General features: G+C 38.9%; 1 protein-coding gene across 6 annotated transcripts; it reads right to left on the bottom strand.

Annotated features, from left to right (window-relative positions):
* Positions 1 to 9,145: 9,145 nt before the first annotated feature.
* Positions 9,146 to 48,982, bottom strand: BTLA (B and T lymphocyte associated). Of its 6 annotated transcripts, XM_047099061.1 has the most exons (9): positions 48,586 to 48,982; positions 47,362 to 47,434; positions 44,951 to 45,233; positions 41,108 to 41,290; positions 24,031 to 24,354; positions 16,753 to 16,788; positions 15,410 to 15,568; positions 13,893 to 13,939; positions 9,146 to 10,234 (listed from the first exon to the last, which is right to left on the bottom strand). In XM_047099061.1, the coding sequence occupies exons 4-9, from the start codon at positions 41,193 to 41,195 to the stop codon at positions 9,959 to 9,961; spliced, it is 930 nt and encodes a 309-aa protein (XP_046955017.1). In that variant the 5' UTR covers positions 41,196 to 41,290; positions 44,951 to 45,233; positions 47,362 to 47,434; positions 48,586 to 48,982; the 3' UTR covers positions 9,146 to 9,958. The 6 variants fall into 6 exon arrangements, with proteins under 6 accessions (XP_046955017.1, XP_046955021.1, XP_046955018.1 ...); XM_047099065.1 differs by lacking the exons at positions 44,951 to 45,233; positions 47,362 to 47,434; positions 48,586 to 48,982 and adding an exon at positions 25,478 to 25,601 and having other exon boundaries at positions 41,108 to 41,190; XM_047099062.1 differs by lacking the exons at positions 44,951 to 45,233; positions 47,362 to 47,434; positions 48,586 to 48,982 and having other exon boundaries at positions 13,893 to 13,936; positions 41,108 to 41,589.
* Positions 48,983 to 52,823: the final 3,841 nt, after the last annotated feature.

The raw sequence follows: 52,823 nt of genomic DNA, 5'->3' as shown, positions 1-52,823 counted from the left end.
TTTATTATGATTGATGTTTGTGTGATATCTTCTTCTACCCTTTTACTTTTAGCTTATGTATTTTTACTTAAAGTATATCTGATATAACAGCATACAGTACAGTCTTGTTTTTCAATTTGAAAGTTTCTATTAATTGGAATCCATAGTTCATTTATATTTAATAAAATTATTTATACAGTTAGGTTTAAGTGTGTAACCTTAGTATTTGTTTTTATTTGCCCCATATGTTTTCTGTCCATTTCCCTTCTTTCCTGATTTCTATTGAGTATTTATACTATATTTGTATCTCCTTAATTGGTTCTTTAGCTAGAATTTTTTTAAAAAAATTTAGTGATTGCTCTATGGATTTCAATTTGCATCCTTAACTTATCACACTCTATCATGATGTATTATTATACTTCCATTTACCACTTTCCCATTCTTTGGGCTGCTACTACCCCGTATTTTACTCCTACATATTCTATACAATTTACATTACATTATTATTTTTCTTTAAACAATTATCTTTTAAAGAAATTAAAAATAGGATTTCAAATGTGCTTTACATTTACTACTTATTTCTTATGTCATTTCAACAGTCAAATTTAGAGACAGTTTTTAAGAGAAAAAAAAATCATGAATGTATGCTTAGACTTTCAACTGGAAACTTGGATTTCAGGATTCTGAACATCTTTAAGTTTGCTATTTTGTTATATTTTGTTGTACAGGAAAGCTTTATTTCTAAATATATTAACATAGTTATGTATTTGCTTTATCCTATATTATCTACATGTTTATTTTTAAAATAATAACATCAGGGTAACTGTGAAAAATGCCAAATGCAGATTAAAATATATGTTTTTTTGTTCCTATAATATAATGTCTACAGGATGTATAGTTAAAACACTGATTAAAGTCATTTAACATAATTATTCTGTATACATGGTTATTGACCTGAGATACAGTTAAGCTTGATTCAGTTTGGTTTATTTATTTATTTTTAAAAGTAATTTTCCGGGATTTTTTTTAAGTTCATTTATTTTTGAAAAAGGGAGCATGTGCGCACATGAGTGGAGGAGGGGCAGAGAGAGAGAGAGGGAGAGGGAGAATCCCAAGCAGGCTCTGTGCTGACAGCAGGGATCAATCCCATGACCCCATGAGATCATGACCTGGGCAGAAATCAAGAGTTGGATGCTTAACCAACTGAGCCATCCAGGTGCCCCAGTTGAGTTTGTTTTCAGTTTGGGGGGATTACTTTTTTCTTTATGTATTGTTATTATTTAACTATGCAACTAATTTTCATGATTCCAAAGTTAAAACTCTATACCAAGATACGTGTACTGAAAGTCTCATTTCCATCCGTGACTATTCCACACTGCTCTTTTCTTCCACCAAAGGGTGGCCATACAAATTAAATTAATAAATGATAAAATTAATTTTTGTTTTAATTTTTTAAGTAAAATTACATATGCATATATATTTATATGTCTGTGTATAGGTATATGTATATGTGTGTGTGAGGATATGTGTAGATATGTTACATCCACTACCCATACCATTTTTCTGATGTTTCTGGGATGTGGTAAGGCACTGGGGATACTTGTAATGCAGAATAGGGCAGTGCATTTTACAGACAAAAGAATCTTAACATTGTTCTGGCCACTTGGAGAATCAGATACCACGAGGTCAGCATAATTTGAAAAGAGTTGCCAGTTAAAAGAGGTTAAAACTAGGACATTTTGTGATATGTGGGTTTTAGCAAATGGGACACTTGATTTTCCCCAAGACCACTAGGGTGCTTTTATAACTCAGGAGCAGTGAGACTTACCTTCACCGAAATTTTGGTCCAATGATTTTACTCCTGAGACTCTGGGCCTTATTTTTCTCTTGGCTTCATCACTGTTTGTCTAATTGGTTTTTCCAACACATTGATACTTCTCACGGGGAGGAGAGATGGAGCAGTGATGAGAAATGTCAAGTCTGCCCAAGCCCCATATCTCCCATCACTGATGCTAGCATCCTTAAGATTCACTAATCCCTCAGTTTCACACCGGTCTGCATACTTGTCTTTATCTTCAGTTTTAAGTGCATCACACTGTGACATCAGGCTTGAGTAAGACCAATGTTAGAGACTCCTGCATTCAAGTGCAATTGGCTCAGATCCAGTTGCATTCATGCTGCTGAGCCCTGTGCTAGTCTCCTACCCCATGCTTAATCTCATTACAGTATCTTCATTATACCCTGGCCATTTTTGTATCCTCCTATACGTACTTACCCTGATGGCCATTTTATGATCTGTCCTTGACATCAGCATATGTATTATTCTCTCCAGTGTAATTTCAGGTCCTTGCCTGGTACAATTCCTTTCTTCTCTCAATGGCCCAGAACTGGGAACTGGGAACCAAAAGCATCACTGGGTTACATAGTGTTATACATGGATTGCAGGGATTAGTCCAACATTTTTGGGTCAGCTTCAGCAGATAGATCTAAGGCATTATAGAATGAGTCCAGAACAGCTCAAATCCTTCTCCATTGCTCCTTAAGCTGATGTTGCAGTAAGAACATGGGTTCTGGAATCAGATAACTAGGTTATAATTCAGATTCTACCACTTATTAGCTCTGTAAAATTGGACATGTTAGTTGACCATTATGTGCCTCAGTTTCCTGATCAGTAGAATGAACACGACAGCTACCTACTTCATAAGGTGATTGTATGAATTGAGCAAGTCATACACTTAAAAGGCTTAGAACAATGCTTTACACATAGACAAGCACTCAATGAATAGTATATATCTGTTATGATGAACAATAAGAGGTGGGGCGCCTGCGTGGCTCAGTCAGTTAAGCGTCCAACTTCAGCTCAGGTCATGATCTCAAGGTTCCTGACTTTCAGCCCTGCATTGGGCTCTGTGCTCACTGCTCAGAACCTGGAGCCTCCTTTGGATTCTGTATCTCCCTCTCTCCCTGCCGCCCCCCTCAAAAATAAACATTAAACTTTTTTTAAAAAAATCATAAGAGGTAAAATATTGTCTAGTGATTATTATGCTTGGTTATGGACCATAGAAAGCCCCAGGGCATAAGACTCAATTTAATATAGCAGTCAACCTATGGGCTATAGCTCCACTATGGATCCAATTCTATTTGGATTACTTCCTTGGAAGAGATTCATTATATTATTTAATTTGCACTTCTTTTTTTTTTTTTTTTTTCCAACGTTTATTTATTTTTGGGACAGAGAGAGACAGAGCATGAACGGGGGAGGGGCAGAGAGAGAGGGAGACACAGAATCGGAAACAGGCTCCAGGCTCTGAGCCATCAGCCCAGAGCCCGACGCGGGGCTCGAACTCACGCACCGCGAGATCGTGACCTGGCTGAAGTCGGACGCTTAACCGACTGCGCCACCCAGGCGCCCCTTAATTTGCACTTCTTAACTTGAGAGACATACTAAATATTAATATCACTCAAATAAAAGTTGAGATTGAGATCTTATATTATTCAATCTCTACATAGAGTATCACTCAAAGAAAACACAAATTCCCAGAAGTCTGAAAAACAATTCAATCTGTCGTTATCCGGTGTGGAGTTATTATCGTTTTTAGCCATTGTAAGGTAGCTGGAGAGAGTTGAAAGTTTCTAACCTGATGAAATTCTAGCCAGTCCTGACCCTCCTTTTATTTTAAAAAACCCCAAATAAAAATTATTTATCAATTGTTAAGCTTTAAGACTTGGATAAGTTTATAATGATATTGTCTAAACTCAAAATAAAATGTATGGCTATATCAGGATTTTAGTTACATACCAAGAAGTGTAAAGAAGCATAAGAGAAAATAGTTGCAATAGAGCTCTCTGTTTGGCATAAACTGTTTGGTATAATATACAGGAAACACTTTGTAACTACCTACATGCTATTTAGATGACAATTACAACCAAAATTTGGCTCGTATCTTGTCACTTCCTCTAGTAATTTAACACCCACTAAGTACTTACCAAAATTAAAAAAAAAATCATTCTTTTGCTTTCCTCACATTCTTACTCAACTTCTGAAATCCATGTTTCACCGATCTACCTTCTTGCAGACTTCCCGCACGGAAAGACGGAAAGACGATTGATTTCACTGACTGGAGAGATGGGCAGAGCCCCTGGCTCTGTTAACCACATTAACCTTGGGAAGAAGCCCTTGCATTAAAGGCAAAGGAGGCTGTTATCACATCCCTGACTCTCATTCATTTGCATTTAGAGAGGTTTGAGGCAGACTGACATCTCCCACTTGGCTGGTTGGGTATCTCTCTTTAGATCTAACTTTTCCTATAAATAAGTCCCAAAGTCAAGCAGGATTTAGGGGTAGAATTGGTAGGAAACTTATGTTGTCTTTGGACCCAAGCCATGCTCACCAATTTACCATTCCTATTAATATTAGTCTTTTCCCCCAGTCTGACTTCTTTATGTTTCAGGCAGTCAAGGACCTGTAGACACAGAGGGCTGAGAACAATTCAACTATTAGAATATATTTTTTGTTTGGTTTCTATCTCTTCATCTATGCTATAAACAGTGATGAGCAGTAATGGAATCTTTCTCAACCAAGTCACCTCAGAACCTAACAAACTAGGTGCCTAGTCTGTGATCATAGATTGTTTGCAGATAAAGCGATTCCCATGGAACGTTTACCCTGACTAACTTCAGAATAGAGTTTGATTTTAAAGATCAATCCCCAGAACTTGCTTTTGAACTTGTAATTTGATTTCTAACATAGGATTTTCAGTTCCTGTCTTCTCAAGTTTAGCACAAACATTCTATAAAGTAGTAATGTTTTCTTTCTCACTTGCCATTTTTACTTTCTGGGCTGGGTGGTGAGGCCCTTCCTGTTCCTGCCTAAAATAGAACTTTCCAAATGAGTCTATCATGAATGTGACTTGGCTTCCTGCCACACCTGACTCCTGGTGGGGACATGTGGGTTCATAAAGGCTAAGCTTCACAAATCATCTGAGTGATCTTGTGAAAAATGCAGATTCTTATTTAGTAGGTGAAGACTGAAATTCTACATTTTTAACAGTTCCCAGAGGATGTCCATGCTACCGACTTGAAGACTATCCTTTGAGTAGCAAGGAATTAGACGACTCACTTCACAAACAATATCATCCATTCCTTAAACACTATTTAATTCTACTGTGTGCCAAACACTGGGATAAGAAACTAAAAAGAAATGTAACCTAATCTCACCCATAAGAAGCCCAGAGTCTAATATGACAAATAAATGTTCTGGGGTGCCTGGGTGGCTCAGTTGTTGAGTGTTTGACCCTTTATTTCAGCTCAGGTCATGATCTGGTCATGACTCAGGTCAGGGGATCCACCCCCAAGTTGGGCTGTGTGTTGAGTATAGAGCCTGTTTAAGATTCTCTCTCTTACCCCCTGTCCCTCTCCCTTACTTGCTATGTCTCTTTAAGTTAAAAAATATTTTTAAAAAGCAAATAAATGATATGACCATTAATAGAATGAGAAGACAATCCACAACCTGGGAGAAAACAGTTGCAAAAGCTGTATTTCTTAAAACATTGTTCTCCAAACTATGCAAATAAACTCTTAAAAACTCAACAATAAGCAGACAAGCAACCCAATTTAAAACATGTGTAAAAGATTTGAATAGATACCTTGCCAAGAAGATACACGGATAGCAAATAAGACTATAAAAAGATGATCAACATCATATGTTGTTAATAGGAAATTGCAAATTAGGACAAAGAGATATTATGACACACCTATTAAAATGGATAAAATCCAGAACAGTGATAACACCAGATGCCAGTGACGATGTAGAGCAACAGGAACTCTCCTTCATTGCTAGTGGGAATGCAGAATGGTACAGCCACTTTGGAAGGCATTTTGACAGTTTCTTACAAAACTAAACACACTCTTACCATCCTGAAATCACACGGTATTTGCTCAAATGAGTTAAAAACTGATGTCTATCTATGCAAAAACCTGCATAGGAATGACTGTAGCAGCTTTATTCATAACTGTCAACTTTTGGAAACAACCAAAATGTAAGTGATTGGATAAATAAACTGTGCTACCTCCAGACAATAGAATATTATTCAGTGCTAAAAAAAACAAATGAGCTATCAATGGGGCGCCTGGGTGGCTCAGTCGGTTAAGCAACTGATTTCAGCTCAGGTCATGATCTCATCATTCCTCAGACTAAGCCCAGCATCTGGCTCTACTGTCAGTGTAGAGCCCACTTGGGATTCTCTCTCTCCCTCTCCCTCTGCCCCTCTCCCACTTGTGCGATCTCTCTCTCTCCCTCTCTCTCTCTCTTACTCTTTTTCTCTCTCTCTCTCTCTCAAAATAAATAAACATTAAAAAATAAAAAATAGAAATAAATGTGGTATCAATACACAAATAGACATGGAAGAATCTTAAGTGCATATTATTATGTGAAAGAAGTCAATGATAACATATGGTTCCAACTGTATGACATTCTGGAAAGAGCAAAACTGTGGAGATAGTAAAAGGATCAGTGGTTGTCAGGAGATTGGGGGAGGGAAGGATAAATAGATAGGGCACAGAAGATTTTTAGGGAAGTGAGACTATTATGTACATTACTATAATAAAGGATACATGTCACCATACATTTGTAAAAACCAATAGAGTTAAAACACCAAGAATGAATCCTAATGTAAACAATGGACTTTGGTTGATAATGATGTGTCAATGTTTGTTCACTGATTGTAACAGGTGTACCATGTACCACTCTGGTGAAAGATGTTAATGATGAAGGAGGCTGTGCATGCACAGGGGTAGGGAATACATGGGAATTCCCTGTACTTTCCACTCAACTTTACTGAACCTAAAATAAATTGAGAGAGAGAAGAGGAGGGAAAGAAGAGAAGAGGAGGGGAGGGGAGAGGAGGGGCAGGGAGGGGAGAGGAGGGGAGATAATCTGGCCAGAGAATCAATTCTGGGGCCTAGAAAGTCTTCATTGGTAGGCAAAACTGATCAAATAAACCACATATACCAAACTAGCCTCTACACTGGGAAACCTGCATTAAATTATCTGGGATGCCTTTCGTTGTGAAAATTGTAGAACCGTATTCTGGATCTCCTGAACTAGAACTTCTTAGTGCTAGCAGTTGGTAGTTTACAGTTTATCAAGCTTTTCGGGCTGTTTTTTGTACCATAAAGTTTGAGAATCACTTTCTACTTCATGTCCACACATGTTTTTAGTACAAAAGCCAATACCAAATTGATTCTAAATAAATTTTAATAACTTTACTTTCTTATAGGTAATGATCAACAAGCTTAAAATTCATGAAAAATCTGTTTTCACTCTTATGTGGATCCTGAGAAACTTAACAGAAACCCATGGGGGAGGGGAAGGAAAAAAAAAAAAGAGGTTAGAGAGGGAGAGAGCCAAAGCTTATAAGAGACTCTTAAAAACAGAACAAACTGAGGGTTGATGGGGGGTGGGAGGGAGGGGAGGGTGGGTGATGGGTATTGAGGAGGGCACCTTTTGGGATGAGCACTGGGTGTTGTATGGAAACCAATTTGACAATAAATTTCATATACTGAAAAAAAATAAAAAGAAAAGAAAATTTGCATAAGAAATTAAAAAAAAGAAATAAAACACTTGTATCTATTAATAATAAATACTCCTGAATTGTCAAAAAAATTCATAAAAAATCATTAAATTATATACATATTCTTTTTCTCATATTTCCTTAATTAAATACACCATGTAAATAATACTGAGTAGATTTGTTGGGGGAAATACATGTATAACTCTGATAGCTTTTATTAAGAAGGAATAAAAACATCAATGATTTGGAATTTTGGCAGCATGGTACAAATGTAAGAATAAATCATTTATAGAAGTGAAATCTTTACCAACATTATTTTTACTATAAGACATGCTAAGAATATCCTCAATAATACACAGACATATTTTGTTTAAATTTTAAAAAAATTATGAAGGAACTGTTCAGCATTGTGTGTTCATCTGATAAGGACAGCTAAATGTATCCTCCCCATACTTCCTGTTTCTATATTTAAGAATACCACAAACAGTTATTCTAATATATCTTTTGTACGTAATTGCCCATAAATGCAGCTGGGCTGAAAGAGCCTACCTGGAACTGATTGCTCAAAATTTCGGGTATAGCCATATCATACTGGCTAGATAACAGTGACTCACAATCTCAATCTAATGGGCAAAATCTTAATGCCAGTGTTACATGAGGAAAGCTCCACCACAAAGTCCCAGTTTTATCTTCATGGCATAAAAAATTGTATGGGATGTCATACTCCTGTCCCCACAACTTCATACATTACTTTCATACATTTTCTTTAATGATCCATTTGCTGTAGTATTTTAAACTTTTTAGGAAACTGAAATGGAATGTCAGTTTTGTCAGTTTGTCTTTTTTACCACTTCTGTAAGTCATCTATCCTCCCTTATACACACACACACACACATCCCACATTCATTTGTGCAGCAGCTCACATATTTGTGCAAATGGATCCCAACCTTTGCTGTCCACTTTGTAAGAGGTCTACTGCATTCTTCAGTAGCAGCACCTGAGAAGCCTAATAGACTCATGCTGTTGAATGAAGTTGTAGGCTATTTTTGACATAATTAGACTCAAGTACTCTGGAAATTCAGAAAGTTTGAACCCATCTCTTTTTGCTCTACTCAAGTGGCTGCAACTACAAAATTTTTAATGAATTGTTATGAAGCTATACCACTTCACTCTGGATGACTTGCCCTGACTTCCCTAGAAAGGAGTAAGAAGAACAGCAAGATACAGATGTGGTTAGTGAAAGTATGGTGACCTGGGCTGGCCAACTAAATATTCAAGACTTTTCTCCATTCCATTTTTTTTTTTTAACATTTATTTATTTTTGAGAGACAGAGAGAGGCAGAGCATGAGCAGGGGACAGGGAGAGAGACACACACACAGAATCCGAAGGAGGCTCCAGGCTCTGAGCTGTTTGTTAGCACAGAGCCTGACGTGGGGCCCGAACTCATGAACCGCAAGATCATGACCTGAGCTGCAGTTGGGCGCTCAACTGACTGAGCCACCCAGGCACCCCTCTCCATTCCATTAATAGTTCTTTTAATTTGCTATCAGATCAACTATGAAGCAGTTTAAGTCATTAATCTGCATTTGCTCGATGATGCTTATTTTTATGTTTATTTAAACAACCACGAGTATATTAATTCAGCAGCATTATATCACATTCATATACATTAGTCCATGTGACCTAACCACTGAGTCACAACTTTGTTTATAAATGCACCACACATTAATTGCTCCATTACTACCTATATTTGCTCAACAATGTAAAACCATTTGCGTGTCAGGTATGGAGAGCATCTGCTCCACGGTAGTCGGTGTAGCCAACATCTTTACTGAACCATTTATGCTTTCCATTCTTTTCTTATATCAAGTCTAAAGTTACTTCTTTACATTAAAAAAAAAAACAGTATTAGAGGGACAGAGGAATATTTCTCATCATGGAAGAATGACCAGAAATAAACATATTATCATGACTGTGTTGATGGTTAGTCAAATTGGGACATCCTTTCTTTGTCAAGAGAGTGTAGTGAACTGATCCAGATAACACAAACCTCTCTTACTTACATGTGTCTCTTATCCTCCAAAAAATATATTAGCTTTGTACATTGGGTAAAATGTAGCTACGTTTAAATATTCTGCCACTCTGCTACTCATAATATCACTTAGTCTTGGAGGGAAAGGTTTTTGTGTTGTTGTTCAAAGGGGTCATATAAAAAGTTCCCTCAGAATTTGGGGGGAGAAATTTTAGTCATTTGTCCTATGAACCCTTAAGACCCGAGCACCAACATGAACCTCCTTAAAGTGAAGCTTCTCAGGTCAAGGAATGTTATTTAACCTTTTGTTGGGCTTGGTAATGGTGTTGACATGCATATCTTTCAGTGATCACCAGTTGGAGATCAAGATCGAATTTAACTCCTCACACATATGGCCGCATATTCTGTAGGTGTTTCTTTCACATTCCTTGATTGTCTTGGGTTTATTCCAATGACAGAATGGTTCAAAGAAGCGTAAACAATGCCCTGCTTGTTTTCCTCCAGACACGGGTTAGAATAAACTTCAGACTCTTCCTGGACCCTGAACCAGGGGTCATTATCATAAGTACTAGTTTCTGATAGCAGTGTTTGGGGATTTTGCCCGGTTCCCACTTCAGTTTCCTCACTCCGAAAGGGCTGGGGAATATCAACCTATAAGAGAAAAAAGATTGTTTTAACTACCATGTGGTAGTGCATACAATTAGCAAACTATTAGTATATGCTAAATGGAGTCAACACATCACCAGAAATAATTTATTCTTCCTCACATTTGCTGCTGACATCCACATTTTTAGCATATTCTTATTTGTTAAAAGATGAAAGTCTTAGGAACACTATGTTCCTCCCAAGTACTTATTTTGTGCTTTGTTATTGTTCACTTTTGAGGTCACAGAACACTTTTCTTTAAGTTTTATTTATTTATTTAGAGAGAGACAGAGCATGAGCTGGGGACGGGTAGAGAGAGGGAGAGAGAATCCCAAGCAGGCTTAGCACTGTCAGCACAGAGCCCAAAATGGTGCTCCATCCCACGAACCATGAGATCATGACCTGAGCCAAAATCAAGAGCTACATGTTTAACCAAATGAGCCACCCAAGTGCCCCAACAGAATACTTTTCAATCTCTCAGCCCAAATTAATAAGAAAAGCATAAATATACCACAAGAAACTTCAGACAGCTTATAAGATAATGGATAGCATTAACACAGCTTAGAAGTAAATGATTAAAAATAAAATAGAACAGATGCCCTCTAAGGGGTCAGAAAGAATAAATATGATGAGTTATCCAAGATACATTATTATGATTTAAAACCTGGAATTAGAAATTGCTTTCAATTTTGGAAAAGGAGGGCCTAACTGCAGGAAAAATTTTACAATATTTGGATTATCACAAGAAAATTATTATACTTCCAAATAATTCAAATATCTTAAAGCTTCTGAGAAAGAGGTGAACTTAAAAAAAAAAAAAAGAGAGGGACACCTGGGTGGCTCAATCGGTTAAGCATCCAACTTGGGCTCATGATCTCACTGTTTGTGAGTTCGAGCCCCGCATCAGGCTTTCTGCTGTCAGCATAGAGCCTGCTTCGGATCCTCTGTTCCCCGTCTCTCTGCCCCTCCCCTACTCGTGCTTTCTCTCTCTCAAAAATAAATAAATATTTTTAAAAATTAAGAAAAAAAAGGGGAAAAGAGGTGAACTTACAAAAACTAAAATAAAATGTGTCCTGATGATTCTCACTCTTTTCAGTTATTTGTTACCCACTCCTAACTATTCAAGGACATTACCAGGTAAAAATGAAGATATTATTTTAACTCTAAGAGTTGTTAATTCAATTTTTAATCACAATTTTGCCAGTCAATTTACATACATGAAGTTTGGTCTAACTCCGTGAAGGTATCAGATCCACAGTCTTTGACAGTCTACATGCCTGTCTGGTCCTTTATCGTCCTTATTTTGTATGTGAAGTAACCCATATCCTACCCCTTCCTGGCAGAATTCTACCACACGTGCACATCTGGCCCTATCCCAAGAAACTAAGCATTAGATGCTGAGTACACCGCTACCCTTCAATGAGGTGGCTGCCCAGGAAACAGCTCTAAGGCAGGATGATTGAATGAGGCAGGAATAGCTTTACCCCCCTCAGTCTCTTAGCTCAGTTGAAAAGTGTCCCAACCCCCATTCGAAGGAACCTGGGTAATTTCTCCAAAGAAGCTTTGAAGAAGAAAACTGTCATGTGACCTAATAAATAGCCATAAGTCCTCAATATAGCAACAAGATCCCTGTTGTACTTTTACAATTGTATAAAAGTCTGTCAACTCAGTTACCTGGCTCCCTTCCCAAAAGATGGCTGGTTTCTGTGGAAAACTTGGTTAGAATGAATGATGTAAAAGAAAACATGGTGTCCTGCAGCTGAGCCTATCCTGTAGGACCTCAGGAAAGTGGGTGGAGGCCATAAGGCTCTATCTGTGGATAGAGATGACAAACGCCAAAGCCACTATCCTACTCTATATTTGTAATGCCATTTTACAGTTTACAAAGCACTTTAAAAAAATACACAGTTCCGGGTTTTCAGTATTTTAACTATTTTTATATACTCCAGGGACCATTGTGGAATAAGATGAGAATTTCGGCTTTTATATGTACCTGCCATAATTTTACCAGTTCCTTTCCCTCCGTTGGATTTCTATTCCACTGATTTCAATACAAGTCCCTTCCTAAGCAATCTTTAATCTCAAAGATCTAATATGGCATCACTATATTTTCTGAAATGTTGGCCAACTCAAATGGGCCAAAGCTGTGAGTTCCTGCAAAAGACACAGGCATCTTAAAACAAAATTCCTAAATAATTGCACACATAGAGAAGCCCGTTCAATTCAACTTCAGATCATAAATAATTTGTTCAGCCTACACAGGAAGACATATGACTACATTTTAGCCAAGCTGGGCTTTATCTAAACAAGAAACTATTTAGATTATTGTTTTAGATAGTTTCATAGATCTCAGTCCTGATTGTAACAGAATGTAGTTCATTGTTGTTCACTATAGGAAGAAAGAAAACAACATTTAAGAAAATTTTCCTACTTGAAAAAACAAAACTTCAGCACACAACACAATGATGCTTACTGCTGCTTACTAAAAACTTAATACGAGTTTACAAAGTTGAATGTATTTGGTTTGATTTAAAATTGGGCAACCTGGTGAGGAATGCTGAGTGTCATTTAATATTATACATAAAATTATTGGCTGTATCTGCCTTTGGTATTTCTGGAACTTTTGAGAAGGTTACTACAACTTTATCTCTACCCTTCCACAGTGAAACATGCACGCACACACACACACACACACGCACACACACACACACTACACACACACACACAGACACGTTCCTTTGCAGTACCTCATTTACGATTATTTGTTTTTAACTGAAGACCCTCACTAAAATTTTTTCAGAAATGTATTGCCTCATCTTCCATTTTTTTTGAGTTCCAATATTTACACAACATTGAGCCCCAAATAAAAAGCCTATGTTTAGATTCCAAGAACTTGTAGGGAAACGACACTGCTTCCAAAATGCCCTTGGCTTTGTCTGAGAGGTCTCTTCCTTGATGAGCCCACACCCATTATGAGAGTTTTTGCATAATAACTAGACTTAGGGTCATGTTTCTTTAGCTGCTGGGAGTCTGTGAAGAAATCACATGTCATTTACGAGATTATTTATGGTTCATTCTTTCATTAACTCTCAATTCTCTACCAAAAGACTTTAAGGTGTTTTTGTGAGAATATTTAAATAGCCTGAAGTCACATAACAGGCCAATAGCAAGCCAAGGCTGTACAAGCTACTCTCTGACTTTTCTGCTTCAGGTCTACCCTGCCACTAATGCCCTTCCAAAAGGCCACTTATTGTGAGACTTGTGAATTCTGAAGAATCTTTGCTGCAGGTGGAGATTAATGTAAAATAAACACATCCTGGGTGGCTCAGTCGGTTAAGTGTCCGACTTCGGCTCAAGTCATGATCTCACAGTTTGTTGAGTTCGAGCCCCGTGTCGGGCTCTGTGCTGACAGCTCAGAGCCTGCAGCCTGCTTCGGATTCTGTGTCTCCCTCTCTCTCTGCCCCTCCTCTGCTCTCTCTCTCTCTCCAATAAATAAACATTAAAAAAATAAACACATTTTTAGAAGTAAGTCTATATATAGCATTTAGAACAGTTCCTGGGACAGGGTAAATGTTACATAGACTTATTAAATTTAAAATATTATATCAAGATTCAGATGGTATAACATAGATTGCATTTGTTTTAACAGATGCATGGAACATACCAGGTTTATTTCCCTTCCTGCTGTGTCAGAAGGCTCCTTTTTTTCTGCTGGAATTCAAAAAGACAAATAAGAAACCAAGAAGAGTAAAGAACGACACCAAATTCTTTCCCAATTCCCTGTAAGTTAAGGTTGTGGTAAGAATATGTGTTTTGGAATCAGATTGCTAGGTTGAAATTCTGGGGCAGAGGTGGGATGCCTCCCAGGCCAGTGGCAGCGTTGCTATTTGTTTTGACGTGTTTATTTGCTGGAACCAACAAGGCACATACACTTCGGTTTGTGTACATTCACTGGCTCTTCCCTTCTGACTCCGGAGAGTCCTATGGCATATCCAAGAGGAAGGGGCAGGATGTACTGTATCACTTTAAACAGGCTGGAAATCCTGTTCTGGGGACATTCTATACCTGATGCCAGACACACTGCTGTCCCCTCACCCACAAAGGCCAGGATCTCCTATGGCCCAGTTCACTTCAGATATAGTAGATCAAAGCATTTATTCCTGCCTCTTTTTCTAAAGTTTTCTAAAGCAGCCTCAAGAAAGATGGTGAAAGCTAGGGAGGGACTATCGAAAGAGACTTGGAGTTGCACATGTGAAGTGGGGGTTACAGAGGATTCCTTCAGTATTCTGAGAATGTTCTGGGCTCCGGAAGTCCTTACCACAAAACACCGAAAGTACTTTTGCCCAGACAAAGCTTTCTCTTGTGGCAGAGAAAAGGGTTGCTCTGTGTAGCTCTGTTTCTGTAGCTACCCTGAGGCTGCCCATGTGGGAGCTGGGATGGGAGGAGATGGCAGAGCGGGAAAAGTAAAGAGAGAGAGAACAGGGATGTTTTGGAACAGAGCTGCATCAGAATTCTCTACACATCTCTTTCTTACTATGTTTAAGTGTTTGCTCCCGACACCAAAGGAATTCTTACACAAGCAGAAGGGAATTGTTACCAAGATTTCACACCTCTCTTGTCCTAGCCAAACCCACATTTTTTCAAATGCATTACTTTTGGGTGAGAGTTCAGTTCAGGCCTGTGTTTGCGGTGGCAAAAGAAAGTACAGACATAGGAATTTCCTTCTGGGAAATACAGTCTTCATTTAGGCAAGGGCGTGTATGAGTGGTATGATGTGGTGTGGCTCTGAAAAAGAGGATGAGACAAACTAACTCAAAGCAGACTTGTTGGCCTGAGAGATTATGTCAACCTCCCTTTCACTACCCTTAAAGTTTAGAAGAGCTGCTTGTCACATAAACTTAAGACAGACACAAGTGGAATGGGTCAGTCCCAGCCACATGCCCTCTTTAGCACAGGCCTGGGGCACTGTGCTGTGGAGAACATGCCTCTCTATGACTGGAGGGGATCTGAATTAATCCATTTGTCTTTTTGGTGGAAGGATGTTGTCCCTGAGGAAATCATTATCCATGGCTCCTTGCAGAATATGGGAAAGAAAACAAGAACCAACTAAAAATCAATCAGCCCTAGTAACTGACCCCCAGATGTGTAGCATACAAGCAGCAGATGGAAGGTAGAACCCACCTTGGTGCCTTCTAAGGCAGAAGAACAGGCACAAACAGGTAATGAGCAGAGGCAATGCCCCCAAAGGAAGCAAACTATAAAGCATCCATCGTTTGTCCGCCGTCACTTCCTGAGAGGGTGGTCCTGAGGCACCAGTTGTATCTGAAATGTGAGTCAATGCTAAAGACAGTTAGGAAATTTCAGATATAATAGGATCGGTAATACCTCCTGCATCATCAGAACTTGAATGAAGGAGATTTCCAGCTGATGCCTCTATTTCCCTTCCGGGATGCATTCCCACAGAACCCCTGGCCTCAGTATTCTCACCCACCTCTTGCTTTATTGATGAGCATATGTGGGTGGCTCTGGGTTAAAATTCATCTTTTGTAAGAATTTGTAATTCTGCTAGGATTGATCCCCTCTAAAAGAATACCCATAACAGCTCTCAGAAAGCACTTCACCAAGCTTTGTCTTACTTGACTTACTTACTTGACATTGACATTGTCTTACTTAACTCTCATATTCACCACTAAAGAAAAGTAAAGAAACTGTTATTTTTATCTAGTTCCATGCCTTGATAAAAGGGTTATTGTTCCAAGACTCTTACCCGAGGTCAGATAGCTAGTGAGTTGTAGTTGGGACCCAAGCCAACATGTTTTTGATACTAAATTCCAGTTTCTTTAACACAAAGGTCTTTTTGTTGTCTCGTAACTCTTTGGTATCTCCATATACTATATAATTTTGTTATCTACAGACAGCCTTGTTATCTCCAAATATGCTCTGCTGGGCATACAGCTTATACTCATTGCTATGATCAATGTTAACATGCGTTAATGTTCTGTTTGTCCATGATAGGTTGCAACTAATCGACTGATCGTGAAACAATTTAATAGACCACAAAAAAAATTAAAAATAAGAATCACAACAGGATAGAAAAAAATCAGAATGCATCACACAGCATTAATTTTGTATATATGTTAAGTATTTTATGCAGCAAATTTTTATTTCTAAATATATTAACATAGTTATCTACCTTCTTCCTCATATGCTTGGTTCAAGGTAAAGGTGGTCAGGAGCTACTGAAGCTGGGCAAATAGTGCTTAGATAACAACAGAGTGGTAACAAAGTCTTCATTATCCATGCTGCAGCTGCTGCTTAGGTTAGGACAGCAGCCAAGTCATTACCAACAACAGACACAGCTGTCTGGGGGGAGGGTATGAATAGAAATAGGGACAAGGGTTCCCACATAGAAAACCTAATACAAAAAAAAAATTCACTCCATTAGGAAAATCCAACTTTTATCCTTTCTTCAACCATGAAACAATCTTATTTCCTTATTTTTATTTGACTAGTTTGATACTTACTTATTAGAGGGTATTCTGAATTATTTTGAGTCTGTTCTGAAATAGAAAAGCAAGATAAAGAATTGAAACTGGTTGCAAAAACAATACTTATGTGTGTCTAGAGTCAGAGTTAGTCTGAGAGGACTCCTGCATTTGCACACTAACCGAACCCAGTAACCCAGCTCAAAGGAGTTTGCATGACGTGCAAATCACCACCTCAAAGATCACGGACACAAAGTTAAGTCCCTAGATTTATTTCTTGAAAAATTACCCTAAATACAACACAAACGTCATCTGTCTGCGTTGATTCCCTTTTCCCTATTACTTAAGTATAAGGACAGAATACAGCCTGTATGACACCTTCCGGCACTTGGAAAAACAGGATGCTCATTCAGCAGGTGCTCCAAGTGAGTATGGAGGGCCACAAGGAAAGGATGCTTTGGAGGCCATGCTGACTACTCACTCTGAAACAGAGATTGTGCCTTTCACTTCCTGCCTACTCATACCACTCTCACTTTTCTGCTAAGAGAATGACCACTTGACTTTGTGAAGTTCCTAATCACGGACTGACCAAGGGAGGTTGGGGAGGATGTACAGGCCCATGTGCATTCCAGGGATTGTTCCCCAGCTCTGTCACCTTTTCTTCTGGGGCTTTGCTTTGCAAAGCACTTTTCCTCATTCTGGGAGAATACTGCTTTCCCAGCAGCGTCCAAGCCCTGACTCTGCGACAGCCCTGTTCTTACATGGACCAATTCTTAACTTGGACAAAGAAAGAGAGTCAGATGTAAAACAGGAAAATTCCCAATAGCGCCAAAGAAAGATATTTGAAGGGGAGAAATATTTTTTGTGTCACACCTCCACATCATTTTTATGCAAAGCATTGTTTTTTGTTTTTTTTTTTTAATTTTTTTTCAACGTTTATTTATTTTTGGGACAGAGAGAGACAGAGCATGAACGGGGGAGGGGCAGAGAGAGAGGGAGACACAGAATCGGAAACAGGCTCCAGGCTCTGAGCCATCAGCCCAGAGCCCGACGCGGGGCTCGAACTCACGCACCGCGAGATCGTGACCTGGCTGAAGTCGGACGCTTAACCGACTGCGCCACCCAGGCGCCCCAAAGCATTGTTTTTAAATATAATTTTATAGTATATTTTTCTCCTTCGGTACTCAGCTCACTGAGTACTCCCACATACAGAAGGAAAAGGAATTTTTCTTGAACTCTTTCCCTATTATGTTTGCTTTCATCACTTCATAAAAGGCAAAATCACACCCATTTCAAAGCCAATTCTGAAATAATTCATTTGACTTTTGTGAAGGAAGCAAGGATGACCCAGAAAAATATGACACAGTTCCTGCTTTCCAGACATTATAATTCTTCATGGGATAAAGAACATTTCCATACATTACTACAGTGCAAGGAAATGTCTGATAAATGAGAGGCACAGACCTTAAATGGCATAAAATTTGCTAGAAAAGAGAAATCACTTCCCCTAGGGTGAACATGGAAAGCTTCCTTAAGAATGTGGGAAATGGGCTGGGCTTGACAGGAAGGCCAGAATTGTGGTAAGTGGAGGCAGATGAGTGGTTGCCCTATGAGTGGAGAGAGCAGCATAGGGTGAAGACATGCGATGGCAGGTAAGGCTATGGGGCTGGAGTAGAGGCTCATGGTGGAGTCCAGAAGCAATCAAGGAAGGTAGGTGTGGGTGGACTGTGGAAGGCCTTGAATGTTGGTTAAATGGGAGCCCAATATGGGAAGCACCGCAGATGCTCTGCGGGGACTCAGGAAAGGAGCGGCATTATGGAAGACATTTATTAGGCAAGTGAAGTGTATTAGGAAGATGTTTGGCTGAAATGGACTAAAACAGGAAACACTAAAGACAAAGAGTCCATAAGGCTGAATGGAAGATTTGGAAGGAAGATAATGAAAGTTTGAGATGCTCATGAAGCTACAGGAAGGAAGCAATTCCAGAGTGAAGGTTGCTGCCAGACAAGAGTAGATGGCCAAAGCAAAGTCCTGGGGACCTCCCCTTAGGGCAGGAGCACTGATTCAAAAGTGATAAGAAAGTCAGGAGAGTACAGATTAGAATAGGAATCTCCAAAGGGAAATTTAAAAAGCCCTTCCTGTCTTCTAGGTAGCTTTTCCTTCTCACATCTCCATCTTTCTTGCTCATCCCCAGTGTGATCCTAATAAGCACATCGCCCCCCACCACCCCCACACTCCCCCCCCGCCACCCCCACACTCCCCCCCCCCCCCGCCCCACAGGCACAGGGTTCAAGAGAGAAGCTGCCTCTGTTCCCTTTGGCCCCTTCCTCCCCAAGGGAGACAGATTGTTGATCCTAATTTCAGCTCCGACTTTTTCCTAGAACAGGAACCTTCATGCACTTTACAAACTGTGCAACCATCTGTAGTGGCTGTGGCATGACCCCAAAATGGGACAGAGGAGACACAGTAATACCCCTGGGACACTGTCATGCCATAAGTCATTTTTGGGTTGCCTCTGACCTTGGCTGAATTCCTCCCTCTTGCACAGAAGGGGGTTAATTCCCACAAAAGAAGACAGAATTACACAAGACAGTCCCTCTTCCAAGGAGAGTGGACTCAATGCCACTGCATTTAATTTTATTATACATTATATTAATATACATTATATAAATAATCTAATAGCACTGAATTACTATTTCATAGCATCATTAATATCCTGGAAGTAATGTTTTGCAAGTTTTGCTTATTTTTATCATTTTATTTTGCCAGTTAAAAAAGTACTGCTTCTTAAAAAAATTCAATATTTTACCTCATTATGTGAATGTGCAATTTTCTCCAGAAAGGATTCATTCCATAATCTATAGTATAAGCTTCTCCAGGTTGTTAAAGGCAATTGTTTCACTTTGCATAGATGATGTTATTTAATTCATTTAAGAATTATAAAGAAATATTTATTGAACACCTACTATGTGCTACACACTGTGCCATCTATTTGTAGAGAAGCAAAAATGTTTAAGACACAGCTTCCATTCCAGAGGTTTATAAGCCAATGCACGGATAGTCACAGGCAATTAGCATTGAGTTTGATAACAAATTTGCAAAAGCAGGGTCTCCAACTCTGCCTTAAATCCCTTCTACACTTCTGTGCTTGATGATAGAGGTTGTAACCAGCGCTAGATTGTTGTGCATTCCTTTACCAGGCTGCTTTCAGAGGTCTTAAAATAACTTAAAAGATTTTTAAGGAATTTAAGTGGATTCCTTCATTGGGTTACTTTAAGGGAGTTAAAAGATGCTCCAAAGTGTGCATATATAGTAATAAATTAATTTTTACAAACACAAAGTGTATGCATTCAAATGAATGGTGTCCATAGAGGAAGTGACTGCATACGTCTGCATCTAGATATCAGACATTACTATTGCACCAGAACTCTTTGAAATTTCTCTTTGCAGTAATCTTCATGGTCAATTTAACATAAATATTATTATTTTAATATTTTAAAGCATACAACTTAGTGTAATGTTGTACAACTCTCTAGTGTTGTGCACTATCTACTTTCAGAACATTTTCATCATCCCCAAAGGAAATTCCATATACATTAAGTAGTTACTCCCATTAACCCTTTCTGCCAGCCTCTGGCAGCCATTAGTCACTTTCTATCTCCACAGATTTTTCTGTTCTTCGTATTTCATGCAAACAGAATCAAGATTATAATATGTAATCTTTTATATCTGGCTTCTTTTACTTAGCACAATGTTTTTGAAGTTCAACAGTTTTGTAACGTAACAGTACTTCATTCCTCTTTTGCCTGAATAATATTCCACTGTATGAATATAACACATTTCCTTTATCAGTTTGACAAACATTTGGATTGTTTCGACTTTTTGACTTTTGTGAATAGTATGGCTATAAGCATTCATGTACAAGTTTTAATGTGGACATATACTTTCATTTCACTTGGATATTGCTGGGTCTTGTGGAAACTATGTTTAACCTTTTGAAGAAAGGTTGCCAGACCTTTTCCAAAGGAACTGCAACATTTTACATTCCCACCAGCACAGTACAAGGAGTTCAATTTGTCCACATCTTTGCTATCACTTGTTATTTTCCATTAAAAAAAAATCTAGTAATCTTAGTGTGTGTGAGTGGTGTCTCATTGTGATTTTGATTTGCGTTCCTCTAATAACTAATGACATCGAGCATTTCTTCATGTGCTTATTGGCCATTTATATATTTTCTTTGAAGGAATGTCTATTCAGTCTTTTGCCCATTTTAATTGAGTTGCTTATCTGTTGTTGAGTTGTAAGACTTCTTTATATATTCTGGGTACTAGTCCCTTATCAGATATATGATTTGCAAATATTTTTCTCACATTCTATATGTTGTCTTTTTATTCTCTTTATAGTGTCCTTTGATGTACAAAAGTTTTTTTTTTTAATTTTTTTTTCAACGTTTATTTATTTTTGGGACAGAGAGAGACAGAGCATGAACGGGGGAGGCGCAGAGAGAGAGGGAGACACAGAATCGGAAGCAGGCTCCAGGCTCTGAGCCATCAGCCCAGAGCCCGACGCGGGGCTCGAACTCACGGACTGCGAGATCGTGACCTGGCTGAAGTCGGACGCTTAACCGACTGCGCCACCCAGGCGCCCCTGATGTACAAAAGTTTTTAATTTTTATGAAGTATAATTTATTTATTCATGTATTTATGTATATATGCTTTTGATGCTGTAGCAAAATAATATTGACAAATCCAAGATCATGAAGATCTACTCCTGTGTTTTCCTCTAAGGAAAAATAGTATTAAAATTTTATACAAACATAGATTCTATTGTTTTAGTTCTTATATTAAATATCTGATCCATTTTTACTTATTTTTACATGTTGTATGAGGTAGAGGTCCAAATTCATTTTTCTGTGTATGTATATCCAATTGCCTCAGCACTATTTACTGAAGAAACTATCATTTTTCCATTGAATGGGTTTGGAAGTCTTGTTAAAAGTCAATTGGCCAAAAGAAGACATCCAAATGGCTAAGAGACCCATGAAAAGATGCTCACTATCATTCATAATCAGGGAAATACAAATCAAAACTACAATGAGATACCACCTCAGATTGGTCAGAGTGGCTAAAATTAAAAACTCAGGGAACAACAGATGTTGGTGAAGATGTGGAGAAAGGGCAACCCTCTTGCACTGTTGGGGAATGCAAACTGGTGCAGCCACTCTGGAAAACAGTGTGGAGGTTCCTCAAAAAATTAAAGATTGATTACCCTATGACCCAGAAATGGCACTACTAGGAGTTTATCCAAAGGATACAGGAGTGCTGATTCATAGGGGCACATATACCCCAATGTTTATAGCAGCACTTTCAACAATAGCCAAATTATGGAAAGAGCCTAAGTGTCCATTGACTGATGAATGGATAAAGAGGATGTGTTTTATATACACAAAGGAATACTACTTGGCAATTAAAAAGAATGAAATCTTGCCATTTGCAACAACTTGGATGGAACTGGAGGGTATTATGCTAAGTAAAATAAGTCAGTCAGAGAAAGACAGATATCATGGTTTCATTCATATGTGGAAGTTGAGAAACTTAACAGAAGACCATATGGGAAGGGAAAGAAACAAAAATATATAGTTACAAACAGAGAGGAAGGCAAACCATAAGAGACTTTTAAATGCAGAGAACTGAGGGTAGAAAGGGGTGGGGGGCAGGGAAAATGGGTGATGGGCATTGAGGAGGGCTCTTGGGATGAGCACTGGGTGTTTTATATAAGTGATGAATCACAGGAATCTACTCCCGAAGCCAAGAGTACACTGTATACACTCTGTGTTAGCTAACTTGATGATAAATTATCAAAAACAAAAAAAGTCAATTGACCAAAGATGTGTGGATTTATTACAGACTCTCAATTCTATTCTATTGATCTTTATATCTATACTATGTCAGCACCACACTGTTTTGATTATTGTAGTTTTGTAGTACATTTTAAAATAAAGGAGTGTGAGTCCTCTAACTTTGCTCTTCTTTTTCAAGATTTTTTTCAGCTATTTTGTATTTGTTGCAACTTTATGTGAATTTTAGGATCAGCTTTTTCATCTATGCAAAAAAAGAAAAAAAAAACGTTTGTTGGGATTTTGATGGGAATTGTATTGAGTCCATAGATCACTTTGGGAAATATTGCCACATTAACAATTTTAAGTCTTTTAGCCATATTTTGTTCAGTGTACAAGTGTTGAGTCTCCGAGGTTAGATTAATTTGTAAGTATTTTATTCTTTTTGATGCTATTATAAATAGAATTGTTTTTGTTTTTAATTTCCTTCTCAGATTGTTCATTGGTAACGTATAGAAATACCACTGACTTTTTTAGTTGATCATACAACCTTGTTGAATTCATCTATTCACTCTAGTAGCTTTTTGTGGATTTTTAATGATTTTCTATATATATAATCATATCATCTGTGAATAGAGATAGTTTCACTTCTTCTTGTTCAATTTGGATGCCTTTTATTTCTTTTTTCTTGTCTAAGTGCTCTGGCTGGAACTTCCAGTTCAGTATTGAATAGAAGTGACAATAGTAGACATTCTTGTCTTCTTCCTGTTCTTAGAGGAAAAGCTTTCAATCTTTTACCATTGAGTATGATGTGAGATTTTCGTAAATCAAACTTTTAAAAAAAATTTTTCCTCTACTTCTCTCTTTGCTTTCCATTTTTTATTCTAGGTTTTTAACTTCAACCTGTTCTCCTGATATTTGAGCCTATTTGAGGACCTCTGGGAGGGACTGGGGAGGCAGCTAAAACTATGAACGTCCTCAAATCACATCAGGGAGTCAGGTTTATTTGTGTGCTGTTTGCTCTCTGTGCAAACTGTGAATTATTAACAAGCTTATAATTGTCTGAGCACCACAAATGTAACTTCAAGGATTTGTTATCAACAAAAGTCAAGGACTGGTAAGTGGACGAAAAAATAGAAGGAAAAGAGGACAAAGAATAGACAGCTATCTACTACTATTGGTATTCACTTTGTAATTTTTTCCATATTTCAGTGATCTACTTTTGGATTTATCAAATAAATGCTATACCCCCTAAAGGCAAGAACAAGAACTTTTATTGTATTTTTTTCTCTATTCTTTTTTATCTCACTCACCTCAAAATTACATACACACGTGCTCACACAGATAACCATCTGAGGAGTGTGGCAACCTTCTCATTTACATGAGTTCAGTGTCTAACATAATCACTTGAGAATCTGGGTCCTCCTTTTCCTTGAAACATGTTGAAAAAATATCAGATAGCCCTGGAGTGCAGAACTCACCTGTCACATTAATGGTTACTGAATGGCTTTCAATAACTCCAGATGTAAAATTCGCAGAACAGCGGTATGAACCAGAATCACTAGCCAGCGCGTGATTAAAATGAAGACTAAAAACTGAAATATTCTCCCCTTCTTTCCAAGTTGTGTATCCCAGAAGTTTATATGCAAGAGGTAAACAGTTTTTTCCTTTGAGCTTGCACCAGGTCACAATAGGCCTCTTAGTACAGTATTTCACAGGGCACTCCAGATTAAATGGATACCCTGCTGACACAGTGTATGTGGAATATCTCTTTACATACAGTTGTTCATTACATGATCTTTGCCCTGAAAGATGAAAACAAAATTAAAATCAAATATGCTCCGGAAGGACCAGATATTTGCGACTCAACAGTTTCTGCCAAAGATTTCTCAAATATGATCTTACAATTTTCCCAGATAACATTCTCAGTATATTAACCCCTAGTAACAAAGTGTCTGGTACATGGTAGACACATAATAAGTATTTGTCGAAAAAAATTTTCCTCAATTGTTCAATAACTTCCTCAATTTCTTAACTATTACTGATATTTTTAGGGGTGCCAGGGTGGCTCAGTTGGTTAAGTGTCCGACTTTGGCTCAGGTCATGATCTCATGGTCTGTGAGTTCGAGCCCCGTGTCGGGTTCTATGCTGACAGCTCACAGCCTGGAGCCTGCTTCGGATTCTGTGTCTCCCTCCCTCTCTGCCCTTCCCCTGCTCGCAATCTGTCTCTCTCTCTCAAAAATAAATAAACATTAAAAAAAATTTTAACTATTACTGATATTTTTATTATTATATTTTGCACTTACCATATTCTTTTTTATTTTTTTATTTTATTAAATATAATTTATTGTCAAGTTGGCTATTATAAAATATTTTATTTTATTATCTGGTAGCTACTTCAATAGTAGCAAATAATAACAATTTCTGTTCAATTATTTTATTATATTCCAAGGGCTGTTCAAAACACATCAAATATCTTAACTCATTTCATCTTCACAATAAAATATATATTATTATGAAACCTATTTTACAGATAAGGAAATTGATGTGCTGAAATTTGCCTAGTGTTATATGCTAATAATTAGGGGAATCACAACTCAAACTCATACTAGAGTCCATTATTCTATAATTCATTAACCATTACTCTGTTATTGTGTCTTGAGGAGTAACCACATTTTCTATTACTAGCTCTGATATATGCTAATAAGTGGGAGAGAGGAACTTTTGTTAACATCTATTTCCCTATAGTACCTGGCATTAGAAATTTTCTTTACTTGTTTCTCAAAGGCTTTAGTACTGCCTTGTAATTTTTTCCATGCCTTTTTCTATGTAGGACACATGCAGCTCAAGATAATTATTGAAAGATAGGATGTTCTGACATAACCTGAATGTTTTGTCTTCCAAAGTGGGAGGAGGAACACAATGTACCTCTTTTGGTCTGCATACAGGAAATTGCCTCCCTTTGTTTTGGTGGGAGAGTTTTTTCTTGGAAACAGGTTTTCTGTTATCTTCTACAAACCTTCTGTTAGTAATTGTCAATTGTACATAAAATCTAAAGCCAAGAGAAATAATTTATTTTTATTATTTTTTAAAGTTTATTTTTTGAGAGAGATAGAGAGTGAGAGGGGAGGGGCAGAGGGAGAGAAGGAGACAGAGAATCCCAAGCAGGACTTGAATAGAGGGCTTGAATTCCCAAACCATGAGTCATGACCTGAGCTAAAAACAAGAGTTGAACGTTTAACCCACTGAGCCACCCAGGCACCCCAAGAAAAATAATTTCTTAAATTATCAACATGATTGAGCAAGTTCTACTACCTTTAACCTGTCATGAAAGCATTTACCTTGTAACCTCAATATCTAGGACGCAACTTAGAACCAAGACACATGATGAAGAAATGTTCTCTAAACAAGCAAAATAAATATGGCAAGATCCCAAACTCCTCTCACTTGATACATAATCCTCATAACTTCATGATCATTTCCTAATTAGCCAGAGGGAATGATTGTGTTATATAACAGAGTAATAACTATGCTCATAATGAGAAGATTGAATCCACAGCAAAACTTTCAATTAGGTTTAATATATCCATTTTTTTGAAGCAAAGAATTCAACCCATTTTATTCAAAAGAATTTCACCAGAAATAGTCACTTCAAAAAATGTTTTGGCCTCCAAAGGGACAAATGTCAGTTACTTAGAACATATATATTCATTCTCTGATAATTGTTGGATTATATTGTCCCTCTGAAGACTCATGCACGTGAGCAAGAGAAATGGCACCAGTTTACGACAACCACTTAATATTTTTAGCATCAGTTACATGATGAGTGTATATAAATCATAGAATATTCCACTACTGAACTGACTCTCTGTGTTGGCAAATCAAAATAACTAAAATAGGCCAGACTCCTTTTAGTTAAGAACTCTGTAGAGGTCCATGCCTTTCTATTTTTCCATTAGAGCTAAGGTCTTGAGAGTGTTTTCTCTTTAAGTTCCTTTTCCTACATCCTGATAGTTTTTATCTTGAGTGTCTTTCCCTGTTTTGAGCTATTCTCTCAGCAATACATACAATACATCTGCCTAATTTATTTCACTCATCTTCAAGCACCGTTCTGAATAGATGTACTGTCTCACAAGTTAAAATGACATAAGCATAACCAAGATGATAGCCTAAACTCTCTTAAAAAAATTTTTTTTTACATTTATTTATTTTTGAGAGACAGAGAGAGACAGAGCACAAGTGGGGGAGGGGCAGAGAGAGAATGAGACACAGAATCTGAAGCAGGCTCCAGGCTCAGAACTGTCAGCACAGAGCCCAACGCGGGGCTTGAACTCACAAACCGTGAGGTTGTGACCTGAGCCGAAGTCTAACGCTTCACTGACTGAGCCACCCAGGGGCCCCAACCTAAATTCTCTTTTAAAGACAAAGCAGGCTAAGGGCTACTCCAATGTTGAAGTGGGAGACAGCTTTTGGCCCTGCATTGCACATGCTGCTCTACTTATCTTACTGCTCCACTTTATTTCGACACCTTTGCCAGCATAAATATTCTCATCTTTAGTTATTTCCTAACCTCCAAAAAAACCTCTCACTGTAATTTCTGCTCACATCTTGTCAACCTCTGTTGAGAAACTTGGTTGAATTCCCAGGAACCAGATTGAGAGAAGGGCCCTGCAGAGAACATTTAGAAACTTGTAGTATTTATTATATATTTATAAATGTATTGACACCTCAAACAAGTTCACTTTAAGACTTACTAATTCAGTTGCTTCCAAAAATTCAAAATAAAAATGAAAGCAAACTAAAAAGCCAAGTTATGAGCATGAAGTTTTCAAAAACTTGAAGAGAAAGGGTAAGATAATCTACCAAAAGGAAGTGCCTAACAATATAACACCTGGATGTGGTTAGACTTACGACAAAAAAGCAAAGAGGCCAGAATCTGAAAAGCCAAGTGAAACTCACATTTCCAGAACTCCATCCCCCCTAAAGTTAATAGATTATCTCAACCTCCTCACTTCCCTTTTCATGCACTTGGATAAATCAGTCATAGCGAGCCTAGGACTTGGTGCCAACATTGTGGAAAACAATAAGGTAGTTTTAGACAAAGACCCTCCTGCCCTCAAGAGGCTTAGCATTTAATTGATGAGACAAGGTTAACAATGCCACTTTCCCAGAATAAATTTACTATCTTCCGTTTTTTTAATCTTCAAATTGATCTGAGTTGAAAGAAGGGCTCAGAGAGAGCTTGTGTGTTCTTGTACGTTAGTTGTTAGGGGGTAGAGAAATAAATAAGGCAAGGTGTCTTCCTTCAAGGGGCTTGCCTTCTAATGGGAAATAAAGATGTTTGACAAACGAGAGAATGAAATAACACTATAAAGAGGTGTAACTTCGCTTGTGTGTACAGAGGCTTAACTTCAGCTGGGACTATTGGGATAAGGCTTGATGGAAAGGTTACATACTTTGAGCTGAACCTTAGTGAATGAATAGCTCTTTGATAATCAGCAGTGAATGGGACAGGGGAGGTATTTTAAGACTGAGCACATGGAAGGGCAAAGGCAGAGAAGCCAGGAATCTCATGGCAAATTCAAGGAATCGAAACTCACTTCGATCATGCTTTTCTCAAATAGTGACATGGAAACCACTGGTTGTTTCAGAATAAATGCAATAGCATTAGGAAGAACACACTAAAAGTTTGCTTGTTCACCATGAGAAAATACAGAGCCTGATTCTTTTGGGATATTTATAAAAGTCATGTAAATAGCTAAAAATTGGAATATTTATTCAAACATGGTTGTTCAAATACTAACATACTGTGTGACGGTGAGATAGCCACTCAGTCTCTCTGGTCCTCAATCTCTGTAAAACAGGATGAAAATAGGAAAATTCTTACCCACCATCCTCTCCTACACAAACACATACACAACTTCATCTCCCTCAGTGTGTGACCGATGTGATAAAACCAGCTCTAAGTCTCTCTTTTTACTACAGTACGTTACCTTTCCATTTAGCCATCAGCTCTCACCCAATGCTAGTAGCACAAGTGAATATCCCTTCTAGTCCCAACCTATGTGGTTGTGTGGTTGAGGGTAGGCAAGGAGAGCCAGCTGATGGTCCCAACCATGTCACTGACTCTCCCAATGGGATTACAGAAACATCACGGTGGTTCCTGCATACTCTTATCAGCAGGGCAAGGATCACTGACTGTCACATTGACTGGCACAGGGATTTTTCTTGAATGGAGGAATGAATAGACAAATGAAGACTTGCCAACAGGCACTAAAAGTCATCAAGAATATTCACTTTTTGTACAAAGAAAGTATTAACACTTCCCATCTCCCTGAGACTCAAGCGGATGTTTGTAGCACAGCAATACTGCACAGAGCTAAATGGCACCATTGCAAGTCTCCATCGGACAGGCACGTGGACACTTTGCTGCTTGTCCTGAATTATGAATAGCTATTTCACGGCATTCAGGAAATCAAAAGCTGTGCCCAAGGGGCTTGTCTTGTGAAACAATTATTTTCTAAAGAGAGGTGAAGATTGCAGTTGTTTTTGTTTGGGATGTATCAGCTAACATTAATTGTTCCTGCTGTTATTCTCAAACATTCATACTAATGCATAGGGAATTTTCAATGCTAAAAATAATTCAAATAAACATATGCAGTAAAAGAATGAAATTTCTACCATCCTCAGTCTTTCCTGTGATGAAGTATCCCTTTTTAAGTAACTGTAGGTTTAGGAAGACTTACATTTAAAAAATCCTTATGAAAACCATGACTGTTTAGCACAGCATGCATATTCCATGACCAGGGTATACCTAGCATATTTGATGCCCAGAGTGCACCATTTAAAAAAAAATTTTTTTTAACGTTTTAATTTATTTTTGAAGGAGAGAGAGAGAGAGAGAGAGAGCGCATGAGCAGGGGAGGGGTGGGGGCGGGGGGACACAGAATCTGAGCAGGCTCCAGGTTCTGAGCTGCCAGCGCAGAGTCCGATGAGGGGCTCGAACTCACAAACTGTGAGATCATGACCTGAGCCGAAGTCGGACACTTAACTGACTGAGCCACCCAGGTGCCCCTGAGAGTGCATTATTTTTAACAACCTCTTCCTCTATATGGAAAAATGTTTTCAGAAATCATGAAATGAAACAAACCATAAAATGGCCAAAAAATAAATATTCATTCAAATTCATATATAAAATCATGCAAATTAAAAAATACTTTTAAAATATTAGAATACAAAAAAATAAAAAATGCACAGCTATTTATTTAATAATTTTATTTAAATAAATTAAATTTAAAATAATTAAATTTATTTAATAAACAGTGTGAACTTTGATACAGCCTGATATAGTTTATATAAGTAATTTTCCAGTGACTAACAAATGAATTTTATTAAAACTAAAATTCTACAAAAGATACAATTTAGGCAATTACTCAATTGTACCCTGAATGTGACATTTTATTTTGATTCATTCTTTAAGTTTAAAACAACACTTGAAGGGGGCGTCTGGGGGGCTCAGTCAGTTAAGCAACCAACTTTGGTTCAGGTCATGGTCTCCTGGTTCATGGGTTTGAGCCCCATGTCAGGCTCCGTGCTGACAGCTTGGAGCCTGGAGCCTGCTTTGGATTCTGTGTCTCCCTCTTTGCCTTTTCCCCACTGGTGCTCTGTTTCTCTATGTGTCTCAAAAATAAACACTTAAAAAAAACTTTTTTAAAATAAGTACAACAACACTTGGAGGAGAAGAATACATTGAAGTTGTATAGATAATAATCAATAAAACATGAAGTCTTAAACTTTGAAACTAAAGTTCATACCTGGAAACAAATTACACTGCACAGTTGGAACTCATTGTTTTAGATTTAATTAATTAATTTTAAGAAAGAAAGAGAACATGAGTGGGGCAGGGGAAGAGAAAGAAGGAAAAAGAGAAGCCCAACCCGGGGCTCAATCCCATGACCTGAGCCAAAATCAGATCCCAAACTGGGATCATGACCTGAGCCAAAATCAAGAGTGAGACGTTCAACCGACTGAGCCATCCAGGCTCCCTTCACTGTTTTAGATTTTAAATAAATAAATATTCAAAGTGGTTGGATAGGATGAAAGCAATGAAATGGCTCACATTCTGTTTCTTTGGTTTCATAATCACAGTGGTATTGTTGTTTATTTAAAATCTACTCTGGAAATGAAGGAATATGTAGTGTCACAGGGATCAGAGACACAAGCTGCCTAGAGCAAGCTCCAGCGATTCTGAATGTTATAAATTTACTCATGAAATGAACACAGGAATTTGTATGCGTCCAGAGCCAACTCCATCATGAGGAAGTTCTCTGAGTTAGCTTTCATGTAGAATGCAATGTTTATCAAAAGGGAAGTCCTAAAAATGTGCTAATTTGAAATTTACATACATATTATTTAGAGTAATTATTCAGAATTTAGACCAAAGATATTATGAGGGGGAAGAATATTTTATCACTCATATTGTTCAGAATTGCTGGTATATGGTGATAATTAAAAGTACCTTTATTTGTTTTTAAATTCTGTACAGATAATGTCCCCTTAGTGCCCACACCCAGGGGTGTGGGCAAACCCCTGTCTATGACTACTTAGTAACGTGACAGTTTCTAGTGCAAAAGTAATGCAAAAAGAGACTTCCATTGCTCTTCAATTTTCCCTTCAGATCTTTTTTTTTTTTTTTGGTTATCCTACACAAGATACAATCCCTCAGAGCTTTCAAATTTCCAAGGAGGGAGACTTCTGCCCGGGTCAGTCATGAAAGGCTTCAAGGAGGAGGTTGAATCCCCTCTAGCCTCAAACCCACCCAAGGGCAAAGCTAGCCCACCTTCTATTATCACAGTATGATACCTTCACCTACCTATGACATGGTCTGAACCTGGGAGCCCTCTTGGTTCTTTCCTCCTTCCTGCCCCATTCCATCAGTCATAAGGTTAAGTTGATTCAGCATCCGAAATATCTTTCAAATTTGTTTCCATGACACTGTCTTAATTTGGGTTTTATTTTGTTTCATGTGGATTTATTGTCATAGCCCACCAACTAGTCTCCTACAGTCCAAACTTGACCTTGTTCCCCTCCCCCACCCCATTTATTTTCCACATCATTGTCACAGTTTGCATTCTTTTTTTTTTTTTAAGTTTATTTATTTACTTAAGATGGGTGGGGGAGAGCAGAGAGAGGGAGTGAGAGAGAAGTCCAGGCAGGTCTGCAGTGTGAGCACAGAGCCTGATGTTGGGTTCAAACCCACAAACTGTGATCATGAAACCAAGAATCGGTCGCTTAACCGACTGAACCACCCAGGTGCCCCACAGTTTGTATTCTTGAAAGTAAAATCCAGTTGTGAGATTTGTGTCTAAAACCCTCCAGAGACTCTTCAACACCTGTAAGAAATGTCTAGACTTCATCAAATGAAATTTGGCCCCTGCTTCCTTATGCGAACTCACTGCACCCCCATCCTCCAGCCACCCAAGCCCACTTGACATCCCCCTACTCCACGAACGTCTCAGGCTGTTCTGTGTGACAGGCAGCATTCTTTTATAATTAAATGTGTGTGTGCATCACACACAGGGCCACAACTTTCTTGATGAGCTACTACCTGTCTCTGCAGGAGGAGGTGGCCTTAGAAAACGTATGAAAGGAAGAAGGCATGATGTAGCCCGAGACTGAACAAAGAGAGCTCAGGAAGAGAAAAATTTCCTGTTCACAACTCTGACTAATGCTTTCTATGCACTAAGGGTGCAGAGAAGACACCTCTGAGTTCTTACAAAGGTGGCCTACAAGGCACTGAGGTGAAGAATATATGCATCTCAATATACCCTAAAGTGGTTAAGTTATAACCACTAAAGAAAAATTAGACCTTACAAGTATACAGTGTGGGAAGGCCTGATTTATGTCCACTCAGGGGTGATATTCAAAGTACTTAGCAAGTGATACTCTGTGGTCATTTAGATACCTGGATCCAGCCAACCAGAAAGGCGTGCCAGCCACAAACGACTACACGGGCCAGTACCTTCCAGCTGAGCAAGTGTATTTGCAGGTATGAATACCATCAGGAGCCAGGGAGGGTAGATAAATCTGTTAGCTCTTAAAAAAAAAAAAAAAGAGTTTTGTGATTATGAATTTTATGTGAAGTAATTATTTCTTATTTTTAAAGACCACGTACCTTGATTATAAGTATCACCATGAGGAAAATCCCAACTACGATTCACTCTTTCTCCATAGAAAAATTCTTACATATGGAAGGTTCAAAATGGTTACATGTACTGAAAGAAATGAATGACTGTAACAAATGCAGGCTGCCTTAATTTGAGATAAACATAAAAGTGCAAATAATTTTTGAAAACTACAATGGTTATGAAAGGTATAATACATCAATAATTTTCTGTGTCACGAAGCAGGATTTTAGTTTCTGTCAGAAGATATTGTGATAGACAAACACGAAAAAACAAAAACTTCGGACACAGGGCGGGGGTGGGAGCTACAAAAGGAGAAAAGTCTTCAGACTTAAGAGGAAAACAAGCCTTCAGAGGGTCATGGTGGTACAATTTGCCTTACTTTCGAGGGCCTGTGTGATGGATGGCAGGGGAGGTCTGATGACCACCAGGGAAGGGAAACAAGTGCTTCTTCCCTTATAAATTGGTATGGGCTTAGGGGCCCCCTGAGGCAGCGGAATGAACAAAGTCAAGGCCAATTCATGCACAGCAACAGCAGCCATGTGATCACACATCAAAGATTCTGAAGGACATCCACCTGGACACCTTAAGGAATCCCATGAACAGCATCAGAAAGCCCACGTGGCATAGTTCTCATCATAAGCTAGCTGGCTGGCATAGCCTCGGAAAATCACAAATGTGGTGACATGAGATGAAGTTCCACCTCATACAGATGCCACTGTTTTAATGTTGTATCACGTAGTGTTGATTATACTTATTACTTTAACTCTCTGGTAAACACACCCACTACATATGTCAGGTATCCCCAGAAGTTCTAGGAATACCTGGGAAATTTATTGTATGCGTGCAGTGTTAAAACAGGGCTCCTATTGTAAAGAGAACATCGGTAATCTAAGCAAAACCTTGTGACATGATCTCAGGGTACAATGAAAACTGACCGAGCCTCAGTCCCTACCACAAGATGAAAGCTACTCACTCACATATATCTACCTGACAAACAACAATGTAATAGAGATCAAAGACACAGAAGTAGTATGAAATAGTAGTTCAGATTTTTCTTCTTCTCTGTGATTATTGTGTGATACTGGTCTTCAGATGGGGATAGGCATCTGTTCCCTGTCCAAACACACACATGCAAACATGCACACATACAGAGAGAGAGAGAGAGAGAGAGAGAGGAAGAAACTCATATAATATAAAGTTTCTATAGCAAAAAGGGAACTGGAAAGAATTAAGGAATTAACTTCACAACAAGAGTATGCATAGTACAAATCCATATTTATTCCCTTTGCTTAAAAAAACAAAAGAAATGAGAAAATTGAATTTTCACAATCATCTCCATTATTGTTTCCTCTTTATTTTTATTCTTTTTTCATTTTTTTTTCATTTTTTTTTTCAACGTTTATTTATTTTTGGGACAGAGAGAGACAGAGCATGAACGGGGGAGGGGCAGAGAGAGAGGGAGACACAGAATCGGAAACAGGCTGCAGGCTCTGAGCCATCAGCCCAGAGCCCGACGCGGGGCTCGAACTCACGGACCGCGAGATCGTGACCTGGCTGAAGTCGGACGCTTAACTGACTGCGCCACCCAGGCGCCCCTCTTTTTTCATTTTTTAACATTTATTCATTTTTGAGAGACAGAGAGAGACAGAGCATGAGTGGGGGAGGGGCCAAGAGAGAGGGAGACACAGAATCTGAAACAGGCTCCATGCTCTGAGCTATTAGCACAGAGCCCAAAGCGGGCCTTGAACTCACAGACTGCGAGATCATGACCTGAGCTGAAGTTGGACGCTTACCCAATTGAGCCACCCAGATGCCCTTACTATTTCCTCTTGAAAATTTTTGTTATACTGGTATGTGAAAACATTCTTTAAGTTTGCTTTCATGTGGTATTTATTCAGCACACTTTGAGGCAACTTCTTCTAGGCCTAGAATTTCTCATTGTGCGATATGACTATTTGAAGGAAAATTTGAAGTCTATCTCTTCAACCTAGTTTTATTGAGCAATTTGAGACTTTATGCCATATATCTCTTGGTTTTATCCAGTCTGGGATAATTCTAAAATTGTTTTGTCTTAAAATAGTCATTTTAGTATTTGCCATAGCTTTGTAAGTTAGCAAAACTTACAAAGCACCTGTGTCATTCCCTCTCCCTGAGAGGACAGGACCCACAGAGAGCTTTAGTGATCATCAGGTCAGACAGCACCCAGATAGTGGAAGCCACCTCCAGAATCACTGCTTCACATTCATTGCTGCTTGTGCACAAGCACATGGCACCTTGCGTTATCAAAGTGCTGCAGACTCATCCTCCAGATGGGAGGAAGATAGGGATATAGCTAATATTTTTGAATTCTTATTATGTGCTATTCACTTTTAGGTACCATGCATATATCGTTTCATTTGATCCTTAAAATTAGTATCTTTATATTTAAGTTGGAGAAACCAAGTATTAGAGAAGCTAAGCCACTTTCTTAAGACAACCAGCTGGTGGGAGGCAGAGCCAGGACCAGGATTGAGTCCTCCACAGCACGAGCCCTTACCTGCCAGGATAGTTGTGGAAGGAAATGAGAACACACAGGAAGAGTTCTTAGCACTGTGCTTGGTTTGTAATAAACAACAATAAGTACCAGGTATTATTATTTGTTTAGGGAAGGGACACAGCAGTTGAGCAAAGCCTACGGGTGGCAGAGACAAGATAGAAACCAGAAGGTCTGCCCTAAGTGCCTCTGCTCTGAGCAGTTATTCCCAACTGTGTTCAAGGATCAGCAGTAATGCATAATGACTGGTATATACATTGGGCAAACAGATATAATAGACATAGAAAAGGCAGTGTATCCCATAGGAAAATGTCCTTTTGTGTGAGAGATGAACTCCTACTGGATTATACTAACCAGCAAAGCCTGCCTTGGCCAAAAGTGGGAAGTAAAACTACCTTTGACTTTGGATATTTTTCTAAGATTTCTCTCAGTACTTCCCCATTACGTCTCTACCAAGTGATAAATGTCTCTTTGTCACGGTCTGTCTCTCCAGCCAAAGGATTCATGTGTGTTCCATTTCTGCAGAGTCCTGCCCACCCTATTTGACAAGAATGAGTATCTAGTGCAGTGTTTGTTGGCCAATTCTGCAAACTTCTCAATGGAGTAGCAAATGTTTTTAGCCAGTTTAATGGGCTGTAAAGAACAATGACTCATATTGACAATTTAAAGAATAGTTCTGGAAGACTTTGACTGCCTGCTATATAGATGGGCCCTTTCCTTCAGAAATGCTAGGCCCTCCACCTTGATCACAGTGCCTTCTGGAAGAAAATCAGTGCAGAAAAGGCCTAGAGCATACCTTAGAAGCCATGTCCAGTAGTATCAAAGAGAGCTTTGTCACTGTATCAGAAACCAACAAAAGTATTTCTATATATTGCCTTCAGTGATAATGTAGTTACTTGTGAGCTCAGAGTAAGTGTGGGTTATGTGTTACTCCAAAGACCCAGGGAACGTCCATCTTGACTTCTTTGCCAGGTACTTCCTCACCTTCCTAATGCACCCTACCACAGAGATCACAATGAGATTCACTGGCTTTTTCAAAACCGAAGAAGATACTTAACAATATCCATGTGAGCAGAAATTGCCAATTGTCCCCCAACATTAATTATCTTCCTTTAATATGGTTGAAGAAAATGAAATAGGGCCATGACCACTCAGCTAGAACCTAAATACCCCAGCCTGCCTTATAGCCACTTCTGGACAATGAGCTATTTGTGACATATGTGAGTTCCAGGTTGATCTCACAACATAAATATGGCTAACAGGAAGGAGAAAAGGAGAAGTTAGCTACACCAGCTAAACCTGAGGTTTCCCTATGACTGACCCAGATGACCCCTCCAACATTCTCATGGACTCTGTTCAAGGTGAACCTCAAATTATACATGTTTAGATTCTGAGCATATGAAAATGATAGCCCTGCATGTGTACAAAAAGACACACGCACACAATAATTTCTTCCACAGAGATAAGCATGTAAATTAGAGCCTATAACCATGAGAGGATAGGTGGATAATATTGAGCTTATTTGGAAGTAAGGGAGTGAGGAATATTACAAAAGTGAAGCAAATTACATATGACAGAACAGTTTGCTGACACAATGTAACTCAAGTCACATGACTACCAAACTCTTATTGTTATTTATTGGTAACTGTGGATGATCTTAGACGATGATATGGAATTTATAGGCAACTTTTCTCAACCCCAAATGAGAGATGGTCTCCCAATACTACTTTAAGGGAATTATCAAGCTAATTAAATTTTGAACTAAAGGAAAAAAAAAAAAACACTATTAGCTGAATTTACACAACACTTAGTGATGCATCAAGTAAGTCATGGGAAATCCTCAAGATATAAAGGTTAAAATTAATATGTTCTAAGTGTTTTACAGAGTTAATTCACTTAATACTCACAAAATTCCTATATTGGATCAGTGTCAGTATTGTCCCATCACTTAGATGGGGAAACAGAACCAGAAAGATTATAGTTACAGGACCAGGAAATGGCAGAGATGGGACAGTAATCCAGATGGTCTGGCTCTAAAGTCCCTGATCCTAACCATTCTGCCACTGCCTTTCCAAGAAACATAGGAAAAGACTGACTTAAATTTTGGGCCTGATTATGAATGCCTGTGAACATTTTGCGTTCAATAATTTTGAACTCTTTTTTTTTTTAATTTACTTTTGAGAGAGAGTGTGTGAATGGCAGTGGGCGGGGGGCGGGGGCACAGAGAGAGAGAGGGGGACAGAGGATCCCAAGTGGACTCTGAACTCACAGCAGCAAGGCTTATGCAGGGCTCTAACTCACGAACATCGAGCTCATGACCTCAGCTGAAGTTGGGTTCTCAACCAACTGATCCACCCAGGAGCCCCAACAATTCTGAACTCTTAAGATAAAACTTACAAATAAGGAAAATTAAGTAGGAAAGCCCCAGTGAAGCAAGATAACCAGCATTTGTCTTCAGTACGACAATAGAGAAAATTTTGATAGTGGAACAGATAAAGGAACTATTAATTAAAGAATTATCAGTGTTAGGAAAGTCTATTCAAGGCTCTTATCAGCACAGGAGTTCATCTTTTCACGCTTTAATCCACAAAGTCCTTTAGCTGCAGAATATATTCCTGGACATTTACGTAAAAGGTAATCATATTTTGTGGCAGACATTTTGATAATAACAAAGCACAGGCACTTGGCAGAAGACGGAGTTCTATCTCTAGCATACCATGTACACATTTCAATAGGAACAGATAGCTAGAGCCATAGAAATAAGTCTGAAAAAGACGCCGTGTTACAAAACAGAAACTTAAAAAATGATAGACAGGCACAGGACACCTTCTTCCCTGTTTCTGCCCAGACACAAGGACATGGCCAGTTTGTGGTGGAGCGGCATACCCTGTGTGGGATGTGGGGTACGGATCCATGGGCCATACTGAACTATCACAACGAAGGAGAAAGGACACAGGCAGGAGCCAAGTGGAGAGTGGCCCTAACTACTGCGTTCTCAGTGGAACTATAAGTGTCCACTGGTACTAGACTAGAAATTTTTTTTTTTAATCACGGTAAGCAGCAATCAAAGATTTACTACTGTCTTCATTTCAGACCATATATAGTGCTAAGAAATACCCACATATTAATTGCAGTACTCCTGCCTGCTTGAAGACAGAATCCTTGGTCCAAAGCCTTGTAGCCGGACCTGCTCCATGGTGATGCGTCTTCACCTGCAGCCTAGTTCTTTTTGGTATAATCTGCCCATCTGTGCATTAAGGGAAGGTGCTGACACCTTTATTACTTTCATCAGGACAGAAGTCATACCCAGATACCAAGAGGCAGAGTTCCCTCTGACTTTTTTGAGAAACACAAAAAGCAAGCAAGCATAATTTTAAGGAACAATTTTAAACAAGAAGTTTGTAGAGAACATAACATTTTTCCAACCTTATTACAGACACAGATTCATTCCTAGGAAGAGGCACACAGATCTCACATTGCTTTTAAGTGGATGGAAAGAAATCTATAAAAATTATTTTTAAGCCTTTTGAAACTCTGCCAGTGTAAAGAATTCAGTAGTTAAGTATAACATAGGAAACCCCCAAGATATGTAGGTTAACATGAATGTGGTTTTAAGGAACAGAGCCTTCAGCTCTGTCTGGAGGAACAAATTTCACCAAACATTTATCTCAACCTGTATCTTCAATGTAATGCAAGTCATGTTGCAATCTATCAACTGCTTTATAATATACCTGGCTGGCACTTTATCTGAGGCTTTCTGTTTAATTTTCCAAATAATTGGATCCACTATAGTTGGGACTAAACATATTGTGCAACATATTTCATTTTTTCATTTTGTTTAGCTTTAAAAGCTCAACTATTTTAAATGATAATGTTAATGCTTATTTCCCATTTAACTGAATTTTTGGGAGGTTTGCTTGGTTTTGTTTAGCAAAAACACCGTTAACATTTGTCAGCTTTTATTATGTGCACTTTTTATACCAGGCACTTCACCCATATTATTGCATTTATAGTCTTCACAATAGGCCCATAATTTAGGTACAATTGTTATCTCTATCTTACAAATGAGGAAATGAAGAATAAGAGAGAAGAAGAAACTTAACCAAGGTCACACAGCAATGGGCAGAGCCAGTAAACAAACTCGGGCCTAACACCCATGTATGGCTTTATAAGCATATTGGGAAAGGAATAAAAGTTGTACCCCACCTCCAGGGTGAAATAGCACTGAAAATTCTTTTACTCCATTTCACACAGGATAGTTTATGTGTTCTTCAAATTGGTATGAATTCTGTTTTTTAATGTTTATTTTTTTTTGAGAGAGAGAGAGAGAGAGAGAGAGAGAGAGAGAGAGCGAGCGAGCATGAGTAGGGGAAGGTCAGAGAGAGAGAGAGACAGAATCCAAGGCAGGCTCCAGGCTCTGAGCTGTCAGCACAGAGCCTGATGCAGGGCTCGAACCCACGAAATGTGAGATGATGACCTGAGCCAAAGTCAGATGCTTAACTGACTGAGCCACCCAGGCACCCCAGAATTCTGTTTAATATTTGACTCCAGTTGTAACTGGGATTTTAGGCATCTGATGGAAAGTGAAAAACCCAGCCAGCCATCTAAGCACCCTATCAATGTAATACCAAATATTTGCACACATGAAAATGTTTAGATGACTGGGAATTTTTACTTTGCACCTGGTTGTGAGCCATCCTTGCATCGTGAAGACAAATTCCAAACCACACTGTTCCAGAATTTAAGATGACATTCTATAGGATTTCAGCGACCATATTTTCTGATTTAAAACCACAGCACACAAACTAATACGAGTATGTGTATTTGCAGGGATAACAAGGCAGGATATTTGCAATCAGACCTGCGAACATCAGAAACACCTGATAGCTATTTATAGCCTTTCCAATATATGGGCTCCTATATCAGTGTAAGGGAGCAAAGGAACTCACCAGAGGAAGAAATTGCTTTTTTTGCCTGCATAAAATCTTTGCAGAAGAACACCATCTATGCAGAACCCAAGCTGTTTTCTATATCATATGACACCCAAGTAGGAACCATCCTCTTTCAGCCTAATAGAAGCAATGACAGAATGCTCCAATCCTAGATTTCTGAGCATTTTCTCTTTTAGTATTCTCCAGGTGCACACCCCACTGAAGCAAATAATACGACTTTATTTAGTGACACTATTCAAGAGTAACCAGAGTCAGATATAACCTCAGTTATCAAACACCTACCCAACGGAACACTATAGCACTCTGCTTGCTTCAGTTTGGAAAAGACCAGCTATTTAGTCACCATCAAGATGGCATCCAGAGCATTTTTGCCAGAAATAGTGATAAATTTGTACTTTATTTAAACATCTGCCCAATTCTCTGTCCTTACTATCAGAACATGTTTTTTTTTAGTTTTATTTATTTTGAGAGAGAGAGAGAGAGAGAGAGAGAGGGGGGGGGGGAGGGGCAGAGAGAGGGAGAGAGAGAGAGAATCCCAAGCAGGCTCCACACTGTCAGCACAGATCCCAATGCAGGATTCAATCCCATGAACTGTGAGATCATGACCTGAGCCGAAATTAAGAGTCGGACACTCAACCAACTGACCTGCCCAAGTGCCCCCCATCAGAACATGTTTTTAAGAAAATCAGCCATGCCATGACTTGAAAACGATGTTACTTAGTTTATGTTCTAAAATGTGCTCACTGAGCAAACCTCACTCTATGGTTTCATCTACCATTATCCACTTGACATAAATAATACATCCTGCTAACATCGGCAAGCAAAATTATTCCCTCCAACACCCCCTGGGAAATAAAACAAGACATTATTTAAGTAAATGCCTTACCGTTGATACTCCAGATGCCCAGATGTGGGATTAGGAAGAGCACCCAGGACATTTTCTCAATTCCAAGCATGCCAGGTGATCTCTTCATTTCCTGTGCATATCAGGGATGGAAAAAGTCCAGTAGACTTCTCTTCTTTCCTTGAATTCCTCAGGCTTGGACCACGTTACCTACCTCAGTGACATCTGTGAGATACAGAAGAGCAAGGAGGCAGCAGAAGATAGTAGGAAGAGCTTGAATAAATTTGTAAAACAAAGTGAGCAGAAAGATTACGTGGTACTCTATTGTGTGGTTTTTGCTTCTTGTCAAATCGGCTTCTCACTTTCAAACACTACGATCTGCAAAGCAGCTCAGTCCTTAACTTCTCCTTCCGCTTACCACCCTTTTTGCCCCACACTGAGGTTTTCTCATGTTCAGTGACATGAAAAATCAAACTTTAAAGAAGTCTATAGTGTTGCAATCTTTAGGTTGAGATTTCAATCACATTAAGTTCAGGGAATTCATGGTAAAAAGTACCTATGGTAAGTATGCCTTTTCCCATTTCATAGCTTTAGATTATGAAACTTCTTTTATGTAAAAGGTCTTAGATTTTTCTTCCCAAACATCATGTCATGGCAAGATGAGAATGCTTATTGTCATTACACCAGTGATTTATCTGAGGTTATGGAGAATATGAGTGACAGGAAGCACTTCCTCAACAGATGAGGGAAGGGCAAGTGTCTTTAATCTGTAGTTAGATATCAATGGAACAAGACCATCGTTAATATTAGCTACATGTTCTCTCTAAATAATAAAGTTCCGAACTGAATGACATCTTGAATATCAATTAAAGGAAACTTCCATTTTCAACATTCTTCATGTGGTTATTGTCTGGATGAAACAGAATAGAAATAAGAGGAAGAAATGGAAAAGTTTAAGATCAGATAGCTCAGGGTGGAGGTAGGACAGTTTTGTCCAAGTTAGCTGTGCTTCTAATTATAGAAGCTAATTAAATTCACCCATTTGAGGGGCGCCTGGGTGGCGCAGTTGGTTAAGCGTCCGACTTCAGCCAGGTCACGATCTCGCGGTCCGTGAATTCGAGCCCCGCGTCAGGCTCTGGTCTGATGGCTCAGAGCCTGGAGCCTGCTTCAGATTCTGTGTCTCCCTCTCTCTCTGACCCTCCCCCGTTCATGCTCTGTCTCTCTCTGTCCCAAAAATAAATAAACGTTGAAAAAAAAAATTCACCCATTTGAGATTCCAAATGAGAAACTGAGACTTGTGACATCTCTGGTCATTGGCAGAAGTTGACCTTGTAAGTCTTTCTCCCAGAGGCTGGTGATTTTCTAACAAGACCAAACTTCAATGGTTTTAAACAAGTTAAAAAAAATAGTTATATTAATTTAAACAGATATTGTGTGATGGTTGGAGAAACCAAGATGAATGAGCCATTGTTCCTCATTTTAAAGAGCTCAGTGAATGAGTACTGTAATCTCCTCATATCTGTCTTTAGTGTGGGAACTGAAACATTCATGCATTTCAACCACCACAGTTTAACATACAGCAACTGTACCTGTCGTCTTAGAGCATCCATTACTTACTAAGTAAACATCCTGTGAAATATTTATGCAGCATTTATAAACTTTTTTTCCGGTGCTCAAGGTGGAATGCAAACTTTCGGTGACAGCTGAGGCAAGGCTCATTATGTCTTTGAAATGGTCCCCGAAGTGAAAAGCCATAAACCATAAGCCAAAGATCTCAGAATATTGTCCCAAATCAGAGAGAAGTCATATATGCTTTGTTTATCTCAGCATAAATCCTTTATGATCCACTATTTTAAAAACATTTATCCATATTAAAAAAGCCCAAGTTGACTAGATAAAATTTGGAAAAGATGTTATGCAACATCTAGTGTATTTTTTAAGATATCTATTTTGATACTTCCATCAGCATGACTTGCCCTTTACCCCTCCACTGCTGCAGTCCTGATAGACCCGCTGTAGACAGAACTCTCCCTCAGAATCTCACTCCTGTCTTCCTTCTAGTGAAGAAGAATGGAAAGAGGCCTAGCTTCAAAGTTTGTTAGCTCAGCTACAAGTCAATTTTGCTTTACATCTCTACCTCATCTAGTAATTACGTTTCTATCCTGACCCTCCCCTCATTATAACCATGTAATTTTTGATTTAAAACAACCCAGGTGCCCTAACTTGGAGGTGCTTGGGTCATTCAGTCAGTTAAGTGTTCGACCCTTGGTTTCAGCTCAGGTCATGATCTTATGGTTCGTGAGTTCAAGCCCTGCATCTGGCTCTGCACTGACAGTGCAAAGACTGCTTGGGATTCTCTCTCTCCCTTTCTCTCTGCCTCTCCCTCACACACACTCTCTCTCTCCAAATAAATAAATACATAAAAAAAAACTTTTTACTTAAATGTGAAAATTTAAAGAATTTAGTACATTTTAAAAAGGAATTGTATTGTATTTTAGAAACAATTTTAAAAATATGCGTCTATCTCCAATTTTATTGTGAAAGACAAAAATCAAAGTAGAATTTGGCTTCCTAAAATTCATTTTGCAAACAGTGGCACTTGGGTGGCTCAGTCAGTTGAGCATCTGAGTCTTGATTTCAGCTCAGGTCATGATCCCGGGGTCATAGGATTGGATCCCGCATTGGGCTCTGCACTGAACATGGAGCCTGCTTAAGATTCTCTCTCTCTTTCTTCTGTCCCTCTCCCATGCTCTCTCTCTCTAAAATAAAATACTAAATAAAATTCATTTTGCAAACTTCTTAGGAGGTACATAGAGGGCAAATTCTTCAGTTCACTTACAGATTCAGTTGCTTTCTTGAATCATGAAGCAGCTGTACTTTCTCCAAGATTTTTACCCCAGGGGTGGGGTCAGAAAAACAGGAATCACAAAACAGATGCCAGACCCTAGAGAGGTCTTAGCACTGACATCGTATTCTGTGTCTCCCTCTCTCTCTCTGCCCCTCTCCTGCTCACATTCTGTCTCTCTCAAAAATAAATAAACATTAAAAAAATTTAAAAATTTTAGCACCCTGAAAAACACTGCATAGCTTCTACTGTTATGGAACCAGGCTGGAACGCTGGCAGAAAAACCAAGTGACACTCAGAGATTTTGGTGGATTGGAGATTTATTTAACACCGGCGGGCTCAGAGGAGATCATTTCTCCAAAGATCTGAGCACCAAATGCAAGTGGGAATGGTAATTTGTAGTTATCAGCTTCCATATCTGTGGGGGTTTTCACGTGCGGCAAACAGGGCAAGGAGAACCCGGAAGAGGGGTCTCTAAGCTAGAGACCAGAGCATGTTTTAGTCCCGTGTAAAACCTTATTCATTTTTCCAACACTACCACAAAAGTAGTACAGCATTTAAAACTTTTTCCATTCTTCTGCTTGTTGTCCTCTCTTCATCAATATTCTTGATAGCATTGGTTTCCAAATATGCCTGTACTTTAGAATCAGTCTGGGCATTTTTTATATAGTGGGTGGGATTCCCAGATCCCATCTACATCCATTGGATGAGAATCTCACAGGATTGAGGCCACATACCCCTATTTTAAAGAAATCTCCCAAAGTGATTCTGTTAGCTGATCTGAATGGATACTTGGAAACCAAGTATGAATTTGTGGGATACATGGACTTTTGAGTCACAAAAGACTTGGTACCAAATCTTTGCCACTTATTAGCTATAGAACCTTTCATAAATTTCCTAGATTCTTAGAGTCTATAGTAGACACAGAGATGTACCACGTGGGTACCCCTTCAAAGACATTTTTCTTAGCTGTGGGAAATGCAGTCAGTAGACAGCTTCCAGGTATAAACTTCTTTAGGGACTGCCCGGTTGAGACTCACCTTGTCCAAGGTCATGATTTTCCAGGACAACCTGCATCTAGTGATGGAGCAGGGAAAATGTGTAAAAGGCTGGCCATTTCAGCCTCCCATGTGATGTTGATGGGCCATACTTGATCCAGAGGTGCTGGTTGTCAGCCAAGGTTATGGCAGGCCTATATCAGTTTAACTTCTTCCTCTGCCCAGTCTTGCTTCTGCCCTCTTATTTTCACAGGTGCTAATCCCTAATTTATCTCAGTGTCTGCTTCCAGAAAATCAAATTTGTTCCACATCTTGATTTTATGTTCTGTAGAACACAGATGGTAATAACATCAATCTGTCATGTTGGTGAGCTGCGATAATGTATGCAAAGTGATCATTAAATTGTATCTATAATTATTCCTGAGTCAACGATGGGCTTAATTTGGACAAGATGGATACCAGGAAACCCCGTGTTAATAAGTCAAAATACAATGGTGGCAGAACAATTTGAATATGTTTATTTGCTAATGGGAGTCACTGTTGCATGGAGATTGAGACTGTGAATAAGCATCGTAACAAAGCTTTGATTAGCAAATAAATGTAGCAGATTAAAGGTGGTCTGAATTCCCCCCCAAATTTACAAGGATGGATCGGTCATGCCAGGAGGCCTCAGAAGTAAAGGGCAGAAAGAATTAGAAGCCTGAGGGCAGGAGATCTAAAGAAGGGCCTATATTGAGAAAACTCTCCAACCATACATAAGACTGGAAGGAGTCAAAGCAGGGGTGCTATCACAGTAGAACTAGAGGGCTGGGTAGGTAACCAAGGCAGGGAGGGACCATTCATCAAAACTGGAATACAAAAAAAGGATCCACACCCCAAGATGGGCAAAGAGGCCAATTTGATATTGAGCCTTTGCTCCTTAAAGTATCCCTTGGGTGAAAGGATTGGTCCCACACTATGAGGTGGAGAAGGTTGACCCAAAACATGGTATAAAATACCCTCAGCTGCAAAACTTAGAAGACTGAAGATGCTTTGTGCAGGCAGATGCTTTGGGCAGGCAGATGTATACACAGAGAATGCCCAAGAATGCCCTTCTCCCCTTACTTCCCTACTGGCAGACTTGAAGTGTATTCTGGTTCTATCATTTCCTAGATGTGTGGCCTTAGACAAATTACTTAACTTTGAATCTATTACCTCGGGAATAATAACACCTACTGAAAGGTTGCTATAAGTGTTCAATAAGGGGCTTAAATAGTGCTATATATTTTAAGTTACTATACATGAAACCACCTACCACAGTGCCTTACTCAAAACTAGGATCCTGACAAATGCATTTTCCTTTCTTTCTTCCCATTCAGATACGGACATAAAGTTGACTTCTCTTATATCCTATGCACCTGGGTGTACCAAATTTGTATGTGTTTATAGTACTTACTTGTACTATACTTTTGTGCTATTGTGTATGTTTATTGCATTGCTTTCCTCATGAAACCAACTATGGTTGCATCCATAGCTTTGGATGCATCATAGCTTTACAAATTGTTTTTTATCTTTTACTTTTGTGGATGTGTACATGCTTTGATGCATTTGCAGCTTCAGGTCTCAGCAAAATGTTAGAGTCTGAAGCCATGAACTTGTTCTTTCAGGAGGAATTATGGGGGCTACATGGAAAAGAAGGGTAGCATACCTTATAGATTTCCAGCTACAAGCAGTGTAAAGGACCAGGAGCCCCAGGTTCTGTGCCCCCAAATCCATCATCCACTTTGTGAAAGAGGCCATGCTTTTTAGCCAGTGACTAAAGAAAATGCAAATACCAAGGCAGGTCCATTTCTGAGACACAGGACTCCTCTAATGACAGACTTTGGCTTAAGAACTCCCTTATAGCCTTGCCAAACCTTCCTTAGAGTTCATATTAGTCTAGGATACTTCCCCCTAACCTACTTCCTGCTCCCCATCACTATGGATCAGGGTTGCTTTGTGGTCTTTCTCCCTTCTCCCCATTTTTCTCTCATACCTCCCCACTTTTTCTCACAGGCATTTCTCCTAATCTAATCCTTGAACAGTTTGGAGCCTGCATTTGGAGAACCCAGTCTAACACGTTAATTTTTCATAGTTACAACAACATAGAATATACAATTTCTTATCTTGCTTCCCCTTTCCTCTTGTTCAGTGGGTAGTAATCTTCATAGGGGGAAAATTTTTTTTAGAAGGTAGGAAGGCATGACAGCTAGTTAGTAAAAATACCAGGATTAAATTAGTCAATTTGGGAGAAACTGTAAAGATCAGCCAAATCATGGAGAAAATAGTGAAAACACAGGCAGAGAAAAGAGATAGAGACATGGAAAAGTCACAGTATTTTAACTATAACAGTGATGGTAGCTAAGAGCACTGTGGGAATTTGACCAAAAAAAGTGAAAGGCTTTTTCAGAGCTTCACTGCTCATGCTCACTCACATTTGTCTTCACGGCAGAGTCCTCTTCTTATTTATATGGCTTTATGAGGAGAAAAAAATGCAGATGAAGTAAACTGTAATTTGAAACAAAACACAATGGAGTTAGCTTGGTTTGGAGTAAGGTTAAAGAAATTATTTGGGGGGCGCCTGGGTGGCGCAGTCGGTTAAGCGTCCGACTTCAGCCAGGTCACGATCTCGCGGTCCGTGAGTTCGAGCCCCGCATCGGGCTCTGGGCTGATGGCTCAGAGCCTGGAGCCTGTTTCCGATTCTGTGTCTCCCTCTCTCTCTGCCCCTCCCCCGTTCATGCTCTGTCTCTCTCTGTCCCAAAAATAAAATAAACGTTGAAAAAAAAAAAAAAAAGAAATTATTTGGAAGAAGTTGTCCTGAAATGAAATATATACACATTTAATAACCAGTATGGTACCAGTCAGATCACATGCTGGCCACAGAGCTAGAAAAGCTTTCTGAAGGCCCCAAATGTGCCAGTCATCTTACTTGGTCAATAATTAGGAGATCCAAATTGAGAGACCCCAACGAAGGGTCCCAGGAAGTCAGGTAAGCAGGGACTACTTGAGGGCTCAGGATAGCAACTAGTTGCCATTCACCAACTGGTCTGGAAGTGCAGCATTCATATTTTAATGTCTGGTAGAGCTGTGCCAATGGTAACTGACTACCTTTCAGTTGCTTATCCCTTTAATATTGATTAGTCAGTGTTAATAAATCCAAATTACACAGCTGACCCTTGAACAACATGAGGGTGAGAGGCCCCGACTCCCCCACACAGTCAAAATCTGAACATAACTTTTGACGCTCTCAAAACTTAAGTATTAATAGTGAGAGCCAGGAGAGATCACTTTTTACTGTGATCTACAATTTGCTGGAGAAAGGAACTGCTCACACAAGAGATGATTAATCTCACAGGGCATTTTAAGTGGATACTGGCGACACTCAAGGTCACTGCAGTAGCAATAGCAGGTGGCTATGAAATTACTACAACACTACAGTATATACTATGGTACATTTTATGAAGTTACAATTTAATACTAGGTCTATGTTTGTTTACATTTCTCTCAACTGTGCATGCCACCATATATAGTCCATTAAGTGTTTGTGAGATTTGATAAATTTTAACTTTCTATATTTTGTGTGTATTTTATGTATATTAGTGTACATTTTATGGTAGTAAATAATAAACTAGACTAGTATCTATGCATTTATGACATACCTTTTTCCTAATTTTTTCTATACTTCCAGGCTATGGGGTTCATCTGCGAAGTTCTTCAAATTTTTGCAAATCTCCAAAACATTTTCCAAAATATTTATTGAAAAAACAAACAAACAAACAAACATGTGTAAGTGAACCTGCTCAATTCAAACCCACGTTGTCCAAGGGTCAACTGTGATTCTCAATTGTCCAACATAGTAGCATCTAGTGGGTAGAGGCCAGACATGTGGCTCAACATCCTACAATGCACAGGACAGAACTCATAACAAAGAATTATCCAGCTCAAAATGTCAATGGTGCTAAGATTGAGAAATTCTGGTGTAGAATGAACCAATATGCAGTATCTTCCTCAAACTTCTCTAGATTCACATTCCCTGGTGGCAGTGGAGGCCCTAGAAGTCATTTCTGGAGACTCAGAAAGCAGAGTCTTACACTAAGTACTAAAGAACCACACAATGATCATGTCCAAAAAGGAAAAAAAAAAAAAAGAAAAAAAAAAAAAAGGAAAAGAAAAAAAAAAAAAGAAAAGAAAAAAAAAAAGAAAAGAAAAAAAAAAAAGCTTTGTAACAAATATAGGGACTATGTTTTGTGACCACTTGAGTTTCAGGCTTCCACCCCACTTTGCAAGGCCTCTGCATTACTGCATCTTGGAACTGATGAAAATTTATGATAAATATAGAACTCTCTACTCCTTCAATTCAAACTTGAAGAATTTGAAGAAGTACCTATATCAGTCTTTTACCAAAGCCATCTCAAATTCCATTTTAGATGGGTTCCCCCTAAAGCAAACCCCAATTCAAGGACTCGAGTGCAAGCAGTTTATTTTGAGATGTTCGCAATACAGTAGGGGAGTGAAGAACACAGGAAGGAGAAGAAGGCTAATAGGCAGTGTGCTTTCTAGCAAGTTATTGCTGTGAATAATATACTTAATCCTCACCTCAGGAACGCTGAAAGCCAACAATGAACGGATGCCTCAGTCATCCCACTCAAGGACTGAGGAAGTTGGGGCATTTAACCATTTTATTAGTTTCCTATTGCTACTATAACAAACATGTGGCTTAAAATAATACAAGTTGATTATTTTACAGTTCTGAAGGTCAAAAGTAAAAAACAGATCATACTAGGCTAAAATCATGGAGACAGCTGGGCTGCATCTGGAGGTTCTAGAGGCGAGTTTGTTTCCTTGCCTTTTCATCTTCTAAACATGACCTGTATCCCTTGGCTAGTGTCCCCTTCCTCCATCTTTTTTTTTTTTCTTCAACGTTTATTTATTTTTGGGACAGAGAGAGACAGAGCATGAACGGGGGAGGGGCAGAGAGAGAGGGAGACACAGAATCGGAAACAGGCTCCAGGCTCCGAGCCATCAGCCCAGAGCCTGACGCGGGGCTCGAACTCACGGACTGCGAGATCGTGACCTGGCTGAAGTCGGACGGTTAACCGACTGCGCCACCCAGGCGCCCCGCCTTCCTCCATCTTTAAAGCCAGCAGCATAGGATCTACAAATTGCTCTCTGTGACTTCCTTCTTTCAGTTATAAGGATTATGTGGTAAAACTGGCCACACCCGGATAATTCAGGATAATCTTCCTTCTAAAGATCATGAACATAGTCACTTCTACAGAATAACTTTTGCCAAGTAAGGTAACATATTTGTAGATTTTTTTTTTAATTTTTTTTTTTTTAACGTTTATTTATTTTTGAGACAGAGAGAGACAGAGCATGAACGGGGGAGGGGCAGAGAGAGAGGGAGACACAGAATCTGAAACAGGCTCCAGGCTCTGAGCCATCAGCACAGAGCCCGATGCGGGGCTCGAACTCACGGACCGCGAGATCGTGACCTGAGCCGAAGTCGGCCACTTAACCGACTGAGCCACCCAGGCGCCCCACATATTTGTAGATTTAGGGGATTAGGATGTGGACATCGTTGAGTGGGTCATTGTCCAATTATATACATATGCTCTTATCAGTCATTAAAGACTGCTCCCAAGAGGGGCATTAGCATTTCTAGCCTGCTGCTCAGGTAAACCAACCAGACTCTGGTGGCCAGGGAAAGCTTGTAAGCAGTGAAATACAGGTGCCAGCAATTGGAAGTTGGGCAATGTCCACAAAAGTGGCTGAGGGTAAGGAATATAGGTGGGGCCCAGACACCCTATGTTGCAATTCCTCTTGGATACAAGCTAATAATCAGAAAGCACAACCATTTTGTTAGTTTTCATTTTGGTTTAAGAGGGAAAAAAAGGGAGGGAGGGTGAGGTGATTAAAAATCATAGGAATCTATGTAAAGATAATGTCTATATGTAAGAAAATGTTTACATAAAGGTGGAGGAGAGACACAGAATTCAAAAAGCAAGCCACCATATTTTTTTAACACTGTTAAGGGGCACATGGGTGGCTCAGTTGGTTAAGTATCTGACTCTTGATTTCGGTTCGGGTTATGATCCAAGAGTTGTGGGATTAAGCCCTACACTTAAGATTCTCTCTCTCCCTCTGTGACACTCTCCTGCTGTCCCTACTCCCAAATAAAATACAATATTTTAAAAACACCATTAAAAAAAAGATAGCTTGGAAAATCAAAGGAAACTTCCTTTTGAAAGAGATTTATTAAGAGAAACAATAAATTTTGGAAAATTTTATGTTCAATATGATTCAGGAATTCATCGTTCATTTTGGGAAGTTGAGCAGCATGCTTTTTGAATCTTTCCAAATCTCCACATCAAAACAAATAGAGCAACTATATAGTGCTCACAAATAACATTCACCAAACACACACACACACACACACACACACACACACACACACAAAACCCAGATAATGCACTGCCCAACAGACCACAGAGGAAGACAGACTACCAATAGGCATAAATCTGCATGATGTCAGGGGCACCTGGGTGGCTCAGTCAGTTGGGCATCTGACTTCAGCTCAGGTCATGATCTCGCAGTTCATGGGTTTGAGCCCTGCGTCGGGCTCTGTGCTGACAGCTCAGAGCCTGGAGCCTGCTCTGGATTCTGTGTCTCCCTCTCTCAATCTGTCCCTCCCCTGCTCGTGCTCTGCCTCTCTCTCCCTCCCTCTCTCTCTCTCTCTCTCTCTCTCTCAAAAATAAATAAACATTTAAAAAAATAATAATAATAAAAAAATTTTAAAAAATCTGCATGATGTCAACTCTGTGCTAGAGGAATAAGAGGCATGCAACAGGTATCTCTCAGATATGAGAATAAGAGAACCACCAAATAGCTAAGAGGACTAAATCACTGCAGCATATAGAAGGCCAAATAGAAAACAGCAGCTGAAACTGGGATGACAGTGCCCACTCAATCAGAAGGTAATCACAAAAGCCCACTGTCAGAGGGCTGGAAAAGCCTAGTCCCCATGAACCTTCAAAATGGAGCCTCATGGTCCCTCCCAGAACAGGGCCCTATTCTGAATAGTAACTATTAGGAGTGACATCAGAGCAAAATAGAATAGAGATGATAAAGACGAAGAGAAAAAAAAAAAGGTTCATATAAAGGTGGGGAAGGGAAACAGAGTTCAAAAAGTGAGCCACAATATTTTTGAACTGTATATAAAAAAAAGAAAGAAAGAAAATAGAGCTTTCTGAAGTTATAAAAGCTATAGTGAATCATTCTTCCTTTTAAAAATCTGGAAAAACTAAAAAACAGGAAGGTATTGATGTCAAGTCCCATACGAAATTATTAAAGGAAGGAGAATAAAAACAGAATAGCTTCCCTACAAACAATGAAAGCATTGCATAAAAGAAAGACATGTTTGCAGAAGAGATTCAAAAAAGATCTAAAAGAAATTAATTAACACAACACATGAAAGAACAATATAATTTAGATCAGAGAAATTCAAAATGAAGTGATAATTCAAAAAAGAATTAGAAATAAAATAACAAAACTTATTTCAAAACAAAGACTAAATTAGAAGGAACACAGGAGTGGATTAGCACAACAGAATGCCTTAATGAAATACAAAGTGAACATGAAACAAATTTTTAAATTCTAAAGAAATGAGTAAGTAAAAAGGATTTGTAAACAAGAATTGAAAGTAGGCAAAGAAGATCCAATATGCAACACAGAAGAACTACAAATACAACCACAAAACAAGTAACAAAATGGCAATAAGTACATACCTATAAATAATTACTTTGAATGTAATGGAGTAAATGCTTCAATCAAAGGACATAGGATGATGCAATGGATAAAAACACAAGACTCATCTATATGTTGCCTACAAGAGACT

The sequence above is a fragment of the Lynx rufus genome, unplaced genomic scaffold (assembly GCF_022079265.1).
Source record: "Lynx rufus isolate CCGP_SWC_20201006 ecotype Redwood Valley unplaced genomic scaffold, mLynRuf1.p SCAF_5, whole genome shotgun sequence".
Taxonomy (NCBI): domain Eukaryota; kingdom Metazoa; phylum Chordata; class Mammalia; order Carnivora; family Felidae; genus Lynx; species Lynx rufus.
This window is presented reverse-complemented; position numbering and strand designations above follow the sequence as displayed.

What these genes read in the sequence shown, in the direction of transcription:
- BTLA (XM_047099061.1), bottom strand. Translation starts at nt 41,195, where the DNA reads ATGAAGAGATCACCTGGCATGCTTGGAATTGAGAAAATGTCCTGGGTG. An exon ending in GGGCATCTGGAGTATCAACG is followed by an intron (nt 24,355 to 41,107) that starts GTAAGGCATTTA and finishes TTCATCTTTCAG; the next exon opens with GGCAAAGATCATGTAATGAA. An exon ending in TTCAGAATACCCTCTAATAA is followed by an intron (nt 15,569 to 16,752) that starts GTAAGTATCAAA and finishes AACTGTCTTTAG; the next exon opens with CATTGACTCACATTTCAGAT.